Source organism: Pelmatolapia mariae, linkage group LG6 (assembly GCF_036321145.2).
Source record: "Pelmatolapia mariae isolate MD_Pm_ZW linkage group LG6, Pm_UMD_F_2, whole genome shotgun sequence".
Classification (NCBI taxonomy): domain Eukaryota; kingdom Metazoa; phylum Chordata; class Actinopteri; order Cichliformes; family Cichlidae; genus Pelmatolapia; species Pelmatolapia mariae.
Genome location: NC_086232.1, coordinates 9,573,492 through 9,642,486, shown reverse-complemented (window position 1 = coordinate 9,642,486; position 68,995 = coordinate 9,573,492). Strand labels below are relative to the sequence as shown.

At 41.0% G+C, this 68,995-nt stretch overlaps 3 protein-coding genes across 3 annotated transcripts; 2 read left to right on the top strand and 1 right to left on the bottom strand.

The window, feature by feature from the left end:
• The first annotated feature begins 8,479 nt into the window (after positions 1-8,479).
• Positions 8,480-30,390, top strand: zgc:92360 (uncharacterized protein LOC436988 homolog). Its single transcript, XM_063475123.1, has 11 exons — positions 8,480-8,567; positions 11,551-11,681; positions 12,582-12,673; positions 16,120-16,199; positions 16,286-16,398; positions 17,901-18,047; positions 19,692-19,775; positions 19,959-20,021; positions 22,842-22,913; positions 25,618-25,849; positions 30,335-30,390. The coding sequence occupies exons 1-11, from the start codon at positions 8,480-8,482 to the stop codon at positions 30,361-30,363; spliced, it is 1,131 nt and encodes a 376-aa protein (XP_063331193.1). The 3' UTR covers positions 30,364-30,390.
• Positions 30,391-32,876: 2,486 nt separating this feature from the next.
• uts2r4 (urotensin-2 receptor 4) lies at positions 32,877-33,950 on the top strand. Its single transcript, XM_063475656.1, has one exon. It carries the CDS (start codon positions 32,877-32,879, stop codon positions 33,948-33,950), a length of 1,074 nt encoding a protein of 357 aa, XP_063331726.1.
• Positions 33,951-35,360: 1,410 nt separating this feature from the next.
• Positions 35,361-40,745, bottom strand: lgals2b (lectin, galactoside-binding, soluble, 2b). Its single transcript, XM_063475122.1, has 6 exons — positions 40,714-40,745; positions 39,537-39,621; positions 38,752-38,858; positions 37,348-37,421; positions 37,050-37,209; positions 35,361-35,723 (listed from the first exon to the last, which is right to left on the bottom strand). The coding sequence occupies exons 3-6, from the start codon at positions 38,752-38,754 to the stop codon at positions 35,577-35,579; spliced, it is 384 nt and encodes a 127-aa protein (XP_063331192.1). The 5' UTR covers positions 38,755-38,858; positions 39,537-39,621; positions 40,714-40,745; the 3' UTR covers positions 35,361-35,576.
• Positions 40,746-68,995: the final 28,250 nt, after the last annotated feature.

The following is a 68,995-nucleotide window of genomic DNA, read 5'->3' as shown; positions in this document are numbered from 1 at the left end:
CCCGTCCTGTTTCTCTTCTCCGTTCTGTTCCTGCCTCATACTTCGGATGTGTCTCTGTGTCGTTCTTTTAACACCTCATCTTTCATTTTCCCCTAGTTTATCTTCATTACTTGTGTTTTCTTTTCTTTCTGTTCAATTACCTTTCTTGTGTTTGTTCTCTCTTCTGTGGCCCTTCAGTATCTCTCAGTGTGTTTTCCACTTTTCCCAATTTAACCGTCTGCCCGTCTGTTCATTTCTCTGTATCATGTCTTCTCTCCTTTCATTATGGTCCTACTTTTCACCACTTGACTTTGAATAACCATGATTTTTTTTAAATAAACTGATGTCAGCATAATGCCTCATCCTTAGTATTAGTGGTGTGTATATGGCTAAACTTAGGAGAAAGCATATTTGTCATGTTTGCATATTTGTTAGACCTGAAGTATCTGCAGGATTGTTAATACAGGTTTACAGGTGGGGCTGGTGGGGATGCACTCCACGGAGGACCTTTTTATTTGAAGTTGGAGAAGTTACCAATATATTTACCTCAGTATTGAAATGAATCAAGAATGTATATAGAATTCCATTCTTTTGAAAGCACTAACCTAAATCTCTCGCCATAGTTTATGTCATTGGCTATTATAGGCTTCACCATGGGAAAAGTGCTTTTAAATAAATGTCATACAAAAGATCAACAAAAAGAATTTGATGTGATCAAATTCTCTTATATTCCATAGGTTCCTCTTGTGCTGCAGAAACAGTGCTGAGCTGTCCATGGACAAAGGACCTCCGGGGATATCCTGTGGCACCAGGGTACAGGCAGCGGCTCGTTTGAGCCCTGGACTGAGCCGCTTATGCTTGATTGTATTGTGATGTAGTTTCTTGATCTTTTAACAGTTTTTGCAAAGGTGCATTGCTCTGCCGTTGGGAAGGTGGGCTATAGGTTAGCTGTACCAAAGTTTAAAAGTAAAAAATATGTTGTAATGAGAAGATTATTGTTATTTACTTCATCTGTCAGTAGTTTTTGTTTTGGAGATAATCAACATACAGCATGTTACACATAATACTAACCAAATAAGAATATATTAATGAGAAAAATGCAGCTCCCAAAGTGACACATTGCAATTGATACTGGTCCCAGTTACGACAAGACGTTTATTAGCAAGCTTTTGTGGCGTAGTGGTGTAAGAACACACATTTTGTTTTCGGTGGCATGGAAAACAGTGAAAGGGACCTTTTCCATCTTTGTGGACGCAGGTCACCAGAACTTCTTGCTCTAATACTTACACAGCTTTAGAAAAGCCAACTATTTCCAAATTACAGCTATTGGGGGAGCACTCTGCAACAATTTCCTTGTCATATGTGAATGACTGTCTTTATCGTCACTCAGTTTTTACCTCTCGAATCAAGACTTTTTAATCCCCTTACGCACACTAGCTACATAAGCCTAACAGCCCAACAGAGTGAGCCTAGGACAGTCCAGTCTAAGGATAAAGCCTGCCCTATGCTAAGATATGATGGACAATTGCTATAATGGTAATTTAACTGTATTACTGCATATTCTTCTTTTTAATCATGGTTTGCCTAACCTGTTTAGAACATTGTTCTTATTAGACATGTACACAACAGGAACACAGAGAGGCAGATCTGCAGTGCTGCAGTCACATCAGCTTAAATGTGCAGTTGGTGTAGCAACAACCACCCACCAGACTTCATTTAATGAGGCCTGCTGAAGAGTCATTACAATAGCTCTGCATTACAGAAAGTTCTGTAACACTCTGAAATGAGTAAGTCTGGTTTACAGCAGAATCCAACAACTGAAATAAAAACCAAAAAAAACAAAGAACCTTTTAGAAGGATTTTCTGAGTTAAGAACCCCCGCTGCTGTGAACCATACAGGCAAAGACTCTGTGATATTTTCCTGTAATTCACATAACACACGCTAGGTAAACATGGTCATTAAACAGCAGTTACACTTTAAAAAGCAATCTATTTGTTGCATCTATATGTGTAGCGGTTAGTTCAGAGTGCCATATTTACATACTGTGTGCTACATATGATCTTGTCGGCCTGATTTGTGTTGACTTTACACTTCCTGATCAACTTGTTCTTAGGGCTCTCAGTCCCAGTGAGGCTACCAGTTCAGTGAATGACAGTTTTTGCCTGCTTGATGTGCTTTTATTTCTGCTTTTACCCTTGATGCTTGCCAATACGGTTTTCTGCCTGCTAGTGCCAGCTCCTGATTGCCTCCTGTTTGTTGGATTTTCTAAGCGCTGGAACCATGACTGGTTGTACACTTCCTGACATGACGTCAGAGTTGAGCACTGTTAAAAATAGAAAGTCTTCAGCTGTTCGGTTATCAGTCCACATTGATTTCAACTTTCTTGGACAACTCCTGTTGCTTAATCTGTGGCGATATATCACATAACAGTCCAGACTCAAAGGCAGGGCCACGGGCAGGGCATGATATGTCAGCAGCACCCAGCAAGACACATACTAATGGCCTGGACTTCCTGCCATTTAGTCCCTGTCATACTCAGCGAGCTTCAAAATGCCACCAACTGCGTGCATATAAATCATCAGAGGGAGGTGCAGAAAAGGGATAAAGTGGGCATTTTTAGCTCCAGTTGTTGTTACAGATAAGGGGAGGATTTATAACCATATATGAGACTGTAAAAATGTAATTATGCTATAAAGAGTGTAATGCATGTTGTCACTTTGAAGACTACAGGGGCAGTAAGTGTCTGCTGAACTGATTAACCTTTAAGTGACCAAGTTGGTTTACTTTATCACCCCAGCCCTCTAGTTAAATGTGGCACTCAGATGTATTCTTCTTAATTTGTTGTGTTACAGCGTCACCAGTTCATCTACAGTGGCTTGCAAAAGTATTCGGCCCCCTTGAACTTTTCCACATTTTGTCACATTACAGCCACAAACATGAATCAATTTTATTGGAATTCCACGTGAAAGACCAATACAAAGTGGTGTACATGTGAGAAGTGGAATGAAAATCATACATGATTCCAAACATTTTTTACAAATAAATAACTGCAAAGTGGGGTGTGCGTAATTATTCAGCCCCCTTTGGTCTGAGTGCAGTCAGTTGCCCATAGACATTGCCTGATGAGTGCTAATGACTAAATAGAGTGCACCTGTGTGTAATCTAATGTCAGTACAAATACAGCTGCTCTGTGACGGCCTCAGAGGTTGTCTAAGAGAATATTGGGAGCAACAACACCATGAAGTCCAAAGAACACACCAGACAGGTCAGGGATAAAGTTATTGAGAAATTTAAAGCAGACTTAGACTACAAAAAGATTTCCCAAGCCTTGAACATCCCACGGAGCACTGTTCAAGCGATCATTCAGAAATGGAAGGAGTATGGCACAACTGTAAACCTACCAAGACAAGGCCGTCCACCTAAACTCACAGGCCGAACAAGGAGAGCGCTGATCAGAAATGCAGCCAAGAGGCCCATGGTGACTCTGGACGAGCTGCAGAGATCTACAGCTCGGGTGGGGGAATCTGTCCATAGGACAACTATTAGTCGTGCACTGCATAAAGTTGGCCTTTATGGAAGAGTGGCAAGAAGAAAGCCATTGTTAACAGAAAACCATAAGAAGTCCCGTTTGCAGTTTGCCACAAGCCATGTGGGGGACACAGCAAACATGTGGAAGAAGGTGCTCTGGTCAGATGAGACCAAAATGGAACTTTTTGGCCAAAATGCAAAACGCTATGTGTGGCGGAAAACTAACACTGCACATCACTCTGAACACACCATCCCCACTGTCAAATATGGTGGTGGCAGCATCATGCTCTGGGGGTGCTTCTCTTCAGCAGGGACAGGGAAGCTGGTCAGAGTTGATGGGAAGATGGATGGAGCCAAATACAGGGCAATCTTGGAAGAAAACCTCTTGGAGTCTGCAAAAGACTTGAGACTGGGGCAGAGGTTCACCTTCCAGCAGGACAACGACCCTAAACATAAAGCCAGGGCAACAATGGAGTGGTTTAAAACAAAACATATCCATGTGTTAGAATGGCCCAGTCAAAGTCCAGATCTAAATCCAATCCAGAATCTGTGGCAAGATCTGAAAACTGCTGTTCACAAACGCTGTCCATCTAATCTGACTGAGCTGGAGCTGTTTTGCAAAGAAGAATGGGCAAGGATTTCAGTCTCTAGATGTGCAAAGCTGGTAGAGACATACCCTAAAAGACTGGCAGCTGGAATTGCAGCAAAAGGTGGTTCTACAAAGTATTGACTCAGGGGGCTGAATAATTACGCACACCCCACTTTCCAGTTATTTATTTGTAAAAAATGTTTGGAATCATGTATGATTTTCGTTCCACTTCTCACGTGTACACCACTTTGTATTGGTCTTTCACGTGGAATTCCAATAAAATTGATTCATGTTTGTGGCTGTAATGTGACAAAATGTGGGAAAGTTCAAGGGGGCCGAATACTTTTGCAAGCCACTGTATATTTAGGTGTTAAAAGGGACTAGCATATAATAACACATACTGTATTTGTCTAAAGTCTAGAGTTGATCCACATTTTTTAAAATTTTGCTGGGAAAATGGGAAATTCCTGATTATTAAAGTGGAAATATACATGTATGTAAGGCATGGGACAGCTTTCTTGTCATTTCATTCAGGAACAGTTCTCCAGGCTTCTTGAAAGAAATTCAAGGCTCCTCTTTGAATGTTGGCTTTTTTTGTTCTCTTCTCTTTGCAAGATGATCATGAATGAATGTTGGCTCAAGACTTTTGCACAATGCTGTAATTTCCTCAAGCATACATTATATTGTCAAAAGTATTAAATCAGTAATCTAAATAATTGAATCAATGTGTTTCAATCACTTCCACGGTCACAGGTGTATAAAATCAATAATGGGTTGAGCTCAGGGCTAAGTGAGTTCCAGCATTGTACCATTATAGGATGCCACCTGTGCAACAAGTTCATTCATGAAATTTCCTCACAACTAAATATTCCACAGTCAGCTGTTAGCGGTATTATAACAAACTGGAAGTGATTGGGAACAACAGCAACTCAGCCACAGAGTGGTGGGCCATGTAAAATCATGACAGAAGGTTGCAGAGGTCACAAACTTTCTGCAGAATCAATAACTACAGACCTCTAAACTTCATGCGGCCTTCAATTAGCTCAAGAACAGTGCGTAAAGAGCTTCATGGAATGGGTTTCCAAGGCTGAACAGCTCAATTCAAGCCTTATATCACCAAGCTCACTGCAAAGTGTTGGATGCAGTGATGTAAAGCACGCTGTCACCGGACTCTTGAGCAGTGGAGACGTGATCTTTGAAATAACCGATACCACATCTCCATCTGAGTCTGGGTTTGTCGGTTATCAGGAGATCGGTGCTTGTGCGACTGGATGTGCCAAGTGTAAAGTTTGGTTGAGGGGGGATTATGGTGTGTGGTTGTTTTTTAGGACTTGGGCTCGGCTCCTCAGGTCCAGTGAAAGTAACTCTTAATACTTCCGCATACAGGGACGTTTTGAACAATTTCATGCCTCTAGCTTTGTGGGAACAGTTTGGGGATGGCCTCTTCCTGTTTCAATATGACTGCACACAAGTGCACAAGTAAGGTCCATAAAGACATAGATGAATGCGCTTGGTGTGGAAGAACTTGACTGAGTCCTGACCTCAACACCTTTGGGATGAATTAGAGCAGAGACTCTGAGCCAGGCCCTCTCATCCAACATCAGTGTCTGAGCTCACAAATGTGCTTCTAAAGAATGGTCAGAAATTCCCATAAACACTCTTAAACATTGTGGAAAGCCTTATAGCTCCAAAGAGTTATAGCTGCAAAGGGTGGGCTGCTGTCATTGTAAATGAACTAAGATGGGATGTTACTCAGGTTCATGTGTGTGAAGGCAGCCAAGTGAATAATTTTGGTAATATAGTGCAACTTGAGATTAATAATAATAATAATAATATTAAACTTTTTATGAAAACTAAGAATTTTTAAAGAAGTAATAAGAAAGTATTTTCATGGAGATGGTGTTCTGTCAACTCCTTTTTGGAAAAAGGAAAGAGTATAAGTAATAAACACTGTTGTATAAAATACAATGACAAATCACAAATAACTCCAGAGATCTTTACTATAATGTGACTTCCTGAGGGTCAAAGTGGTATAAAGTCAAACATAAAAATAACAGATACGAGACACGACTGTCACTGCTTTCACTCACAATAACAAAATCATCTCCTTGATTAATTTTTATCTGTGAAAAAAACATTTGATTGAAGTTGTTCCTCAACACATCTTGTCCTACACGGACACCAAGTTTACTCCAAATCAATTTGCTGCTGCAAAGCAAACCCGAAACTTGACAGCTTTCAGATTCCAACTCAACAACTGGCAGAAGAAAAAGAAGATTTAGGGACTGAGGCATTAGAAAATAGACAAACGACGCTCTGCTGGAGTGGTGTTGACAAATGAGCTTGGTAAAGGGACATTAGCCTTTTGCTGTCACAGGGAAAATCCGCCAGTGCAAAATGACATCAAACCCTCACTGACTGTCAAATCGGCCTAACCATTATCTGTCTCACTTAGGGAACCAAATTAGGAGAGTGAACGTTCAGGCGCAAGGGAACTTTTTTTTGTTTTCTGCCATTATATTTCTACAGATTATCATTTCCTTGGGAAGTAATGGGAAGACTACTGAGGTGCTGATTAGTCGTGTAATCAGGCACCCTCCCACTAGCCTAAGCATCTGTCAGGGCTTCACACTCTCTATGATCCAGAGAGTAGGAGAGTGATATTTGATGACACTATATGAGGCTACAAAGGTGCAGCACTGACAGGAGACATCCTGGTGCTCATATGTGCAGAAGAATAGTAAGCTGTTGCCATCTACAGGCCAAATACAGAGCTACAATAAGCTATAAAACAAAATGGATGCAATGATAAATGTGTCCCATATATAAATATTAGATGCACATGTGGTTGCTGACTTTTAATCTGCACATGTGGGGATAGACTGTCTGCTTTAGCAGCTTTTGGGTGCTTGCCTTTTACCAAACCTGGCTGCAGAAATTTCCGACATTCAATACAACAACATGAGTGAGAAGACCATTGGTGGTTAATGAGGGTCTGGTCAAATTCTACACATATCTTTATGTTTTTTTCTGGGTTTTTTTAAACATATGAAGATCTGTTGAACAAAGTCAAAAGCCCCTCTCCCCCTCCCCCAAATAGCCGCTTGCCACAAACTTAAAGTCTTTGTATCGTCTTCTCTTAAATAGAAAAAATGGGCAGAATGGTGGTTCGAAACTCCTGCTCTCTGTGTTTCCTGTCAGAGACAAGACAGCACTTATCTAGAAGGTGAAAAGGTGTTAAAATCAGCTGCAATTTGCTGTGTGCACTAACAACCCAAAGCCTATATTCTAACCACATCCTGTTATCTCTTTTATGCTGGAGTAAAGATAACAGCATGTTTTAATATACATTTAAACTACAGTCCGCAGATTGATCCAACTATCAATAGTGTTGATACCAACATATGATATTGGTATTTTAGGGGTTCAGTATGTAGCCCACTGAATAAATAAATCAATATTTTTTGGAAATGAAAAGATATACCTCAAACATGCGCTATGAAAAATGCCTGAACCTTTTTGTGCTAACTGTCAAGTTTATTTTATTTACTGCCTATAGCAGATTTAAACAACAGAAGCTGACCCAAAGACCCTTTAGAGACAGGCACAGTTATATTCCATGTAAGCTGAATTGTGTGTTTTGTTGTATTACTCAGTATTTTGGAAAGTAAAAATCACAGTGATTTATTGGTCATTAAAATGTGTGTGAATTGATACGTTAATGATGATTCATCTCATAAATCACAACACATTGCTTTTCCATACATAAGCTGCCTTTATTAGTATCGGCAATACTGACTCTGTATTGACTTGACATCAGATCCAAATCGGCAGTGATTTACATTATCATTATTCACCGGGTATAATAGTCCGACAGGCTCTTCCAAATGCGCCTTTTAAGTGAATAAGCCCTGCGTAGTTGGCGCCGGTGCGGTATGCAATCTAACCTCGAATTATGCGGAAAAGCAAGTTTCAACAACCTCTGTATTTCACTTCCTAGTGTAGAGTTTCATGCCATCCGCTCCGCTCAGCCAGTCCCAGACAGTCAAAGGTGATCTGTCTGCAGAACTGTGAGGACGCACCTGAAGAGTGCCACTAGTGGGCTTTGGGCTCAGCAAACAAAGAGAGATACTGGGACTTTTTGCTGTGGAAACTTTGTGAAGGACACTGAAGTTCACGTTCTTTCTTTTCTTTTTTCATCCCCTTCAATGCGAGGCATACCTCTGCGCTGAGGAGGCCACCTGTGCGGACTTGTCCGCACCCCAACTAGGGGAGTGAAACTCAAGCAGACACACCTTTCCCTGTTTTTTTGGCTATTCGCCGCCCCATCCCAGTCTCTACCGCTCTCTGAAAGCGGAGGAATAACAGATCAGCTCGCTGAAATGTCCGCAAATGAAAGATCGACCCGAGCTTTCAGAGAGATCCTGCAGAAGCCTGGAAATGACGCCTGCGCAGACTGTGGCGCACCAGGTAGGTTGAAAAAAAAAGAAGAAGAAGCCTTTATTAGCTATGAAAGTGGAAAGTCAGACTATGCGGGATCTATGATAACGTTGCTGGTAAAGCCGTTTATTAAAGTGCACCTTAATGTCTCCTTCGTTTTATGCTACAGTCACTACGGCATAAGATTAAATGCTTGCTTAGACCTTTAACATATTTCAAAGGGTTCCAGGCATGCTCGGCGCTGTTCTGACTGTAAGTGTAACAAGGTGAGTTAGGAACGGAGGGAGGAGTTTCCCTGAAGGTGTAGAAGATAGCAGCTGAAGCAGTGAAGTGATGTGGTGGGGCCAAGAGAAGAGAAGTTCAGCGCTGATCATGTCTCGACATGCAGTAGAAGGGCCTGCACACACCCTTATCCACTCGAGCTCAGCAGTGGAGGTCTTCTTGGTGATCTTTTTTGTTTTAGTTGGTTATAGTTTTTTAATAGAAACTATTTACACAATGGGGACATATGGGGAACTCCATTATAAAGAGGCCATATCTGTATATAAGATGTATAGATAGTGGATAATTAATGATAATAATAACAATAAGTTTTCTTTTGGGCTGTTGTAATGGACTTTTCTTTGTTAAATATATTTTTTAGACTGATTATTTGTGCAAAGAAATGATCAGCAGACAATGTAGGTAAATAATTACCTCTGGCCTCTGCCTTTGGATGATGCAAATATAAAGGTATCTGTGAGAAAACCAAGAGAAATTGAAGGCCTGTAAAGCCATCTTCCGTGATTAACAGATTATCTAGTCAGTGTGTGGAATGTGGAGCAGTAGTTTAGGTTATACAAGCTATCCATGTGTGAAGGAATAACCTGCTGTGGCAGTTAAAATGGCACAAAGTTATTTTTGCCCAAACATGCTGGCACTACATTTTGTCTGTGTTACAGTATGCTGAGAGCCGTCATGCACAGCACATAATGTGTTTCAGTACATCAGAAGGAAAAAAACAAAACAATCACTGAATGTATGCCCTGGAGACATGTAAGAGAGATAGTATCTCGCTTCCTAATCTTTGTATAATGAAAAAAAGAAATTATTGAGAAGCCAGGCATGCATTGCTGGAGAGGAACTTCCTTGCTCAAAGACAGGTTTTAAAGATTCCCAGCATCGGCTCTGGCTACATTCAAGCATAATTACTATGTGTCCTCGTTTTTAGAGACTAAAGGGAATCCCTTTATGTTTCTGATGCCCCGTGCGCATGTGGGCTGGTTTCGTTTTACTCTGCTGTCTCTGCCCATTGTGAAACATTGCAAAAAATTAGGCATGAGTATTAACCAGCCAGGCACATTGTATTCCAATCTGCCTTCTACGGTTGGGAAATTAAACACTGCCCTCATTGCTCAGACATCTGTGATTTATACTGATAAGACCAAGCCTCCCTCGCGCTGGTTACTAGGAAATTCGAAAGGTTCTCAGAAAGATAAGACAGGTGTGGCCAGAGCAAAGAAAATGTTTCTCGTATCTTTGAGTTTAGAGGTGAGGCAGATAAATTGCCCTTATAGATTTCAGGCTTGTCGCTTTGTACCATTGATCTGGTTGGAAGCTCAGAGATTTCAATAATGCTTGCCAACATAAGGCTTGTATTGATTTGGACAAAATGCTTTCTCCTGTTTAGTGTGAGCCTTAAGTGTGAGGCATGTTGTAGTGATAACTGGTTTGTTATATGTTCAAATTTTCCAGCTGTCACCTGTCTACCAGGTCTTGCAACAGGTGCTGGCTGATATTTGCAGAGTTTACGTCACATAGACGCCTATGTTTAAAGCGCCTAAATTTACAGTATTTAAAGAGCCAAATATGACTGTAAAACAATGTCTACAGTCTGGCACAAAAGAAAGGACTATTTGGGTCTGTAAATTTTCTTTCCTAGCAAATTTAAGGTGGCAAATTCTATTTATTTATTTTTAATAGCTCACATATTTAGATTTTCTTAATGATTAAGTTGAAGAGTGGCCACATTGAGGTTACAGGTGGAAGCTGACACAGGCTGTTGTAGCTAATAGCTGGCTGCTAGGCTTTACCTCTGCTAATCTGAGTCACTGAACTGAACCTTACATCTATATTTGGTGCTTTTTGATCGATTTATTTATTTTTTTGTCTGTTACTTAGGTAGATGTGTGTACCTGTGAAAAGCACCCATATACTTTGAAGCTTGCTAATCAAAGCCTGCTAGCATTAGCTAACTTAGCGCCCCCAAATTAGATTATTTCTTGTTCCCCCCAAAAAACAAAAAAAAAAACTACATGGCAAGGCTAAAACACTAATACTGAGGCTTTGAAATGTCCATAGATTTTCAGGGTGACATCACAGTGGCTATGTTAATCTTTAAATTACTATTATTTTCCGTTGTTGGTGAAAATGTAGCAACGCACTGCTAGCTTGTGTTGGTACCTTGAAATATAGTCTGCACATTGGCATACTGAGAATCTCTCTCACAACAAAAATGAAAAGGAAGCCCTATTGTCTTATGCTATTTAGCAGTGATGCATTAAAAGTTATTTGCTAAGTTTAATTCTCAACGAGATAAAACATAAATTATCAAGCTGGAAGAATGAAAATCATGTATGAAAACACTCCACAGAAGACAACTTAAAGACGTTAACCTGGATTTTTAAAAGAAATATATTTTTAAATTTAGCTTTCAAAATGTAAGAATAATGTGCACTTTGGACACTACTGGTTTGTTTTTTACTAGCCTTAAGGTTTCTATTCATTTTTCAGTAAATGTATTGGCTGGAAAAATTGACAGACAGCTAGTCAAGAAGTCATACAAGTCATTTAAAAAAGCCCATGCAGAAAACAAACGAAAGAGCAGTGATGCTGTCTGAATCCAGCCTATCAAATGTTACTACATACTGTCTCTTTTCTTATATCTGATTAAGCTTCAGATTCGGTCTGTTGTGTCTGACAAAGGTAGTGCCCTACCATACTGTAACTGTTCTCTCCATCTGTCTCTCTGCAGACCCTAATTGGGGCTCCTGTACCCTGGGAGTGTTCATCTGCCTGGCCTGCTCTGGAATTCACCGCAACATTCCTGACATCAGCAAGGTCAAGTCGCTGACCCTATCCCGCTGGGAGGACCATGAGTTGGAGGTTCTTTTTACTTGTTTTCCTCCAGCCACGGCTGGTTAACCACCTGTTCTAAAGAAACGAAAGTTACCAAGTGGTTTCCTTATTCCTTATATGCTTAGACCAGAGCCTAATTATAGATTATTTGTTGTTTTTGTTTTGTGCTCGTGGTTTTTTTTCCCCCATGTATATCTCCATGTATCCTCAAACGATCTTAATAATGATACAGTGATTTTTGGTCATACCAACCAAGATATCACCTTTTAAAATGATCAACTGAGGGTTTTATTTACACTGTTTGTGCAGTTATTTGTAATCTTTAGTGGAAACCAGTCACTTTTTTTGTCAGAGCTAGGTCGATGCCCATTGTGAAGTAAGGTGAACTTACCTGTGTAGTCTTTTTTATTAGAGAAGCTTTGGCCTCCAGATCAGGTATGATGCCACAAGTCTTTGATGGGCTCACCTGTGGGCTTTTCACTTTGAGAAGAATCTAACATACACATTTCACAAACCTAGAAGACCAAAAACCACATTTTTAAATAGACAAAAAATTAGCTTCAAGAATTTTGCTTCAAAATGCTTTATTATAAATCACTATGATAAATCAGTCCTCGGGAATGTCAAAACACTGCATTCCTGCCCACAACATTTTTGTACTGGATTCATGGAAATCAGATAATTAATGATGTGGGTTCTCCGAACATCTTTATCTTAAAATAGTTGCCACATCTGTCATCTTCCCATAACTGAAATCGGTTTCCAGTAACATCAGTGAAGATTTATTCTAGGAATTCAATGCTTCTGCTGAGGAGATGAGAAAATGTGTCCTTTAGCTGTAAAACTGTCTATAGCTCTGCCAAGATGTCATTCATCCTCAAATAATATGTCTGTGTCATGTATTTGTATGTGTGTGTGTTTTCATAGTTCATGGCTCAGAATGGCAATGAGATCATGAAGAGCAAATATGAGGCCGCTGTTCCGGTCTATTACTACAAACCAACCCACAAGGACTGCCAGTGAGTAACCATAGTAACACATATGTCACACTCACATAACTTATTTTGAAGAAGTTTTTGGAAAAAAAAGTGCATGCATTTGGTTACATAAAGAAATGAGTTATTTTTTAGACCTAAGTGTGTTTTTTTTCTTTAAAGAAAAATCTCCTGTTTTCCAGCCAAACTATAAGTATTAACTATAATTAATTAACTATAATTGACTAGAAGGGGAACACTGATATGCTCAAAGCACTCGCCCGTGATTGGACGCAATAAACTTGATAATTACACAGTTTAAACGGTTCCTCCCAATAAATACTTTTACATGGAGCTGACTGTGTACATCCATGTTCTCATTTCCCTGCAAAGCTGACGTGTTGTTACGTTGCACTATATCCCCACATGCTCAGCTTTGAAATCTTTCAGTGTAAAATGAACAGCTATTCACTTCCTGTGGCTGAAATCTACAGGAGCTCTTGGAGATGTTTGTTGAAGGTTTTCTTTTCTTTCTTTCTTTTTAACTTTTCTACCTGATTGATTTGCTCAAGCTTGGCCAAGTTGATGGTGTGCCTGTAAAAAGTTTGCCTCTTCAAGTCATCTCATACAATAGAATTAGGACTCCAGTCTGGGCTTTGACTCTTCCAGGGCACAAATCTTTGCACTGTGTGTGTTATGAAGTAGGTTCAGTACTTAACTTATGTATAAAACTCAAGCCAGATATTCAGCCTTTAATTTGACCCTGTTGAGTCATTTTCCTGCTACATATATGGGGTTAAATTGATTTATTTCTTGGACCGGTTGTAATTATCTAATCTAGCCTTTGCTCTGAAGTGATAATCCACAGGATACAGAGAATCCTAACAGCATTTATTTTTATTAACATAGAATAAAAGTAGGTGGAGAGTCTAAATCCATTTGATCTGTTTCGGTGAATTGTGTAATTGTTTCAGTCAGCACTGCATTAATGTAATAAAGTTATTATGCAGGGCAGCAGTTACATCAATACTTTTATTTACCTTTGGCTTTGTTATGTTTTTGTCGGCTTTCTGCTGTGAATCAGTTACTCTTGACAAAAATATTGCTCTGTCCTCACACAGACAATATCTCTTAAAGAGATGGTAAATTATTTCCACTCTTTTTGCTGCAATCTTCAAGACGCCTGCATTTACATATGTTTTCTTCTGTGATTCTAATGTTACAGTGCTTAGTCCTTCATGGGTATCCTTTGACAGTGGGATCTTTGCAAATTCATTATGATGCCTATACTGTCATTTAGAGTACAGTGGAAGATAGTGGCTGGAGACCAATCTGTGACCAAATTACTGTAACTCTTGCAGTCTCCTTGCCTTTGAAATGTTGCTTTAAAGATGGAGTCCAAGTCTGAGACCACACATAGCTGCTGTCCTCAAACTGACTTTGGTGGGTCAAGATGACGGTGAAACTGGAATAACATGGCAATAAAATGGAGTTAGTCTGCTAGTTTTTAAGTGAACTGGTCAACTTGGCACTTACATTCTGTTCGCAATCATTCTGCAATTAACTAAGAAAAAATGTGTTGCCTTCTGTTCCAATTCTGTTGGCATCTATATTTACAGTCAGTAGCGCTTTACAGGAGCCGGTATTGACTTGTCGTCAGTGGTTATCCACACTCATGTGTGACTTTCTCAGCCACAGGCTGTGCCAGATTTAAGCTTGGCAAATTTATACATTTATAAACAAACACATGCATCTAGTTTATTTAAATAATAACCAGATTTCTGCCTAGGGATTTGTAAATTTGGTGCTCAAAATGGAGCCAAGTATTGCACCATTTTTCTTTCAAGTATAAATATGCAATGGGGCTGATGTCTCACATCCCATAGTCTAGGCAGGCACTGTGATGGGCTGATAGAGAGGGACAGCCACGCTCCTGAGTGAAACGCTAAACCCTAAACTGGCCATCATTCACTGTGGCCCATGATGTTGTAAAACATGTTACAGAGCTATTTTCACATATTTGTTAGTTTTCAAACTCCAAATATCTGCTGTTGTAAATATAACAAGATGTCCCATTCCCTATATCGAGATTACTTGAATGCTACACATATGAATTTAACCACCCCTAACATATTGCAACATTTAGACATTATTGTAGCACACTAACACAGACCCATTAATAGCTACAAACATGACAAACATATATTGTGTAATATGCACCTTTCAAGGGAATTGAAAGAAAGAAAGATGAATGTTGCTCTGTGTTTGCGCAATGTTGAGAAAAGATGGGGAGATGTTTTCATCATGTACTAATCTCTGTAAAAATATGACTAAAAGCCTGAAATACTGGCATCTCTGCTCACTGTGGAAAGGAAAACAGGCTGTATTCTTGTATGCATCTTTTGTCGGGATTGTCCTCCTCCCTCAGACACAGCGTTAACTTCAGTTCAGTTCTGCTGTGTTTCAATAAAATCCTAGTATTATTGTTTTTGGAATATGTGGGGCTCGTGTCAAACACTCAGAGTGATTACTGAGTAAAGGGCGATGGGAAAGAGACAAGGTTTTGGCACTGCGCTCACAACGTTGAGCCATCCAGGCGTGTCGATTGCACATCCTTTCTGATAACTCGTTCTAATGCCAAATAAATAAACACTCCTAGTGGGAACTATCACACACATTATTGTTTTTATTGTTTTTAAATTAGATAGCAATTAATTGCAGACCTATCTGAGAGTGACTGAAACAGGCTGCCTTCCATCAGGTGCCCTGTAACCACAAATGTTCGCTCACCGTTTGAAGCCTCATGTTTTGGGCGCTCAGTTGGCAGCTGCAAGTACTCACAATCATTCCCAGCTGTGGAGGTTGCTGTGCTATTTTGACTCTGGTGTGACTGAAGCCTTCGATAGCTTTCTATGATTTATGAGTAAAACAATCCTCAATATTTGGCCTTAGCATTTTGCTAATTGAAAATGCTAACATTTTGCCGATATCCTTTTATGTATTCAGTTGGAGATTTTTAGGATGCTTTAACCTGCTCAGTGTTGCTGTACATCTTAAAGTAGCATATGCAAGTTCTAATTGACACTGATGCAGTAAATTACAGTCAGATCAGGACGATCTTTTCACTCAGGAGTGTGTCTGTTCATGTCTATCAGCCCAACGCAGCAGGTGCAATGCTACTTGCAAAGGCAATAATCTGCATGTAATTTCTTTATAACTGCAGGATAGTTGCAATTTAACAAGCTGAAAGAAGATGCTGCCAAACTCATCTTTCTAAAAACTTTAAATGTCACTGTTTAGGCATGTAGTTCACATAAAGTAGGAATATTAAAAATGATTGTTTTGTGAGTCTCCCGTGTATCTGAATTGGTTTTCATTTTTGGCGTTGTTTGTGTTTACTGTTCACAAAATACACAGGACTATTAGTGTGCTTTTATTGCAAGCACAAGCTTTGCAAACTAGTTCTGTTTACACTTCATCTGTGTGCTCAGGGTGTTGAGGGAGCAGTGGATACGAGCAAAGTACCAAAGGAGGGAGTTCTCTGAGCCTGGAAACTTCACTTATGAAGAAGGTGAGTGCACAGGTGTATAATGACACGAACCGCCTCTGTGTTATAACACATTCAAATTCATGATTGACCTTGTTGGCTTCCTGCAGGAATAAGAGACGGCATGTTGATGAAAAGAGGGCGGGACAACGGGCAGTTCCTCAGCAGACGATTTGTCCTTTCAGAGAGGGAGGGGACTCTGAAGTATTTTACCAAATATGATGTAAGCATTTTTTAGACAAGGCTCTTGCAGGTACCAATTCCCATTCATAATATCACAACACAAACACCTTCTTTGGAGCAGACCTTAAAGACAAAGACATAGTATCATGCAGACAGCCCCCCTGTGATGTATAATGCAGTATTTTGTTATACACACTCTTGGTAATTATGTATACCTACCAAGAGAGAGCAAAATAAGTACTTGCACCCTCTGCTGCATTCAAGCGTGCTCAGACAAGCTTAACCAACAGTCTGTCCTCTCTGTCAGTGTGGCTGATTCACTAAGCTGTACACCACCCAAACCAATTAGGCCTTGAAGCACTGGGAGCACTTTGTTTGTCACAGTAAACCAGCTCAGGGGAAGAGGGAATAATATATTTTTTGGGGGGAAAGTAGGTGCCATGCTGAATATGCTATAGCGAACAATTAAAAAACAAATCTCATGCAGTCTGAGAAGTAGTAAAGGTAAAGGTGTCACTAGATTTCTTTTTAGATTTTCTATGCTGTTAGGTTGGTTGGAACTCAGGAAAAGCTTGAGGTATGCAAAATGTTCAGCTCCAACTGGCTGCTCCTCAGCCAGTTTCACTTTTCTTGCTGATTTATCATGCTCAAGAGGCAAAACCCAAACCAAGTAGGGAAATTGTCATCAACTGTCAAATCGTTCATAAATAACCATAGCTGTATTTGTTCTTTGTGAAAGGCAAGGACAAAAGAACAGACATAGATTCAGCTTCCAAAGATGCCCATCTAAATTCAAGTCAGGGAAGATTAAAGCACAGCATCCACAAACATGTTTGCTGGGATTAGTGTCGGTCTTAGAGATGATGGTTATCAGTGATGCGGACCGATGTGTAGATAATAGCTTTGAATGCAGTGACACAACACAAAATACAGGCTTAGGGTGTGATGCCATACAGATACTCACTGCATCAATATACATTTTTTCTGGTTAAGCAGTGATGAAAAAAAGTTATTTTTTATTACCACGCCTGTTCAAAACCGTAAAAGTGTGATTGTCCCAGAGATTTATTTGTTTTTATTCTACTGAGGGTCCCAAAGAGAAATGTTTATTCATTGAAGACCACAAAAGAAAATTGCAGGATTATTTCTTTTTGGAATCTCTGAGGCCTTTTCTATAAAACATGATTAACAAGAGTGGATTTTCATGTGCTCTATATATTTATGATTTGAGATAGCAGCACTTTTTTGTAGCACTTCACCCCCTGAATCCCAAATTCATTAAACTGTAGTAATTTATCAGAGTGTGTCCACAAGATGTATTAGGCATATTTTTACACATATAGCAGGAACAAGTAACAACAGCCTTGGTTAGAAAATCTTATATTTCAATTAATCGTGTTAATTATTATGTTAAACAACATAAAACATGTGGAAATAATAGGTCAAACAGCTCTAACCATGGCTTATTATGAGATCTATCTATCTATGCAAACTGCTGCATTTCATACAAATACACAGTCATTTCCCTCTTGTTTCCTGCAGGCTAAGGAGCCCAAAGCAGTGGTAAAGGTGGACAGCATCAATGCAACCTTCCAGCCAGAGAAGATAGGAAATCCCAACGGCCTGCAGATTACTTACCTCAAAGACTACAGCACCCGAAATATGTTTGTCTACCATGACAATGGCAAGGTCTGCATTTCTGTAATCGCTGGTTTATAATCAATCAGCATGTAGTAAAAGTCCTAAGGAGAAATAGTGAGGACTTTTGCACTTAAGCAGTGTGAACCTCTCGGGCTGAATGAATACAATACCTTTCTTACAGAAAATCTAAAGCTTTTTTTGTGTATTCTTGACTGTCCACTAATTTAAACAGCAGAAGGTGGTATCGGATATTTGTCATCTGTCACATTAAGAGACAGACGTGTTCGAAACTACCTGGCTCTTGTCATTGGGGGAGAGTCTCCAAACCTTTACAAAACCATCTGTACCAATTTGTGCTGGCTGATGGAATCCATTAGCAGATGACATTCAAGCACGGCATCCATTATTCTGTGTCACTCAGACCACATTGAAATATATGGAGCAGTTCAGAACTGCCATCAGGCCGAGGAGTTATTTGTAGCAGACTCGAGTCTCCTGCAAAATCACATCACAATCATAAAATCCCTTCTGATTTGGAAAGTCATTGTTCCAGTCTATAAATACTGTTGCACATTTTGGCATAAGAAAACTCATATATTACTCATATATATTTATATATGAAAACATATAAAAGATAAAAATTGAAAAAACAATGATACAAAGTACAAAGAAGGAAAATCGATGTGGTAAACAGTGGTAAGCTGGTAAATGCTAGTAAAACTGTCTTCAGTGTGCTTTCCTGAAGTGTTTTACCTATTTCTCTACAGCTATTAAACCTTATAGTGCTTTTATTCCTCATAATAACAATTGTACACATGTCACAACTATGTTTTATATAACTCAGCTGTTTCATTTGGGTTTTGGCTAACAGGTAGATTCACACAGCCAGTAGCTACCTACTAGCTATTATATATGCTAACTGTCGCTAAACTGAACTATTTGTGCTGAGTTGGTGTATTTTGGATCATTTTAATGCAATTATGTGACAAATAACAGAACTTGCCATACAGTTATTGTACTAACAGACAGACATCTGTTCAGTTCAGCTAAAGAGGCTTTCATCTTTTTAGCATGTTGTAGCTTAGATTATATGCCAACAAGCCCAACTTCACTAATCCAAATCCAAACATTATTGGTATTTAGTCTTCTTCGCTTATGTCCAAAGTGAAAGCAGAGCCATAGGTTTTAGGGGGTTTTTGTGGGGGTTTTTTTTAGGTTTTGTTTTGTTTTTTTTTAAGAAATAGTGGTACATGGTATATCATCTTTAGGTTAAAACTAGCTAGGTAACCACCTGCTAGCTTCTTACTGCCAGAGTTAGCATTGGACCCAGAAATTGTTGATGACATTAGACTTAACAAATGGATAGGTGCTAACAAATCTTGCAAGCATTAGCCAAACACTTGCCCCTCACACTCTGGTTCAGACGTGTTCACTTCTGACTCAACACATCAAAAAGGCAAAATCTTAAAGTAGAGGCTTCAAAACTGGATTTGACAAACCATTTCATGTCATAATGAGGGCGATAATCATCCTTTAGTCAGTGAGGTTAACATTTTTGGCTTTAACTGCTCCTGGATTTTCCTATAATTTGGTCCAAAAAATAAAAAATGTATCTCCTCTTTTCTAAATCACAACAAGAAGAAAAATAGAGTAAGAACTAAATACTGTCTTTTTTACCCTCTAACCTTTCAGGAGATTGTAGACTGGTTTAATTCAATTCGTGCTGTTCAGCTTCACTATCTAAAGGTGGCCTTTCCCGGGGCAACCGATGCTGAGGTAAACACACATGCACGCCCACCTACCTTAAAATAAATATTTACATTGTTTTTAGGTTTCTTTTAATAGGCTCATGAATATTATGTCTGAAGTGTAGAACTCCATTACACTAAAACAATAATATTCTTATAATATTCTTTATTTTTAATCCCATTGTTTTTTCTTTTTGCTTGTTGCTCTTAGCTGGTACCCAGACTTACCCGAAACTTTATCAAGGAAGGATATATGGAAAAGACAGGTCCCAGGGCAAGTAAACATTTATGGATTCATACCTCTTTTTGCTTTATTTAGCCTTTCCATTTCCTTCTATTTCTCAATGCAGCCACTGACCCTTACAGTGGCAGTCTCAAACACACGGGGATATTTTCCACAAGTCAATAAATGTAGATTTGGAGATACTGAAAAAAACCTTACAATTCATAAAAAAAACAAGAACAACAAAAGAATAAAAGCACAATTTGCTAAATATACTTAAAAATGAGGAAGAGCTGTATACTTGGTGTTGGTGGTGTCTGCTGTTTCATATTCTTTTAACCACCTGCTTGCAGTTTTTGTCTCGACAGTGGGTCAATAGACCCGGTTAATAATTTACATTAAATCCACTGTACTTTACTTGTTAATAGCTCTCAAGTAGGTAGCAGGAACTGTGCTTTATACCATTACATCAGCCTACAAATTATATACATTTCTCTGAGCCATAATCAGCAAGCCTGCCATTTTGCCAGAGATACAGACGAGGTTATGTAGGTGCCCTAATGCATCTGTCTCTGCAATAGCGAGACTACTCTCAGTCCCACCTCCTCACATAGGAAGGTTTGGGAAGCACTCCTTATATAATTATAATGTCACACTCTGATGACCAAGTGTGGGACTTCCCTAAATCTGTCTTTAAAATGGCTTCAGATTTGTCATTGCTATCCAGCCATCATTTATTGCTGATAACCAGACCTCTCCTGGAATCTAGAGAAAGCATGTGATGATGTGATATGAAGGTCCCAAGAGAGGAACTTTAGTACTGCATGAGGAAGTCAGGAGTAGCAGAGAGGTTTGTTAGGCTGGTGCAGGACATGTGTGAGGACAGCAAGACAGCGGTAGGAGTGACAGATGGGTTCAAGGTAGGAGTGGGATTACATCAGGGATCATCTCTGAGCCCCTTCTTGTTTGCAGTAATGATGGATAGGTTGACAAATCAGACCAGGTAGGAGTCCACGTGGACTATAATGTTTGTGAGAGTAGAGAGCAAGTCGAAGATAGCCTGAAGAGGTGGAGGTATGTGCAGGAGACAGAATGAATGAAAAAAGACATTATTAGTGTGACAGATGAGGGTGATGGGGATAGGGTGAGACGGAGGGAGGTGATTTGTTGTGGTGAATCAGAAAACGACCTCCTCTGGAGCTATGCATACATCTTAACACAGAGGCAGGCTCGGTAAAAATCCTATTTACAGCCGGCAAATGTCAGGTGGTGTTCTTTTAGTAGTCATGTAGTAATGATGGAACTGCAGTGCCTAGATGGTTACCACTTTGAAACAAAAATTTCAGTTTAAATAATCTAGAAGAGATCTCTATTATAGATAACTTCTTAATGTGGCAATTCTGATGTTACCTATAAAGGGAAAAATGTTAAAATCCCTTATTTATTGAATTTAGCAAAATAAATACCTCAGCCAAATTTGAGTATTAAACCAGGATCGAGACAAACTTTCTATTCAACAAGTCAGACACAGTTCCTTCCTTTAAATCTTCAGTGATCCCATCTCTCACTCTCCCATCGTTAATTGAATAGGAGCTGGGATAATAGGCTAACGAGCTCAGCCGTCAGCGCGTCTGCCTTTCACCTCTGCCTAACAGGCTGAGTGACAGCTGAGAGCACCTACTTGCATCTGTGCGACAGGGAATGAAGGGCTTCCAGCTGAGGCTGGACTAAATTCTCAGGTGTCAAATGCACACACGAAACACAGAGGTGCAAAGAAGGGATTTGTACACAGGCACGTACTCACGCACGGTTGCACAGACAGGCAGCTGTTGTCACACAGAGGAATCATTCAGACACAAGTACCTGCACAGGAAACAGCAACCTGATCCTCAGCAAAACGAGCGACTCTGCATTCAGAGGCATGCAAACGCAGACACTCGGTTTAATCTGGGTCTGTCGGGCTGAGAGATGAAAGAAGTCACCAACTTGCTGCGTTGGGCTGATTTACTAAATGGATGTCATAATTCATTTCCTTCCTTGTGGAAGGAGTCGGTGTGCAAAATGAGAAGGGAACAGTCAGTTGTTCAGCACAATGACAATATCAAACACTTTTACGAGCACAGTTTGGCAGCAGTCGGGGACCCGAGCGTCCTGATTATTTGAAAAGAGCTCAAGCTGCTTGTGCACTTCAGTAAACTCTCCAAAGGTGCCGTGCTTCGCTTTTCTTCGATAGCTGCTTTCACAGTGGATTTGAAAATGCAGCACTCGTGTAAAGTTTCAGCCGTGACAAGTTTTCAAATTAAACATGAGTGTTATGAGAGAAGTGCGATAAACATTCAGATGGGAGTTGTCAAGAGGAAACCTGTTTGACAATGTTAAGTGCCTAACAATAAGGAATGCTTTCATATCACCGTTGAAAGCTCGAGATCAGCTTTAACGCACATTCATGGCTAAATCACAGATACGAAAGCAGGCTACACCCCTCATTCATGAAAAGTAAAGTATCCTTGCAAAATGGTTAAATTAGACTGCACAGTTGGGATAAAACTGTGCAGTCATTGCATGCTCTTAAGGTTTCCATCAATTTTCAGTATTTAAATGTTGTATTTGATACAAATTTGTTTACAGCTGACATGATTAGTCTCCAATGAGTAACAGCTCCATTTTTATATATTGCATATCATAGACTATTGGTCGGACTAAATTTGAAGACCTTGTTTTGAAGTGTCGGAACTTACGGTCTTGCAAGATTACACAAACGAGACAGACTCACTTTTCTTATTTAAAAGCACAATGCTGCATTGTATCTTTGTGCAGTCTTTCTCAGTCTTTGTCTGTCTTACTCACTCGTCTGCCTCTTTGTCTACATAGCAAACAGAAGGTTTCAAGAAACGCTGGTTTACACTGGACCAAAGGCGGCTCATGTACTTCAAAGATCCACTGGTATGTCTTCTTTACAAAGACCTGCACACATCTGAAAGACTGCTGTATTTTAGGCATGTGGTTGGTTCACTCTGACCACAAATTGTGGAGCACAAAGGTGCCTTGATGCAGCCTGGAATGTGCTACACTGACACTTCTATAAACAACGCTGTGTGCAGACACCCTATTTTATCAGATAGATGATGTTGAGAAATGCTGAGATGTTGTTTAAGAAAATCCTGAATGATTACAGAGAATTTTATTATCATACAGACTTTGCCAAAGACCTTAAGAGGGGGTAGCTCAGATTGCCCAAGTTTGAGTTAAAAACATTAGATAACCAAAGCAGATTATCTAAGTGTTGCTGGTGGTGCAATAGTTCAGTGGAGAGGTGTAATAATTCTAGACGCTAAGTTACTGAATTGTCCAACTTACCCCGAGAGAGACAAGGAAATCTAGAAGATGAAAGAAAGAGGAAGTCAAGTGATAATCAATTGAGGCTGGAGAGGAAGCTGCTTAGAGCGGTGTAATTTGATAAATATGTCTGTAAGTGATGACAGCACAGCAAGATTTGTAGTGTTTCCTTTTGGTTACAGCAGAATTAAATTTCCAACAGGCTGCCATGTGACAGTCCTTTGAAGTGTCTTTGAGCAAAGACTGTTGCAAAATGCCAGCCTAACCTCTACTACAATCTGTAAGTGGAGACTGAATGGAGTATGTGCGTAAATACACAAAATATTCTGGATATAATCCTATAAATTTCAGTTGTACACTGAGAAAACATCCTATGAATACATCAGTTTTATTATTAACTCACTTGCTGTCATTTTTTCATCTTTTTGCATATTAACATATTGATATGAACTACTACTGTGTGTGTGTGAGCTTTGCAAAACATGGTAGTTTTAAACCACCATATTTTACAGGCTCAAACTTTGACACAAGATCACATATTTCAAACACTTTTTAACTAAAAATGCTAAACATTTCCTCATTTCAGCCTCAGTTCAAGTGCTTTGAACTGAGGCTGAAATGATTTGCTGCTTTTTAGTTCAGGTGCTTTAGAGCCATCGTGATGTTAAATCCCATAACAAAGCATCTGAAACAGGGTCAGCGTCATTTCAGAAAACTTCTGGGATTGGCTTGCGGTTCCTAAAGTGGCTAAGATATGCAAATTAACTGAATGTCTTGCAGTTGAAAGATGCACATTTTACTCCCTTGGCCACTACCACATGCTTTCCTCAAAGCATTATGCCGTAATTCAAAGACTGTATTTGTGTGAATGCAAAGCTTTAAAAACAAAAGCGAAGCAAAAATGCCCTTTCTTAGATAGGTGATGAGGAAAAAAGAAAATGATGAAGAAAAGAAAACATGCAGATAATAATGAGCTTTTATTTTGAAGAGAAAAAAGAGGAAATAAACTAAATTTGAAGTATTCTTCCAATTTTGCATTTTCACATAACAAATATTGCCACTTTATCACTGTTGCTCCCAAAATGAATCACTGAAACCTACAACACAAACACTTGAAAGTGACCAGGTGTAAATATAATCATTGTTTTACACTTTATATTGTTACTGTGGGGCAAATGCTTGGTTACACAGTATTATAAACCGTTTCGATTTGGAATCATAATAACATACTAAAATAAATAATTTAGTTTATAGGATAGCAGATTATTGTCCTATAGTACTGTGCAAAATCTTTAGTAACTTCACATTTCTTTATATATTATCTTGAGTAATAGTTCTCCGGCTTTCTGAGGGTGTTTCATAGCGTGTCTTTGAACATTGGCAACTCACTCATTTTCAGGCCAGTCTTTGTACCTGACCATCAGAGTCTTACATTTGAATCATTCAAGCATAAAAAAGGCCTAACTCATAGGATGAATTAACTTTGTGTCCACTCATTACAGAGAACCACATTTCTTCAGTCACTTTTACTGGCAGCCTGTCACATAAACACAAGATTTTTTCCAATTTCTTTAACTGAATCCATAAAAATGCCACAGATAACACAGTTTGACAAGCATGATATTGTACTTTTGCACTAAGAGTTGTTAGGTGTAAACACGACATATCTCAACCGGGTGTGCAGTGTGTCCTTAAAGAAATTGAGGAAACCTGACAAAAGGCGAAGTGGCAAACTACAGTAGATGAACAGCATCTGAAAGTCATGTTGTTAAGGAATAGCAAGAAAACAAGATCTGATGCAGGACCTGAAACATGCATCTGGCCTTTCAGCTGAACCATCTACTTTTTGATGAAGCCTCAATAAAACTGGTCACAGTGTAAATGAGGCTATCAAGGAGCCATTCTTTGGCACAATGCACAAAGGAACACTATTAGTCATTGACTGGTCTCCTTGCAGAGTCTGGTTCTCAACACTGAAGCAATGTGGAATCGCCTCATCAGAGAACAGAACAAAAAGCAGTGAAAATAAAGATATTACAATAAAGCTTTGAGAATTCTTAAGAGACTTCAGGCTAATAAAGAATAGAAATATTGACTTTCAAGCTTGTTAGAATAGTAGAAACTCTGTTTTTGCCTTAAATACTGTATTTCAATGCATGTTTGTGCACATTTAAAAAAATTGCTGCACCTACTTCCCATTTTCCTAACAAAATGTAAAGAAATAAGGGGTGTATATCTTAATCAACACTCTCATATACATGATGACAAGTCTATACAGCTGACTTCTTTTTCTCTTATTCTCTACGTGAAGGATGCCTTTGCCAAAGGTGAAGTTTTCCTTGGGAACAAGAACTATAGTTACAGTGCCTCCTCTGGCTTGCCTGCTGGCACCCACTGCAATGGTGCCTTTGAATATGGTATCACCATACAAACACCTGACCGCTGCTTCCTGTTTACTTGCGAGACAGAGAGTGACCAGCAGGACTGGCTGAAGCACTTCAATGATATCATGAGTGCTCAGATGTCCCCACAGGAATATACAAGTAAGACTTATATTCTAAGTAAGACTAAAAATCTATTTATTGCTTTTTCTTTTTTTGCAAATGGCTTTTCATGTTATTTAAATGATCGTTATTAATTACAGCACCAACTACAGTTTGCCCGTAACAAACACCATGTTTTAGCATAAGGTGCTCATAAGTGCATGAGGGATCGGGATAGCTTAGGTTGATAATCAATTTTGTAATTATAGATCTTCGGTCATATCTGTGGCCATGTATCTTGGACAAGTAAGGAGCAGAGCTGTCAAATCATTATCACTTGATGGAGAGTTGGATCAGGCGATGGGGGAAGATACTAGACAGGCCTGGTTTACCCAAACGTATAGTGAGTTTGAGCTGGGAGCTAAAACAGAGGCCACAGTTCGTGAAATCTTCAATTCCCACCTCTAACAAAGCGTTAGCTTTCTGAGGGAGACTGGGGACACTAAGTATGAGTGGACCAAATTCTGCACCATGTAACGTTGGGTTGTGTTTAGTGGTTGAGAGGAGGCGGTAGAAACCTTAGCAGGATAGTAGGAAGAATACACGATCACACTGGTACTAGGAATTCCACAGCGTATCCTTTAATGCCCATTCTCTTCACCAACCATACAAGCCCGGTTGAACGGCTGCAACTTAACAAACAGCGCACAGTGTTCGTACAACCCATACGTTGCAAAAATAAAAGGTGTCTGGAGAGGTAAAACACAACATCGGTCCCACCTCATGCACTAGCGTGCGAGCACATGTCCAGACAATCACAGAGAGAGAGAGCAGTGGCACACACTGATGACACCATCAACCCTCGACTTGGGTTGTCTTAAAGAGACACCACACCATTGTGACTGTTACATATTCCCCCCGGGTTAAACAAAGGCTGTCCTCAGCCGGACCCAGGTGACCCTCCTCCCCGCTACCCCCTTTCACTACACATAGCTACTTCAGGTAGTCAGCAGGTTGTGGAGGAATTGTTAGACGCCCTTACCAGCATTGGTACAGTCAAGACTTAACCAGCCTCCATACATGGTCAGCAGCATAAGATGTTGAAACCAAAACAGGGAAATGTACAGTACAAAATCGACAAACTGGCATACATGACAGTGTCCCACATGGTGAATGTCCATTTAAATAAATGTTATAGAAAGAAAAAAAACTTAGGATAGCCAGGACAATTACAGAATGAAATTCCCTCTTTCTCGTAGCTTTTTCTTCTTTTCAAAAAATGTAACAGTCAGCATAACATGTGAAAACAGCATGAGAAAGCACAGTAGAAAACTTAAACAACAATCATGTTACAACAGTAACCAACACGAAATGCATTAAAAAAATGCAAATCCAGGAACTATGGCAAAGCTGCATTGAACCCACGCCCAGGAAACGCAGGTCCACGCACATCCAATGGAGCCACGACGAAGAGGCCAAACAGAGAATGGCACCACAGTCCACAAACAGCGCTGGAGCGGCTCCAGTCGTTGCCATGGAAATGCACCACTGCGACCCTTTGATCCTCCCGACGTCCATGTCTAGGCCAGCCTGGTCCGTTCCCGCGAAACATGGCGGACATCCACTTCGCCGCTTCGTACCTTTTTATGTACCAATCATCAGCTGCTCGAAGATACTGCACACTGAGGTCCAAGAGAAGATGTTCGGGCGCCATTTTGTAACGTCGGGTTGTGTTTAGTGGTTGATGTCCCAATGCGCAGTGTTCGTACAACCCATACGTTGCAAACAAAAAGAAAAACAAAAGAAAGGTCTCTCCTCATGCACTAGCGTGCAAGCACATGTCCAGACGAACACAGAGAGAGTGGCACACACTGATGACACCGTCAACCCTCGACTTGGGTATCTTAAAGGGACACCACACCATTGTGACTGTTACAACCACCATTGCTAAATCAATGTAATGTAGCTTTGCAGTGGGTAATGGGACTGAACAGAAACCTGTATGCAGATGGACACCGATCTTGTCCACCTAACAAGATTTGTCCTGAATTAATTAAGGCTCTAGGTGTTGCGGGACTGTCTTGGTTGACATGTCTCTGAAATGTGTTTGGGGCTGTGGCTCTGGATTGGCAGACTGGGGGTGACGGCTCTCCTTTTTAAGAAGGGTAACCAGAGGGTGTACTCTAGTGATGCATGGATCACACTTCTCAGCCTTCCAAAGAAGGCCTATGCCAGACTGCTCGAGAAGGACTTAGACCTAGAGTAAACATTTGATCACAGCCTCAGGATCTCATCTTTACCATTTGAGGATGATGTGTTTATGTTGGTTTCATCATGTGGCTTCATCAGCTTACACTGGGGCAATTTTCAGCCGTGTGTGCAGTGGCAGGAATGGGAATTACCACCTTTAAGTCCAAGGGTACAGTTCTCACCTGGAAAAGGGTGGAGTACCCACTCAAAGTCTGTTACTTGTCCAAGTGGAAGTACTCCAGGCCAAATTCAAGTGAAGGGAGAGTGGATTGACAGAGAGATTGGTGCAACATCAGCAATGATGCAAAGGCTGTAATCTGTTATGATGAAGAAAGAGGTGAAAGCAATTTACCAGCTGATCTATGTTCAACCATGGCCACAATCTTTCTGTAGTGATTGAATGAATGAGACTGCATATAAAAGTTGTGGAAATTAGTTTCCTGTGAAGGTTAGCTGGACTCAACCTCAGAGATGGGATGACGAGTTAAGTCATGCAAGAGGGAATTCTACTCCTCTACATCTAAAGGATGTGGACTGGTTTGGGTATTTGACTAAGAAGCCTCATGGATGCCTCCTGAACAAGGTGCTTCAGGCATGTCCTACCAGGAGGAGTCTCTGGGGGAAACCCAGGACATGCTGGAAAAGTATATTATATAGATGGATTGATGGCTTCAAGGATGAATGCATGGATGGATGGATAGATGGACAGCGACGGGTCCCTCAAAAACACTTGCAAAATCGTACATACTTATTTTGTTTAAGGTACATTGCTATAGCCTTTGTTCAATTTCAGTGACTGATAACATGCTTTTCCTTGATGCTTGAATGCTTCCCACACACTCATAAACAGAGTAGTCTAATTATTTTGCATCCCTTTTACATCTGTGTGGGCTGTGATTGGTGCATTCTCAGTTTTAAAAACAGTTTTCAGGTAAGCTTATTGGTTTGTATCATTTTTCTAAATCAACTTTGTATTTGAATAAACATGGTGGCCAATTTTTATCAACTTTCCTGGTCCAAAATTATTGTTCCAGTCTGCCATATCAGATAGTTTGGCATTATTTACTAGTGTTTGATTTTACAGCTTGAGAAGGACCAAGCCTTCATTTTAAGAAATTGTGTTTTCTTTACATAAATTGTGTAAAGAAGGTAAAAAAAAAAAAACCCTGGGAAATATTAGTATTAGTAAAAAGCTTTGTGCATACCACAGATACTCTAGCATTTCATTTATGAAAGTTTCAAACACACTAGTTAGTGTACTCATTTCCACAAATGTATCCTTCTAGTCTGGGCAGCACGGTGGCACGGTGGTTAGCACTGTTGCCGCACAGCAAGAAGGTCCTGAGTTCAATTCCAACATCAGGCCGGGGTCTTTCTGTGTGGAGTTTGCATGTTCTCCCCGTGTTTGCGTGGGTTCTCTCCGGGTACTCCGGCTTCCTCCCATGTCCAAAGACATGCAGCTTGTGGGGATAGGTTAATTGGATAACCCAAATTGCCACTAGGTGTAAATGTGCGAGTGAATGTGAGTGCGAATGGTTGTCTGTCCCTGTATGTTAGCCCTGCGACAGACTGGCGACCTGTCCAGGGCGTACCCTGCCTCTCGCCCTATGATAGCTGGGATAGGCTCCAGCGCCCCTCGCGACCCTGAAAAGGATAAGCGGAAGCGAATGGATGGATGGATGGTATCCTTCTAGTTTATGGATACACATACATTGGTATTTTTTAAAACAGTGATTTTCCGCTTTGTTTTTGAAAATATCTCCATCCACACGAAAGTACAAAAAGCAGCATCAAGCACAACCAAGAAAAACCAAAGTGTAATACAATAATACAATATAATAAAATATATAATACAACATGGTGCAATGTCTGATGTCAACAAGTTTTTCAAAAGTTTTGAGTGACTTAAAATGTTATTTATATATGGATGAAAGGCCAAAATGTGTAGAAAAAGCTAAATTTACTAAAATATCTCTGTATGTGTAGAAATGGCCTTAAAGTCCAAAGTATGTATGTTAAGATTATTAGTCTAATAAGTAGATGTGTTGTCATGTTAACTGACTGACAGTAACAATAACTCCATATTTAGCAATAAATGTTTACTGTGTTCTTGGGGCGCGTGTTAGCATACATGCTAATTAGTGCTAAACATAAAGCACATCATGGCAGTTTACATTTGTCAACAACTCAAAGTTTTAATGACAATACCAATAAAAACCAGTCATACAAATTGACTGGTCTTTATGGGTTAGCTGAACATTTTCTTTCCTAACTTTGGACTTTTTTTTTTTTAAGTGGAGGCCACATTCAGGCATAAGCACTGATGGATCAGAAGCCTGAAGAACCACCTCACCTCTCAGTTCATGACCACTGTGAGAAAAGACCTGCTTCGCTTCGGTGTCACGGACCTGGAGTCTGAGCTTCTTTGTTACTGTGGTCACACTGGAGCTTGCTTCATAATTCAAATGGGATGACAGGATGTTAAGAATGCAAATAAGAGAAAGTATTGACTGATAAGACCATAGTATTGTCAATGATATTAGCTTTTATTGGTGAAATTACTTATGGTTTAACCAAATTTGTAATATTTTTATATTTTTAACTTACAAATGCATGGATGGCACTCTTTGGGCTCATGGTCATGGTGGCCACTGCTCATATCAAATACTATGTAAACAAAATAATACTATCCATTGTTTCTCATGGACCTGTGGTATGCTATGTAAATACTGCTGTACAAAATAGGGACAGTAGAATTAAACGTAGGTCAAACATATATTCTAACAAAAAACACTTTCAAAGTTAGAAGTATTTGCTTTGGTCCTCTTGTATTAAGTATAATGTGTTGTGATGATTGGGTAATGCTAATAAGTTGCAGGTAGTCAAATATGCCTGTTTTCACAAAAGACATTTTGACATGTCACAGTGAGAAAATCACAGGTGAAAATTATACAGTTAATGACACCTGAATTTCATTTTCTGACTTGGTTTGTTCAGTTACTGACAGTTGAATGGAGCGGTGCTTTTGGTACTGTGATAATTCCAAATGTCTGCTGTGAAAAAAGACATAGTAGTCAAACAGGAACAGACCATTTATCATCCAGTTACTGTGGGTAAAATCAAACTGAGGTATGTGTAGGGTTTTTTGTTTTTTGTAATTTTATTCTTTTAATTAAAAGCAATATAATGTACTTAGGCATTTCTTTAATCATCTATTTTGCAAGTAAAGCAAACACAAATGTATATATTTTTGAAGTCGTCTGTCAAAGATGTGTTGGAAAGACAATAAAGCAGGTTTGCAGAAAAGCTGTTAACACTACAAAACCTTGGATGGTGTAACAGCACCTTCATGTGGCATAAAGTGCGTATATATTCAAATCTTTTTTTAAAATAGACAAGAATACCATTAAATTATTTTGTCTACATTGTCATCAGTGTCCCAAACCCCAAATCAGACATTTGAGTTGACATTTTTTCTTTTTTTGTTTCCTTCATCTGGTTAAAAGGTACTCGTCTATGTTGATATGTGCATTTTTAAGCATATGCTTCACCATGGCTGCCATAGAATATGAAATTGTTGCTGACCATGAATAAAAGAAATGTTTAAAATGTTGTCAAATGATCTCCGTATAGATTTGTGTGTCTATATTTAAGCATTAAACTGTTTTAATTATGTCTGAAGTGACGTGTTAGAGCTTAACACCATCACTTTCTTCAAATATTTCACTAAGGATGAGGTACTTATGAGTAAAAGTAAAATAAATAAGTGTAAAAATAATGTGATGCAAGTTTTGAAAAAATAGATGTCTTTTACATTTAAGCATTAGGCTAAACATTGATGAGGTTTGGTTACTGTGTAACTACACCCTCACTACACAGACTGCAGGTTGAGGCCCACGACGAATACCACATGAATCTATAGGTCCCTGCTATTTTTTCACCGTGGTGAGAAGGAGGGAGCACTGAGGAGAGACGGGAGGAGAGAAGTGCAACACTGCAAACTTCAAAGACACAGCACAGCAGTATCAAAACTTGGAGATAAGGGTGGGCTCAATTTTCAGGGAGAAACTGAAGCTTCATCTGTCACCAAGTGGATCCGCAGAGGTCTGGAAGAGCTATGCAGAAAAAATATGGATGACTTGGATAAAACAAAGGATATCTTAATGCTCTGTATGTCAATCCACATTAGGACAGAAACATAGAAGACCAAAAACACGGAGAATGTGAATGGATATACTAAAGCTGCTGAGTGAATCTTTCTTTGCACAAGCAAAGCAACTTTTATTTTTAAGAGCCACACAGCACTCTATGCTAATATAGGAGAAAGGATTATTTTTTTTGCCCTGCTGTGGAGACTGCTCTGGAGGTGTCAGCCAGTTAAGCCTTCTCAAACACATCTTAGCACAGGAGAGACTTTCTATCAGGGACTTTGAGCACAGTGTGTCCAGCTAAAAGGCAGTGCTGCTCCCCACTGCTCTTAAATGACCCAGCTTGGATCTGCTTAAGTTCTACGCCCAACAGAAAACATCTCTTAAGTCTGGGGTGTTCATATGACTTAAATCTTTGCTGGAGACTTTATTGATCACGAACTTATTTGGGAATAAGCACTACAAGTTGGAAGGAACTGTGTTGAATGTTTCATTTTAACAGAAATATTTGACTGTCTGTAATGTCCACTGGCATCTTCTTTCTGCACTTCACCTCACACTGAAACGTTTCCACAGAGATGAAACCTTTCCTGTGAGGTAAGAGTCAATAATCCTGTGTAAACTGGCTCCTCAGTTTTGTAGCCTGACCTCTGACCTCTCTGAACTGCACTGAACTGCATGAACTCAAAATGAACTGCACTTTTAATGCCACCTTAACTCCCCAGCTGGGTCTTGGATTGAGCCCAGGGACAGGAGCTGACGAGTCCCAAGGGAGTGGTAGTGGTGCTGGAGGTAGTGGTGGCTTGTGGGTGACATCCCTGCTTGGTACTACACTGATTATCATGTGTGTCGTGGGCATGTCCGGCAACACATACACACTTATTGTTACACGCTCAGCTGCTTTGCGGCGCACAGGTTCTATGTACGTTTACATCATTAATTTAGCTCTGGCTGACCTGCTGTACCTCTGCACCATCCCTTTTGTAGTCTGCACCTACTTTGCCCACGACTGGCTGTTTGGTGAGGCCGGATGTCGCATCCTGCTGAGTCTCGACCTCCTCACCATGCATGCCAGTGTCTTCATTTTGGGTGTTATGAGCCTGGAACGGTATCGTGCTGTAGCTAAACCCTTCAGTGCACACAAGACCTCGTCCCGCAACCGACGGCTAGTGTCAGGAATTATTTGGGGGCTATCTTTTCTGCTAACGCTTCCCATGATGGTGATGATCCGACTCAGGGAGGGCAAACCTACTGTGGCTGGTTCAGTCAAGAGAATCTGCTATCCAACCTGGACCCCTGAGGCCTTCAAGGCTTATATCATTGCCCTGTTTTTCACCAGTGTTTTAGTCCCTGGATTGGTAATTGTTGGACTGTATGCAGGGCTAGCTAGGCGCTACTGGGTAGCGCAGGCTAACTTAGGGGGTAGCAGCCGCTCTGCCAGAAGGACAGGACTCAAACAAAAAGTCGTATCAATGATCTTTAGCATTGTGGTAGCTTACTGGGCTTGCTTCTTGCCTTTTTGGGGATGGCAGCTAGCCAAACTGTTCTCTCCAGAGTCCCTCAAAGCTTTGTCTCCTGCTGCTCATAATTATGTAAATTTCTTTGTCACATGTCTCACGTATGGAAACAGCTGTATAAATCCATTTCTCTACACTCTTCTGACTCGGAACTACAAAGATTATTTAGCACAGAAAGGACAGTCATCAGGATCCAGCAGGGCTGATCCCGGGTCAGCTGTGACAACCCCACTGCAGGACTTTTAGTGAATTAGCATTAACTGTCCAGTCATAATATGTTTTGATTCAGAGAGGCCATTTTTTATTATCTACACTGAGTTGACCCAGCTAAAACCTAACTTCCTCTCCTGTCTTAAAGAGAGAGTTAACTAGTCTTGTTAAGGTTTTGTGGGTTTTGAGAAAGTAGAATTAGCTGAATTAACCAAACTTGACTGAATGCATTTAATAAACTAGACATTTAGCTGAATCAAATGCATTTCAATCACAATGACAAACATGGTTCTGCCTCCATTTACATTTCCTCAGTCTGACGAATCAGGTTAGGACGAATCATCTTATGAACTTTGTTCATTTTGTACCAAATTACATGAGATATCTCAAATGTTAAATAATGAATAAAATTATAAGTGCAGAGAGGCATGGACTAAACTGACTAGAATTCACTGTGTTCATTATTTTTCTTTTTGTTATGTTCTGTTGAGCAGATAGACATCTAGCCTGCAGATTTGAAAAAAGAATGATTTACTGATATAGAGGTTGAAATGTGAGTATTTTATCTAAAAAGTATTTGAATTGGCAGTTTAGTATAAAACAGAAAGGTTTTGAAGGCCTTTTTTTTTGACAAAATACTGAACACAAGAAAATGACCAGAAAATGTTCTGGTCATTTTCTGCAGTACATTATCCATTTTAAAAAAATCATACTCTTTATATACATTATCCACAGTTTCTGTAATTGATAAAATACAATGTGTAGTTTACAATAATGGAAAAGGTTGGTACCGTATTTTTACTGTGTAACAATTAAAGTGAAACTGCTGTAAAAAGAAAACAATAGAAAAGTGAATGAGAACTGTTTTCATATTTTTGTAATGGCCCAATTTGCCACCAGCTTTACAGACAAATACTTTTCATCTCTATCTATGGAATGTCGTTGCACTGTGCCACATTCCTCAGCCTCCGGACACTTGTCTTTTGAGTCCTCCTGTAAATTGTCTGTGTAAGTGTGTGCTACATCTCCCACCTCACCTCCTTTTCCATGTCCACTTTTATTCTTTTTTTTTTTAAACCTATTTCCTCATCACATATTAAAGATAATGACCAATACAATTCTGGGTTTTCTTTTTTCTCCCTCTTTTCTAAATGTTGCATAACTTTAAAAAAGAGGGGAAAAAAATAATTCTGCTTTTGAATTACAGACATTGACAAAAATGCGTTGGCATCTTCTTTTAGTGCTTTTAAACACCCACTGCTTTTACTCTTGTACATTACAATGATATAAAAAAAAAACCTGAAACAAGTCTGAAATATTTTTTAGAACATGTAGGTGTAAATTACATGTGGTGTTTCGTATTTGTGTATCAGAGGAAGTAAATGAAGACGACTCTTTTCTTTTAGGGTTTTATTAACAAATCCAGCTTTGCTGAGCTGTCCTCCAACCATAGTAAGGTAAGATGTGCTGGGGCTCCATCTTAAGGCCATTTCCTCTCATTACAACATCAGCGATCTAAAGCAGTTGACATTTCCAGAGTTACTTTTCAGATTTCATATTAGCAGTCAAGCCTAATTTCAGCTATGGAAAAACATGAAAATGTTTTAGCAACAAGCAAAAGGTAGAGAGGTGAAGGGTTGGGGCTTAAGAAGAGGTCAGCCTCTACTTCAGCTTGAGGCCGATGATTCTCGCATCACCGCTCACATCGAAGTACTTGTACTTGACATCACCCAGGCGGTTGGGGAAGGTAATCATGCTGCCGTCAGGAAGCTTGATGTAAAATTCCTCGTTGTTGAAGTTGATGTAAAACTAAAGAAGTAAGAAAAAGCAAGAGGGAGAAAAAGAGAGGTGAATGACATTTATCTTTTGGTTAAAAGGATACCTTCGGTTTTTTGAAGCTTGGGCTCAGACACGGACAGAACCTAAGCTGCTGTGGATGCAGTCAGCTGCAAATTTATTTTAGCCATCTATTAAAAAAACAAAAACCCAGGTTATAAATATCAATATCATATCAAGGATCAACTAGGTGACATGAGCACGACTGCGTGTCATCCAAGCAGATTTTAAAAATACATGTGGACACAAGTGCTACCCCTCAGCCTCCTAGTAGATACACCTATGGTATACACCTATATCGACCCTTTCTTGAGTTATCGCATTTACAGTCTTGGGTGTCCATGTCGCCTGGCACCCTGGCCGCCTCTGTTTAACAGCGCCAACCATCTCCGGTTGTGCACATGGCTGAAGGCAAGATAAAACAGTAAGAATCTTCAATTTAAAAAACAAAACAAATCAGATGCCGATATTATATAATTTGCTTCTCACTCTGTCCACAGTATACTTTAGTTAGGTGCTTTTACTCCTGCCTCTCCCAAACGTGGCCATGCATGCAGCTATCTACTACAGATAATTCACTGACTATAGATAAGTACTTCAAGCAATTCCCCTTCCAAGAAAGTAAGCTGTTCCTTGAATTTCATTGTTACACAACTGAAAGAAAGCTGCAGTTTCGACAGAAAATCCTCCTCCAGAAACATCCGGGGCAATCTTTCTCAACAGCTATTAACTTTTATGGGCCTATAAAGCCTGTCGTGATTACCCGTTGACCTAGCAGCTTTACAGCGCAGGCACCAAACCCATTAATTACACCCTGATAGTCAAAGAAATGATAACAGCTTGGAAATGCAGTTCATTTACCCAGGGTGTGCTTTACCTGAATATTCTTTAAATTAAAGTGCAGCAGGTGTGTGTGTGTGTCTAAGAGTACAATTACATTTTTTAAAGCTATGGGCTATAAAACCTTGCCCATAGAGTGACATGCAAAGATGTGATAAATCAAAGGATCAGCAAATCAAGGCCCTGTCTTAGTTAACGTTATCATCTGACTGATATACACAATTGAGACATTGTAACTTTTATGAGCTTTCATTTATATTGTGAAATTGGCACTCAGTCCAGTAACACAGATGACTTTGTTCTCCGTCTTCTAGAGAACTGTGTTTTAGCATTTGCATTGATGTTAAACTGGTTATGTCAGTGTGTAAAAGCCTTGCTTCTTAAACCATTCGAACCTCTTCAGAGTGTATTGTGTGTTGGTGACTACATTTTTCAGACGCCACACGTCTTCATACAAACCTTGCATTCTTCTCCACGTCTGAAAGGGAAGTTTGATTCCTGGATCTCGTCACCCCAACTACCCCCGGATAAAGAGTTGAAGACGATAGTGTTGGAGTCTAACCGGGGGTTGAGGTGCATGGCGATGTTCTCACGATCATGACCGATGTTGATGGCAAAACTGCGACAGATGCGGGAAGGGAAGGAGAGGATGGAACATGAACTCGACTCGCTGCTTCCTGACAGATAACTAAATCAACTTTGCTGTGTGAAATGGACAGGACACTCTCAGCATGAACATCTTAGGAGAAGGACTCACCTGTCACCATTCTCACCAGGCTTGACACGGACTTTTAACTCCAAGCCCTGCTTGATTGACATATCCTGGATTTTCTGTAAAGGAAAGCGACATAGGAATAGACACATTGAAAAATAAACCAATTCTTGCATTCTTTCAGAGCTTTATGGTGGGAACTTTAGTTTGCTTCTTAGAAGGAAGACAGGATGAAATAATGATAATAATAATAATAATAATAATAGGAAGATTTCAGTACTCATGCTCATTCTTGGATAATAAAACTCTTCCTTGTAGAAGTGTGTATAGATCTGGTCTATCAGTTTTATTTATTAAATTTTAGGAACTATCTACATGATGGTTTGAGATAGCGGAACTGCCATGAGCAAACTGATGATTAGCGCTCGTCTTATCTTAGCAGTTGATGATCAACCGAGGTAAAACAATGTACCCACAGTTGTAAAATTAACAAAACAGGAAGGTGTCGTATTTATTCACTGACGTGGTCGCCATAAAAAAAAAAAAACACCCACACAGTGACCTATAGCTCTTCAGACACTAGTCATATCTACCATGTCTTTGTACAATATGTGCCCATTAACAATTATACAAACAGACAAAAGAAGCAAAGAAATGAAGTAAGTCTAAATCGATTTTATATGTTTAAAGTTTGATTTCACATGTATACAAATGAGAAACCCAACATGACATTTAAACAATCTTTAACAAAGTCAGTGAACCTGTTCACCTGATCAATAAAGCAATAAACTGTTCTTCTTTTCACCTGTTCTTCCTATTTATGTGCTGGGCATCACCTAATGGGCAAACGAGAACTTCATCATGCTGGACCCTGTATTCCAGTACTGCACCCACAGATTCCTCGGTTTAATCTGCTCACCCATTTCAGATTCATGCTGGTTTATCACCGACTTCACAGGGAATTTGATGGAAGATCATTAAGTCAAGCTATACATTATTAATCCCTCTGTGGGATTTGAATTATTCAGATTAGTCAACGGTGGCATATGTTAAATCTTAGAATAGGATTTTTCTTCTGTTACCAGGCTGTGACTCGAGAATTATCTCTTATATACTTATAACTGTAAGGTGACCACAATCAGTGTAAGGGTTACGTATTTTCTTGACTGTTACTCACTTCTATAAAACACGCTCTATTAATATTACTGGTTGATACACAAGCTTTGAGCTTTTTTATTCCTCAGCCTCATTAATATTCAGTCTATGCGTTTGAAATATATGACTATTTGACTACTGTATATGCTATTAGAAAAGTAAACCATGAAACGGCAGAGTATGAGGTTCAGCCACAGAATCAAAGCAAATGGTCACATACATCAGGCTAGAATATAATGCCACAACTAAGGTAGCAGATGCAGATTATCGTTCACGCAGAGAAAGTCCACGTACCATGGTGATGGTGTTCAGTGGATTGTGCTGACGGTCTGATCTTCAGTGGGTTGTGCCTCCGGTGACAAGTCTGCAGGCAGGTGAGCGGTTTATATGGGGCAGGAGGGCTGTAAAAAAAAGGGTATGGCAATATCTGCCTGTCACTGAATCCACTTAGTAGTGCTGTGCAATACTGTGATAAATGCAGCACCAATATTGCTGATACCAGTACCAATAGTTTAAACTCGTAGAGGTAGCTTATGCAGGGGAAAGGAATGTGTCATGACTCATGAAATTAATCATCATCAATCTGCAAATTCTAAACATATTTTAATGATTGTTAAATCACTGTGATTTTTAGTTTCCACAACAGTTAGTTCATTTAACAAAACGTACCTTATGGTCAAATAGCTGCTAAGAAACCACTACTAAGGAAAAGCAACAAGCAGAAGAGATTTGTCTGGGCTAAGTAACACAAGGAGTGGACATTAGACCAGTGGAAATTTGTGCTTTGGTCTGATGAGTCCAAATTTGAGATCTTTGGTCCACCCACCGTGTCTTTGGGTGATGCAGAAAAGGTGAATGGATGGTCTCTACATGCATGGTTCTCACTGTGAAGCATGGAGGAGGAGGTGTGATGGTGTGGGGGTGCTTTGCCGGTAACACTGTTGGAGATTTATTCAAAACTGAAGGCACACTGAACCAGCATGGCTACCACAGCATCCTGCAGCCACATGCCATCCCATCTGGTTCACATTTAGTTGGATCATCATAAATTTTTAACAGGACAATGACCACAAACATACCTCCAGGCTGTGTAAGGACTATGTGACCAAGAAGGAGAGTGATGGAGTGCTGCACCAGATGGCCTGGCCTTCATAGTCACCTGACCTAAACCCAATCGAGACAGTTTGAGATGAGATGGACCGCAGAGTGAAGGCAAAAGGGCCAACAAGTGCTCAGCATCTCTGGGAACTCCTTCAAGACTGTTGGAAAACCATTTCAGGTGACTCATCGAGCTTATTGAGAGAATGCCAAGAGTGTGCAAAGCAGTAATGAAAGCAAAGGGTGACTATTTTGAATAATCTATAACAGTCATTGTCAAACTTTGGTACGGGCTTCCTCTAGTGGTACGCGGGGAGTCTCCAGAAAATTTTTTTTTAAAGATGACATAATATACCATGTTCTGACTAAGGTATTTCTGAAAAATTAAAACGTACATTTCTGCTATCACATCCGACATAAATGAAGACAGAAAACTAAACAGCAATGATGTTTGTAGGGTTACTGAAGTTGGGCTAGCTGGTATATAATGATGTGCTATGTGGTGGCTAGCTACAGAGCTAGCCAGGGTTCATACGTCATCACTTAAAGACCGGATATCCCACCTGCTGTGAACATTTTAATGCAGTACAGTTGTTATTATTATCACTTGTCACATCCTGTTTATGACAGTTAAAATAAATAACATTCATATATGAAATAAAATTGTCTGTGTAAACCGTATATGGTGTTAAATGGGCCTATAGTACTGTACTTTAATGTTGGTCATAAGGGTGGTACTTCCAGAGCCATATATTTTATGAGGTGGTACTAATTGTGAAAAGTTTGAGAACCACTGATCTATAATATAAAACATGTTTTGAGTTATTTCACACTTTTTGTTTACTGCATAATTCCATATGTGTTTATTCATAGTTTTGATTCTTTCAGTGAGAATCTACAATGTAAATAGTCATGAAAATAAAACCAGTGAATGAGAAGGTGTGTCCAGACTGGATGTGTATATAGATCTCTCTCTCTTTATCTATCTATCTATCTATCTATCTATCTATCGATAGAGATAGATATGTATATGGATCAATATCTAAGGATAGATATTGATAGAGAGAGAGAGACCCTAGCTAGAAACCACTTTGTTAAGGGCATTAAGTTGCATGAACATTAGGAAATATAGAAAAATAAATCTGGGAAAATACTTACTGGTGGAGGTTGATATTCAAGCCATTCCTGAAAAAAAAAAATACTTCCAGTCATAAGTACTTCCAACAAACACTGAATGAAACAAAATGAGATCTGGCACATGGAGAAGGTCTTATACTCTAATGATATGATGACATGTCTGTGATGACAGTGAAGACTCAGTGGCAATGGGTGGGCAACTCCAGGCCCCGAGGGCCGGTCTCCTGCAGGTTTTAGATGTGTCCTTGACCCAATACAGCTACAGATTCAAATGGCTAAATCACCTCCTCAACATGTCTTGTAGTTCTCCAGAGGCCTTTTAATGAACATTGACTGTCCAAATATAGATGTATTTATTAGTTGTTAACTATCTCACAAGTCGTTGTTGCTCCTTTTAGCCACCACGCGAACAAATTCTTTGTTTAAAGATGATTTATTCCAGGTTCGCCATCAGGATCGCTCAGCGTCTTCATTGTGAGAACTAATTAAAATAAAGGCAATTGCATTTAGAAACATCACCATAAAAATATAATGCTACTTTAGCTTTTCTCACATATTCAGAGAAATTAAATAACTTAAACCAGGGGTAGGCAACCTTTCTGATGACGAGTGCCATCTAAAATTTCCTCAGAAGTCAGTGTGCCATATGATTGCATTAGCAATAAATTTAATAACGCTCTATATTAACAGTTACACAATATATAGAAACACTTTTTAGAATTATATTTGTTCGCAGATGTTGGCAGCTATCAGCAAATAGTTATCAGCTATTTTGAAACAAAAAAAATAAAAAGACACTTTTTATCCATAACAAGAACTCCATAACAGCAAATGAACTGTACAACAGAAAATGCAAATGCTATTTATGGTCTCCTCACAACAATGATAAGAAAAATAAACTGAGCCAATATGGCATGTTTGTTAATACACATGTTAATCTGATCTCTGGTCTCCCACTCAGAGACACAGGTCTCCGAGTGTCCAGCATTCAGACGGCTTCCAGAGGACACTCATGTGAGAGAAAATCTGCTCACACAGATATGTAGAGCCAAATACTGTCAATAAGGCCTCTGCAATGTTCTGAAGACAGTTAAACTTGTCAGGTAGTGATGTCCAGCAGGTGAAAATGCAAGCTCCATGAACACACACAGCTGTGGATTCCAGCTGCTTCGATGTTGCATTAACTGGCATTAACTCAGCCAGTTAATGCGAGACAAGTCTAGCTGCTCATTAAAGCTTTCTGGTTTGATCAGAAAAGAAAACATTGGTCCATACACCTGAAAGTCCCAAAAACGCATTGTGAATTCTGTCTCGAATCTACAGATGTATCCGTGTATTTCTTCCTTCCCTTATAACTTCCCTTCAACTCATTCATGTCACCTAAAAGGTAAACCTGTTTCTCCATCACCTGTTCAGCTCTGATGATTCAGTAAGGACATCTCCTGGTTTCATCTTCATGTTTCCCTCTCACCACATATCCAAACCGATATCATGACCAGCAGGTTTTACAGCTGTGGCTCATCAGCTGATACTAGAAAGTAATATTAAATAAATTCTAACAACAGCTGATCAAGCTTTAGTTTAGCGCGACATCCGCTGGTTTCCTCTTTCTGGCGAAAAGTGGGCGATAAACAAACAAGAGAGAAAAGCCGATCAGCTGATCATTGATCAGTTTCATGATTGAAGTAGAAATAGGAGAGGAAGGGGAGAGAATGACAGAAGAAGAGGCAGCTGCAGCGTAACGACAGAATAAATCCAGCTTTGTGTCTTTTTCATTGTAGCTGAAGTTCGGGACAAACTGCGTTCCTTTTCAGCTCAATACGAAACACGTAATATTTTCTCTGAATACGGGACGATTCCGTCTTTTTACGGGACGGTTGGCAACTCTACTAACTAACCTTATGAAATAAAGTTCACAATCGGTAACATCAAACCCAGCTGTATAGAAACTCCGTCATGCTAGCTAGTACGCAGTACGAGTTATTGTAACTGACTGTAAAAAGTCAGCACAACGAAAATAAACTCCACCTAAACTTGGTTTATATCTGACCCAGATAGACTGCAGGTCATAACTTCTTACCTGAAGTTCAGTTCACCTGACACTCGGACCAGCGGCCGCTTCGGGTCTCTCCTCCTCCTGCCTCCCCGGGTCTCTCCTCCTCCTGCCTCCCCTTTCCCTCATCCACCTGCTGGCCTCCACCACTTGCTAATGTTACTGAATCTGTGGAAGCTCCGCGATAGCCACCACAACACAAAACAACTAAGTTATTTTTACACACCGGCCAGCATCTGGCCAATCCACCACCTTTCATTGTTTATACCGTTACAAAAAAAAAAAAAAAAAAATCATCGGCCCATAAAAACGGAAAATCACCATCGGGCATACCGGGCCATCAGTTAACCCTTCACGTGCCAGCCGTGGCACGCCTGCCTAGGGTTTCCGACCCCTGACTTAAACCATCGTGTGGCATGGTTTGCAATTACACTGTTATGAAAATAAACCCAGCCAATAAAAGTGTAGAACCATAAATACCTGTTTATCAGGGTTTCACTGAAAACTCAAATTAACAGAGACACATTAAACGCACCTCACTGCCTGCCGTAGCCAAACGGGCAAGCATTTCACTGAATGGTGTACTCTGTGTGATTGTGTATGTGACGAATAAAATTTAAAAAGTAAAACAAACAAAAAAATAAACGGCTAGCCAAGCTTGCTAACAGCTGTGGGAAAATCTATTTTGAAATACTGTCAGGCTGAGATAGCAAATCAACAGATATCAATGTAGCGAAAACGCCTTTTGTTAATTTCTTTTATCTTTTTATTTGTATAAATGCATTTGAACTCTTTTATTTTGAAAAATATTTATTTTGAAAAGAGGAAGTATGATCCTCTGTTTAACTAAACTTTAGAAGCAGTCCCGCCTTCCAAGCGTCGGACCACCATCACACATTAGCTGGGTCTTTCACACTTTGAAAGTAAATGAGACAAGCGACAGGTGGTCGTTTTGGTGAGTTTTAATACAGAAAAAAAGTGTTATAAACAAGTGTTTGCACTGTCCGAAAGCTGACTTGAAAACTTTAATGTTTTAAGTTAACGGGAGCACGAGCTAGAAAGGCCACGTGGCTGTGTTCGCAGGGATACCCCATCTTGGTGAGCTGAGACCATGTGCTTGCTAAAGAAGTATGCTAGTCTCTTGCTAAAATTAGCATTTTGCTAACGATAATTCACGAGTGTTTTTTTGTGTTTAAAAGCAATAAAGACGATTTTTTGTGTTAGAATCTGTTTTTACCAGATTTGAATTTTGGTTCACAAGGATGTAACAAAGCACTTTTGTTCTATATGCACTATTTGTGGTGAAATGCAATGTTTGTTTGATGTAAAAACTATATTTTGGTGGTTTACTGTGTGAAAGTTTACAGTAAATTCTATGCGATCATACAACCAGTAGCTCAGTTACTGTTACAGAGTGTTAAGTTAGTTGTGTTTCATCTCATGATCTACAAAAACCTAAACTATGATTTAACAATCAATATTTTAATTGGTTATAAATATGAACCATAATTTCATAGTTAAGAAAGTTTAAAAGTAGGAGTAGGATTTCATGCATTTCTAGGAATTTGAGCAAAACAAAGTAAACTTGCCTCACATATTCTAGTTGGTTAGTCAAGCTGCAAGTACCTCTCATTTTACTTCTAATCAATCAGTTTTAGCATTTTTATTTGGAAACTGCTTTTCAGATCCAATTTTGTTCTGTTCTGAGTAGGGATGGGTATCGTTTAGGTTTTATCCGATACCAGTGCCAAACCGGTACTTTTGAAACGGTGCTTAAACGGTGCTCGAACCGGTGCTTAAATAAGCAAGAACACAAACTTTGTCCAAAAACCTCTCATGTTTAGCTGTTTTTTTGTAAAAAGATAACAATGTTAGCCTTTTCTGCAGCTATAAGGCATATATGGTATCACTCTTGGCTGGAAGCAGTGCTTAAACAATGGAAAAAACACAAACTTTGTCCAAAAACCTCTCATGTTTGGCTGTTTTCCTCTTTTTCTTTGGTCATTTTAGCCTTTTTGGCCAGGGTGAAGGGAGTATCTGCCATCAAACAAGAAGACAGCCGCATGTAACTATGACGGTGTTTGCTAGTTCACCTTACATGCATTAATTTAATAACGTGGTTAGCCTATTCAATGTAAATTACACACGAACAACATTAAGCTACTCGCCCAGAGAAGAACGCCTGCCGCTGCCATCATCATCCGTCATCATTTCTGCTACACTGGCAGGGCTAGGGGCCAGGACTCTCCTCTTCGGGTTCTTGGGGGATGTTGCTAACTCCGGGTCCGATAACAGGCACCACACCCGCAGTAGATGTGCTCGGTGTGAGGTCTCGCAGCAAGCTATCAAATACGGTGCATTTCTTGGCTTTTAAAAAATGCTATGCATCGCCAGGTTCGTCGTCAGACTCAAGTTGTTACCTCCTTTGCACAGTATCACCTTAAAGCACTTGTTGCAGGCTGCTGAGTTTGCATCTTTTGCTGTGAAGTACAGCCAGACTTTTGACCGCTTCGCCTTGGGCATTTTTAATCGGTAGCTCTGCTCTAAAAGAACATACGTACCTGGGCCCGCCTACTATCCTTGCAAAGGTAAAATGATTGGCTAAAATCCAAAGTGTATGACATCTCAGGAAAAAAAAAAAAAGCGCCGAAATAAAGCACCGAAATGTGCGCTGCTTTTCGGTCTGGTTACTACCGTTGATGTCAGAACCGGTGCCATCATGGCACGGGATACCGGTACCCATCCCTAGTTCTGAGCATGTCAACTTAATGTGGAGATGATGACTTGTTCCAGATGTGCCACATGGAGAAGGTCTTCAACTCTAATGATGCCCCCCCCCCCAAAAAGGAAAGACAGTGACATACTGGCGTCTGTGAAGACTCAGGATGCAATGGACATTGCAAAAATTCTGCAATATCTTCTGATCGTCTGCTTTAAGGTTTATTGTTCTAAAATAATAAGTAATAAAAGTTTCTTTTATGTATTCACAAAGCTTTAATGCACAATTGTACTGTGTACTATTAATCAAATGACAATTTTTTTTAAGGTAGCTTTACTATAACTGGACTATAATTAAAATAATAATAATTAAAAAAATAGGTAAACTGAAGTGCAGAAATATTTCAAGCATAAATTGACTGAGTGTTGCTGAAGATATCCAGATTGCATTTATGAATCGCAACAAGTTTTATCCAAAGTTTCATGTTTATAGTTGAATTCTGGCCTTCAATGTCTCACAATAAGAAACAACTATTGAAGCAAGCAGCGTTAAAAAGTAAATGCAACAGCGTAATCCTTTTGGTTAGCAGCAGTGGGGGATGTTGCAGTGAGAAGAAGCTTTTGAGGCTTCAGCTTAGCTACTTAAGTCATGTGTCTTTTCAGATCACATACTTCATACACCTCAGTATTTGTGCAAGCGCAACATTTACAAAATGTGTAGCAGTCAGTCAGACGAAGAGAGCGAAGGTGACAAGAATTCGCTCTCCTCTTTTTGGTCTGATGGAGATGAGGAGGAAGAAGAAGAGGATGAGATTATGCAGCACCTTAATGCTTTCATACAGTCCTTAGCTAAAGTTACCCACTGATGCTAACCGATGACAGTGTGCTCAGATTGTTCCTGAATGTAGAGCTTGCAAGTATCTATTCAGCACTAAAAGGTTTTTGTCAGCTTAATTTACTGACAGTACTTACCTGTAACTTGTGTTAGTGTCAGTTAGACAGTAATAAAGGACAGTAATTTGAACTGATTACCCTTTAATGCTTTATAACAGTTCTGTAACATTCTGTTTGCACTTCCTTAATACAGCAGCAGTCTGGAAGAATCACACCCATCAGATTGACATGTGATAGCTACACGTTTGCTGACTGGTTTTTCCTCATGTCTGCAGGTATGTCCAGCACAGACAGTATTGCATGCTTTATAACAGTTCTGTAACATTCTGTTTGCACTTCCTTGATAGTTATAAATCCCATTAGGGATTGTAACATCTGGTGTTTTTATTGAGTCATATATGTCCTCACTTACCACCTCTCCCACCCCCCAGGTTCCATCAACTCCCCTCCATACTCTGCCCCCCCCCCCCACCCCCCGAGGAGAGGGGGGTTGGGGGGGAGAGACAGCACAATGGAGCCTGCCCCACCCCTCACCCCACCTCACCCCAAGTAGCAAATGTGTGGGATGAGGCATGAAGATATTCCACTGTCAGTTTTGTTGTCCTGGGCAGGATTGTTTGTTGGAGGTACTGATGTACTTATAAATCCCATTAGGGATTGTAACATCCAGTGTTTTTATTGAATCATATATGTCCCCACTTACCACCTCTCCCACTCCCCAGGTTCCATCAACCCCCCTCCATACACTGTCCCAACCTCTCTTCATGGGGGGGGGGGGACAGCACAACGGAGCTAGCCCCTCACCTCACCCCACCCCTACTTCGTAGCACAACTGATCAGGTGAGCTAACTTCTCACCTGATCAGTTGTGCTGTCTTCTGCCCCAACCCTCCCACCCCCAAACCCACCAAACCCCACCCCAACCCACCCCAGCCCATCTTAGACACCCCAGCCCAGCCACACATCTCAATCACAGCTGATCAGGTGAGAACTCAGCTCATACATATTACATATTTCTCTACATTTTTTTTCCTTTTGTCCTTGACAAGTTGTGTCTATACCAAAGAATATACTACTACTTAATGCCCTTTGTGTGTGTGTGTGTGTGTGTGTGTGTGTGTGTGTCTGCGCGCATATAATAGGGGTGGAACTTGATTTAAAAAAGTAATCTGATTAAGAGGTCCCAAAGCGCAAATGTTTTTTTCATTTTAAAGGCTTTTAGTGGGCGGCAGAATCAAATAATAGATATGGACATGAATATTATAAACTTGTGCTCTTTTAATTTCTGAGGGAAAAGAAGCATTTAAACCCTTTGAGGGGCAGCCAATCAGAGAAACGTTGTCTTGAAGCCGCTTACAGGAAGAGGAACTAAGGCTACATCCGCACTAGCCCGGACAGATTTAAAAACGCTCCGTGTCCACACTGGTGTTTTCAGTCGTTTTCAAAGAGTTCTGCGTTCACATTGAAACGGCTGAAAACGCTTACGTTCCAGTCCTGCGCAGGCGCAAAAGCGAGTGAGAATTGAAGAATTTGAAGAAAAGCTATCTGGAGCATGTACAAACTGATATTAATCTTTTTTAGGGCTGTCAAAATTGAGAGCACTCAAAACATCTGCTGTATAATGCACTCCGCTATCTTTGTTTAATTGGTCACATGACTGCATCACATAACTAAAATGCGTCATGGTTTTAGAAAGTCTGCGTTTTTGAGTGTCCACACTGCGATGGGACAGCTCCAATTTGAAATGTATGTGTTTTCAAGAGCGTTTTCAAAATGGTACGTTTTTCCTTGAGGAAAACGCCGCCTCAGTTTGGACGGGAGGCCAAAACTGAGAGAAAACGATGCGCTTTCGTTTGAGAAGGCATTAGTGTGGACGTAGCCTAAAATGTCATTCTGTCAGACAGTAGGTGAACCAAGAAGTAGAACCAAGGTTAACTATCAAATAAAAAAAGGATTATTTTGAACTGTGGCTAAAATATGCAGTTGGAAATAAGCAAACTATGTCCCCTTTAAAGGAGCCGAGAGTAAAGTGTTGGGTTTGCTGATGGTTAGTCATTTGTGTTTGCAATTACAGCAGGGCTTTGTGAGGCGCAGGAGTCACCCAGAAAGGAAAAAAACATGAGTGACAGCATCTCTTTAAGTGTCTTTGAATGATACATGAAAAGCATGGTGGGTAATGTAGTATCTAAGATAGGAAATTGAATAGAGTTCTCTTTCACAGTGTGTCTTCTGTCCTGTCTTCCTCCTCTTACGCCAACTGGTGAGAGGGGATAGCTGCTCTTCCCTGAGCCTGGTTCTGCCAGATGTTTCATCCTATTTAAAGGGTTTTTTCCTTCCCACTGTCACCGAGTGCTCGCTCATAAAGGGGTCATGTGATTTTTGGGGTTCTCTCTCTATGGGTTGAACCTATTGTAGGGTCTTTACTTTACAATATAAAGTGCCTTAAAGGGGTCTGTTGTTGTGATTTGGTGCTATATTATAGCTATATGATATTAATAAAACTGATTTGAATTTGGTAGTTTATTGAAATTAGCCTTCACATTTTCTTCTGTTAATAACTGTTGAAGATGTAATGTCTTTTTTTCTTCTGTTTTTCTTTCTTTGTGGGGGAAGCAGACCAGAAGGTCCAAAGGGTCATCGTGTAAGTCGGCAATAAACCGCAACACCAATATGAAGATTGTTCTTTCTTTGTGGGGGAAGCAGACCATAATTACCAATGATGGTAACTGGAGGAACAAAGCAACATCCTGTAAGTCTGCAGTAAACCATAATACCACTATAACGATTTTGTTTTCTACAGACTTTAGATAATCTCTCACATGGACTTTCATTTCAGTGATTCCCCCCCCCCCCGGACAAAGAGGACATTGTAACCAAGTAAGTTACAAAACACAGTGGATCAAACATGAAAAGGACTCTAACTTCTGTTTGAGACTCACACCTGAAATAATATGGAAATATGATGCTAGAGGCTCCTGATAGTTTTCTTTATAGATTTCTTTTCCATTAGAAGGCTCATGTGCAGCACCTTAATGCTTTCATACAGTCCTTAGCATCAGTGGGTAACTTTAGCTAACCGATGACAGTGTGCTCAGATTGTTCTTGAATGTAGAGCTTGCAAGTATCTATTCAGCACTAAAAGGTTTTTGTCAGCTTTAATGCTTTAATGCTTTATAACAGTTCTGTAACATTCTGTTTGCACTTCCTTAATACAGCAGCAGTCTGGAAGAATCACACCCATCAGATTGACATGTGATAGCTACACGTTTGCTGACTGGTTTTTCCTCATGTCTGCAGGTATGTCCAGCACAGACAGTATTGCATGCTTTATAACAGTTCTGTAACATTCTGTTTGCACTTCCTTGATAGTTATAAATCCCATTAGGGATTGTAACATCTGGTGTTTTTATTGAGTCATATATGTCCTCACTTACCACCTCTCCCACCCCCCAGGTTCCATCAACTCCCCTCCATACTCTGCCCCCCTCCCCCACCCCCCGAGGAGAGGGGGGTTGGGGGGGAGAGACAGCACAATGGAGCCTGCCCCACCCCTCACCCCACCTCACCCCAAGTAGCAAATGTGTGGGATGAGGCATGAAGATATTCCACCGTCAGTTTTGTTGTCCTGGGCAGGATTGTTTGTTGGAGGTACTGATGTACTTATAAATCCCATTAGGGATTGTAACATCCAGTGTTTTTATTGAATCGTATATGTCCCCACTTACCACCTCTCCCACTCCCCAGGTTCCATCAACCCCCCTCCATACACTGTCCCAACCTCTCTTCATGGGGGGGGGGACAGCACAACGGAGCTAGCCCCACCCGTCACCCCACCCCTACTTCACAGCACAACTGATCAGGTGAGCTAACTTCTCACCTGATCAGTTGTGCTGTCTTCTGCCCCAACCCTCCCACCCCCAAACCAACCAAACCCCACCCCAGCCCAGCCACACATCTCAGTCACAGCTGATCAGGTGAGGACTCAGCTCATACATCTTACATATTTCTCCACATTTTTTTTCCCTTTGTCCTTGACAAGTTGTGTCAATACCAAAGAATATTTCCTAATAGTCATACTTCTACTTAATGCCATTTTGTGTGTGTGTGTGTGTGTGTGTGTTTACTTTACAGTGCCTTAAGTGAATTCAGTAGTTTATTGAAATTAGCCTTCACATTTTCTTCTGTTAATAGCTGTTGAAGATGTAATATCCCAGCCAAAAGCAACGTCCTGTAAGTCTGCAATAAACCACAATACCAATATAAAGATTTTGTTTTCTACAAACTTTAGATAATCTCTCACATGGGTTTTCATTTCAGTGATCCGACCACCGACGATCCCCCCCCCCCCCCACCAAAGAGGACATTGTAACCAAGTAAGTTACAGAACACAGTGGATCAAAAATGAAAAGGACTCTAACTTCTGTTTGAGACTCACACCTGAGACCTCATTGGTGTAAGAGAAAGACAGAAGTTATAGCAATTATATACTTATTTTTAAGGACTTGTGCTTGTCTGTGATCCTGAGTTATACACTATAATGCCACAATTATTCACTCACCCGTCCAAATCGTTGAATTTAGGTGTTCCAATCACCTGCATGGCTGTAGCTGTGGCATCCTGTAGCTTCCAGGATGTCACCTGTCCAACAAGTCCTAATTGTGAAATGTCCTTGTTAAAGTGATTGTGTCCATGTTGCTGTCATTCCCACAGTGGTAGGCCACATGACATCACAGAGTGGGGTCTATTTTCAGCCTGTATGAATCAGGACACGATCCTAGTGTTATGTTAAACAACCTATTGGGTTCCTGTACTGAAGTCAACACCATCAGAGTTTAATAACTGTTAGGCACTTGTCCTCCCTTCATATGTGAAGAAGGTGCAGGGAAGACTAGTCTTAGTCTCTCTAAGACCATGAGTGAAAACGAATAGTTATGTCTATAACTTCTGTTCCCTGAAGGAGAGGAACGAGGTACAACACATAAGTATGGGATATCACGCCCTCGCGTGTCCTGGCTGAAGAAACCTTTATTCACGCCTTTAAGGCAGATGACGTGTGATGACACGCGCACGGCCCCGCCTGCACATATAGCCGCTGTCATCACAGTCATCCCTCAGTTCGATAGCCGCTCTTCACCGAGCCAAACTGCTCAGTGGGGCCACCTTGTGTTGTACCTCGTTCCTCTCCTTCAGGGAACAGAAGTTATAGACATAACTATTCGTTCCCTTTCAGTCGATTCACTCGGTACAACACATAAGTATGGGACATATATACACGCCCCGCAGAGCAGCCACCGAACCGGAATCGGGCCACCACTTCCTTAGTGAGTGGTAGACCCAGCAGAAAGGACAGTATGAGCCACTGAAGGGGCTGTAACGTCCAGCCGATAAAACTGCACAAAAGTGTGCGGTGATGCCCAACTAGCTGCCGCACAAATATCAGCTACAGGCACACCTTTAAAAAGAGCCCATGAGGTTGCCATCCCCCTGGTGGAATGAGCTCTCACCCCCTGGGGCAAAGCAAGACTTCTGGTGCCGTATGCCAGTGAGATAGCTTCTATAATCCAGTGGGACAGTCTCTGTTTAGACAGAGCACTACCTCTATTCGGATTGGTGAGGCAGACAAACAGCTGGTCACATAAACGCACATTCTGAGTGCGCTCAATGTAGGTGCGTAGCACACGCACTGGACAAAGAGAATGCATCCTCCTCTGCTCCTCAGATGCAAAAGGAGGGGAGCAAAAGCTCAGCAACTCAAACTCCATTGAGCTATAAGATGCAGGCATGATCTTGGGAAAATAGGCAGCATTTGGACGCAATACGACCTTGTGGCCATCAGGAGAAAACTGTGTGCAGGCGGGATGCACAGACAGCGCATGAAGGTCACCCACTCGCTTTGCCGAAGCCAAAGCGAGAAGTAATGCAGTCTTATATGAAAGAAATTTCATATCCACAGACTCAATAGGTTCAAACGGGGGGCTACAAAGGGCCTCCAGCACCAAAGACAAGTCCCAAGCAGGGACACTGGACTTAAGCACGGGTCTCAGCCGGCGAACTCCTTTCAGAAAACGTATGGCGAGGGGATGTGCACCTGGTGTCACCCCGTCAAAGCCAATATGACAAGCAGATATAGCTGCTAAATAAACCTTAATTGTCGAAAATGAAAGGCCCTTATCCAGCAGCTCCTGCAGGAATGACAAAACATCCACAATAGAGCACTGAAATGGGAGAGTGTGGCGGTCCTGGCACCATTGCTCGAAGGCTCGCCATTTGTAAGCGTACAAGCCTCTAGTAGATGAGGCCCTAGCGCTCTGAATTGTCGCTATCACACTAGGTGGCAAACCCTTAGCAATCAAGTTTAGCCTCTCAGCAGGTAAGCATGAAGGCGCCACAGATCTGGGCGCGGATGAAACACTTCTCCTCCCGCCTGAGAGAGGAGATCCCTGCGGAGAGGAAGCTGCCAAGAACTCGCTGCTAGCAGGCTGATTATTAAAGGGTGTAACCTCCATTCTCTCACCAGAGGACCCCCCCTGGAGAGAAGGTCCGGCCCCAGGTTCAGGTGGCCCGGGACATGGGTGGCTCTCAGAGACAGAAAATGAACACTGCACCATAACAGCAGAGAGCGAGACAGCCTCAACAGGGGAAGAGAGCGTGTTCCTCCCTGCCTGTTTATGTAAGACACCACTGTTGAATTGTCCATCCTGACTAAGACATGCTGGCCCTCCAGGACTGGACGGAAATGCTTTAGAGCTAAGAACACTGCTAACAGCTCTAAGTGGTTGATGTGCAGTTGGCGCTGAGCTGCGGACCAGATCCCTCTCACTGATGCACCCTTGCACAGCGCTCCCCACCCTCTTATGGAAGCATCTGTGGACACCACCTTGCGAAACAACACCCTCCCAATCCGAGAGCCCTGATGCAGCAGCCTGGGCTCCCTCCAAGGACGGAGAGCTAGCATGCAAGACGCGGTTAGCGGCAGCCTCCTCCGGGGATGACGCGATGCACACAGGCGGTGAGAGAGAGTCCAGCGTTGAAACGCTCTCATTTTTAACAGTCCAAGTGGCACTACGGCGATCATAGATGCCATCATGCCCAACAAGCGTAATATCGTCTGGAAACGCAGTCTGCGTCCCAGCTGAAACTGAGCGAGGCAGCGATGAAACGCGGCCACTCTGTGATCCGACAAACTTGCGCGGCTGGAAAGCGAGCATATTTCCAAACCGAGGAAAGAAATCTGCTGACTCGGCATTAGCGAGCTCTTTTGAAAGTTCACAGAGAACCCCAGTGTCTGAAAGTGTGACAGAACCAGTGACAGCTGTGCCTCTCTCTCTGAGGGGCGCTAGCGCTGCCTCGGCACATTTCGTAAAGGTGCGAGGAGCGAGCGACAGCCCGAACGGCAGCACTAGGTATTCGTAGGCTACGCCCTCGAATGCAAACCTCAGAAACTGCCTGTGTTTCGGTTGTATAGCCACATGAAAATAAGCATCTGTTAGATCGATTGTCGCAAACCAATCTCCCGGGCCGACTGCATTCAAGAGCTGTCTGAGTGTTAGCATCTTTAACCTGTACGTACGTAGATACGTGTTCAAGACTCGCAGGTCGAGGATGGGATGAAGCCCTCCCCCTCTTTTCGGAACAACAAAATAGCGGCTGTACCAACCTTTGTTTGTCTCCGAAGCGGGGACCACTCGTATTGCTCTTTTCTGTAATAGCGCCTTTATTTCCTCTCTGAGTATCATGGCCGCCTCGGTGTTGACAGTCGTGTTTACGACTCCTTGGAAACGAGGCGGCTTGACCCGGAACTGCAACCGGTAACCCATGGCAACGGTTCGCAGCACCCACGGAGAGGGGGCGCAAGCGCGCCACTGAGGGAAGTGAGCAGCCAGCCGGATGACCTGCAGCACCGTAGGCGGGGCGTTGTCGCCCCCCAGTGTGTCTGCAGGGAACTGCATCACCTGCCTGACCTGGCTCATTCTGCCCGCAGGCTGAGCATTTGTGATTGTTTGAGAATAAACAACACTCTTTATTGATTGTAACATGGGAACATGTACATTCACACAGTTTGTTGGAGGCACCTTTTCTGGGGCACAACAATGAAAAACAGCGGGAACACTCGATGTGGTCACCTGAACATTTAACACACCTGAATAGGGAGTTACCTGAGGCATTTTGTGTGCAGGGGTTTTGTGCTTGGGAGACAGTGTTAGGAAAGTGCAGCGCCTTCTGGGGCTGACAACCTGAACAGAACTTAAGCGGCACCTCTTGTGCGGCAACAGAGGGGTAAAAGCAGCGTCTCCCTGCTGCTGGACCCCTTCTCCACTCGAAACCACAGCTAGGAGGGCTGAGGCTTCTTCCTCCTGGGCGTCGGGTCCCGCTGGGGGCCCGAGGGTGGGCCTTTGCTCCAGGCCGACTGGCGTGGAGCTCGGGCCGGAGGATGTGCTCTCGCTGGCGGCACACCCACTTCAGCAGTGGGCGCCGATCTCTTGCCAGTCGGCAGAGGAGCGGCGGGCCTGTGAGAGCTAGCTGCGGGCTTGGGTTTCGGCTGACGTCTGAGGATGATGTCTGCTTCTTCCTCAGATCGAATCTAGCCTGAATGGCTTCAAGTGAATGTCCGAATAACCCAGCCGCAGACACTGGTGCGTCCAGATATACAGCTCTGTCCCTATCCGGGACGTCAGAGAGGGTCAGCCACAGGTGCCTCTGCGCCACTACTGTCGAAGCCATCCCTCTGCCCAGGGAGAGCGCTGCACAGCGAGACGCACGGAGGATGTGATCTGTGGCGACTCTGACCTCGTTAAGAAGAGGTGCCAGCGGGCTGTCATCAGGAACCAGCGATCCGAGCTCCGCCAGGCACATTGCCTGGTACGTCTGGAGCATGGTGACGGAGCTCATGGCGCGAGCAGTGCCGGCCTGAGCCCGATAAATCTTCTCCAGCTGCATAGCAGAGAATCTGCAGTGCTTGGACGGCAGAGTTGCGGGGCCGCCGACACCATGGTTATGGGACGGGGCCAGATAAGCAGCCAGAGACGGCTCCATAGGGGGTGGGTTAGCTAAGCCAGCCCCCTCTGCGCCGTCCAACTCCATGTACTGTCCATAGCCGGGCACAGTGACGCGGGTAGACAGAGGTTTGTCCCATGATGCTGTTAGCTCGCAGAGAAAGTCTGGGAACATGGGAAGGCAGTTTTTGGCCGTTGCGGGCTCCGGTGGGAGGAAAAAACCCGCAAACTGCGATGGCTTCTGAGCTGGCGGAGGAGAGGGCCAGTCCACCTGCAGCTTCTCAGCAGCACGGCGAAACAGGGAGAAAAGAGAGGTGTCATCGTGGCCGACCGGCGCAGCAGCGGCGGCACATTGGCCCGACAATGAGCTCTCCTGCTCATCCTCCGACAAACCATGGATGTCCAGGCCGATGTCCAGCACGTCATCGTCTTCCTGGGGAGCGCTGGCGGGCTTCAACCCAGGCTGAAGCCCATCAGCGCTCCTGCATGGTTCTGGCTCGTCATCGGCTAACCCGTCAACATATTCCATGTGGTCAGCCCAGCTAATTGCGGGGACATCGACCGGAAAATCCTCGTCTTCGGACTCGGACGAAGCCGGGGCTCCAGACTCGGAAAGGAGAGGGTCATGCCGTGCGACAGCCGAGCGTCCCAGCACTTTTTCCACAAACGTCACCCGTCTTTCCAGGGTCGAGCGCCGGAGCTGGCGGCAAAACGCACAGGCTTCGGGAGAGCGTTGACGATCCCCAGGCAGACAGGGCAGGCATCGTGCTGGTCGCTGTCGTGCAAAGAGAAACCGCATCCCTGAGGACAGGGGCGAACAGAAGATTTCTGCTTTGCTCGCTTCGGTTTGGAGTCCATTCCAAAACGCACACTGCACAGGAAAACTTGAAATTAGCGCTCCGCGGGCAGCCTACACACCAACAGCGCGGTGGAGGCTAACACCAACAGGGGCAGTTAAGCTAAGTTCAAGTCGGCAGACAACGGAGCTAACTAGCAGCAGCTAGCTAGCCCAACTCAGCAGAGGTGTTCTCAGCGAGGTGAAGAGCGTAAGAACTGAGGGATGACTGTGATGACAGCGGCTATATGTGCAGGCGGGGCCGTGCGCGTGTCATCACACGTCATCTGCCTTAAAGGCGTGAATAAAGGTTTCTTCAGCCAGGACACGCGAGGGCGTGATATCCCATACTTATGTGTTGTACCGAGTGAATCGACTGAAAGGGAACATCTCTTGGCTGTGCAGTTGGCATACAGACCAAATCTGGAAGTGTAAGATGCAATCATCTACCTGCTGCAGAGAGCTTACTCGATGGATGGAAGCTTTAACATTCCATTCGTACATTTTCAGATTTTTAATTTACAAATTTTCATTTGTAAAGCAGATTTTTTTTTAATTTACTTATTGTATATAATGTCTTTTTCTGCACAGTCAAAGAAGCAGTTCAGGACACATTTCACTGTGTGTCGTACTTGTATGACTCTGCATGTGACAAACTAAGAATCTTGAATCTTCACCCTTCTCGAGTGATGTTGCTATCACTTGGTATAGCTATATCTGTCACTTCTTCCTCTGCTTGTCCACCACTACTATATTCGGCTGGTTAGCCATTACCAGTTTTTCCATCTGCATCTGGAAGTCCCACAGTACCTTAGCTTAGTGATTATCAACTCAAGGTTTGTTAGAACGGATTTAACAAGACTTGTTCAAAGTTGAGAAAGCGCTTACTCATAGGGGGTCATCTCATTGTTGGAGCTTTTTCTGTTTTCTCTGTATTATTGTAGAGTCTTTAACTTACAGTATGAAGCACCTTGAGGCAACTGTTGTTGTGATTTGGCGCAGTATAAGTGAATTGAACTGTCCTTACTCTCTGCAGGTGGTTTTCAGCACCAAGCGCTTCACAGAAACGAAGAACTACTAACAGATAAGAAACTACAGGAGGAAACAAACAAGGAGATAGAGAGAAAACTTCAAGAGAAACAAGAAGAGGTCCAAGCCAAGGTCCAGAACATGGCAAAGGAAAATGAGGAGCTCAAAGTCATGCTTGACCATGCGCTTCAAAGAAGCAAAGAAATACTAACAGACAAGAAACTACAGGAGGAAACAAACAAAGAGATACTGAGAAAGCTCAGAGACAGAGAAGAAGAGATCCAAGGAAAGCTCCAGAACATGGCAAAGGAAAAAGAGGGGCTGCAAGTCAGATTTGACCGAGCGCTTCTAGAAAACACAAAACTACTAACAGACAAGAAACGACAGGAGGCGACACATAACGAAATGCAGGGTAAAATTGAAGCGCTGATCAGCAAAAATAACCACCTGCAGGGACTGTATAACAAAGTCTTGTTCAAAAATAGTGAAATGCAAGAAGAGAAGCAACAACAAGAGAATAAACATAAAGACATGCAGGCTAGTCTTCAAGAAGTGAAAAAACGACATCAAGAGTTACTGGCCATCCATGAAAGACTACAACTAACTAGCAACGACATGAACAAGAAAAAGAAAGGTCAAGAAGAAAAATACACAGATCTGCAAGAAAAATACAAAGAACTGCAAGAAAAACATGAAAAAAGCCAAGACAAAATTGAAGAACTGAAGAAAAGCACTGATAAACATTTGCTTGACATTACAAACCTCACAGCACAGAACATCAAACTCCAACAACTGCTTCAAAAAAAGAAGAAAAAGACTTTCAGGTTTTTCTGGAAGAAGGACTCTTCAGCTCAGCCTTGTCAAGATTAGCCACATCTTAATCCAACAGGGGCAAATCATCAAATAAATGTTGCAAATAAATTGACTGTTCTTTATGGTCTTATTCAATGGTAAAATTGTTTACAAACATTATCGGTGTTTCTTAGGAAAACCTGAATAACTTAAACTGAGCTTTCTTTGACAAGACTTCCTGTATTAAGATGAGTCGGCAGCTTTCAGTTGGATAACAGGGACCAGTTTAAAAAAAAAAACTCACCTTAATTGGAAAATGAAACATAAGTAACCTCTCACTTTAATCGTTTGCCATCATTTTCTAATGAAATGAATGTATTAGCTTTGAAATTAAACCTTTTAAATGTGTGACAAATGAAAAAAGTACAAAAGAGGGCAGGGGTCAGTCGGAGCTGCGTATATGTTGCTGCTTCTAAAAGCCTCACACATATATGTGGAATAATAGTGGAATTCATTCACAATCATTCTGTAGAGCATGGATCTTTGAAACACAGACTTTCACATGCAGAAGAGAACAGAAATGATTAAGAAAATCCCAAACACAAAAAGGAAGAATCGTTCAAAGCAGGCGTACCTTAACTTAAAATCTGATACTCACACATCCAACACAGTATCAGTCTACACATATCCCTCAGGAAATTCACTATAATGTAATGAAATAAAACAAACTTGATTCTATTACAAGATCGAGGGATGTGTTGTTAGAATATTTTGGTTTTAATGAAAGTTTTTTTTTGTAAGTCCTAGCCTTTACCATGCCCTTCTAAGTTGGGTCAGCCAGGGGCGACCTGTTTTCATGGAAGTCCAGCCTTACGTGAAGACTGGACCCCCGCAGATCAATAGCAGAGCAGGAGTTTATGGGCTCAAAATGTGGTCATAAATATTTTGTACTTGTAAATCAGGATTTGTATGTGTAAAAAGAATTTGTGTGTGCGTAAAAAAGATTTGTATGTGTAAAAAGAATTTGTGTGTGCGTAAAAAAGATTTGTATGTGTAAAAAGAATTTGTGTGTGCGCAAAAAAGATTTGTATGTGTAAAAAGAATTTGTGTGTGCGCAAAAAAGATTTGTATGTGTAAAAAGAATTTGTGTGTGCGTAAAAAAGATTTGTATGTGTAAAAAGAATTTGTGTGTGCGCAAAAAAGATTTGTATGTGTAAAAAGAATTTGTGTGTGCGTAAAAAAGATTTGTGTGTGGACTTAGCCAAAAAAACACCTGCAAGTTACAAGTACGAATTTTGACCCTATTTTTCTTCCTTTCATCTGATTGGTCAATGTCATGTCAATCACAAATGTAACAATCCAATCAGAGAACAGATGGGTTTGGCTGTCGGAGGGGCGCTTTTTTGAACTGCAGGTCCTTGAAGGGAATAAATGCCCTTTTACATGCCAACCCAGCGTTTTCCTTCATCACCACGAAGGAAAACAGTCTGTGGTGGTCCGAGTTTGGTGATTTTTGTGTCACAGGTCTACTATGGGATCAGAACAATGCCACCTTGAAACGAAACCGAAAAAAATATTGAAACCGAAAAAAAATATTGTAACTGAAATAAATGTACTGAAAAATCTTGTATTGAAACCGAAAAAAAAAATTGATAGTGAAAAACAATTAGTTGAAACTGTAATTTTTTTGTTTTCGCTTATTTTTTTTTTTCAGTTTCAATCCAGTTTTCAGTTTCAATCCGTTTTTCGGTTTCAATCTGCTGGCACTGTTTTGGCGTCCGGGGGTGCGCTGGGAGGGGGGCGGGGATTCCGGCCCGCATGTATTTGCATATATTATAGAGGCCACTAGTGCTGACCAATAGTGATGGTAAATTCGGTTCTTTTTACTGAATCGAGTTTTAATGAGTCACTCACCAAAGTGAATCGGGTTTCTTGAGTCACTGAGTCAGTTGACCAGAGAGTGCAAAAATGTATATTTTCACTCAAACTTAATTTGTTTCTCTTTTAATGTAAATCCTACTGCTAAGATGAATGATTGTAAAAGAAAACAACTATTTTCTTTAGAGCAAAAAAGAACATTAATTTTTATTTTATTTGTATTTTCCTTAAATGTGTCAAATATATATTTTCTCATCTAAATGGCCACTGAGCTGTGAGCCAGGGGGCGATAAAGTGCCTTAACATTGTTTGCCAACCAAGAAGAAGAAGAATAAGAAGAAGAAGCTGTGAGCCAGCAACCCGTTCTCACTCCCAAATCGTAACATTTTACGCTAGGTGACAAATCGTCAACATATTACGTTTTCGGGCACCCAAGGCGTTCCTACGTCACGACATCGGAAAACTGCGGACACATGAGAACCGTTTGGACTCAATCTACACATCTTCGCTTTTTCCCTTAAAATCGCTTTAGAAAACACTATTTCACCTCATTAAAGTGCTGGTTAAGGTTAGGAATAAGGTTATGGTTAGGTTTAGTGATAAGGTTAGGTTTAGGCTTAGGCATAAGGTTATGGTTAGGTTTAGGGATAAGGTTAGGTTTAGGCGTAGGGATACGGTTATGGTTAAGGTTAGGAATAAGGTTATGGTTAGGCATAAGGTTATGGTTAAGGTTAGGCATAAGGTTATGGTTAGGCTTAGTGATAAGGTTAAGTTTAGGGCTGCAGTACAGGGCTGGAAACCGCCGCGTACCATAACAACGTGGAAGGTCACCTTTCGCGTTCCTCAGGAACGCCGCAAGACGTGACAAAACGTCGGGATGTTACGCCTCGGGAGTGAGAACGGGCTCGAGCCAGGAGGGAGGGGGTGAGTCAGTAGCCCTTTCTCAAAATGCGTACTTGTGCGTACTTGCGTTCTCGTGTACTCGTGATACGTCATCAGTCGGAGACCAAGTACTGTTCCAATTCAATTGTTTCAGAGGAAAACACGAACACGGTGTACAGTCGAGTCTTAATAGCTTACTTACAGCTGGGCTCGTCAGGCACTCTTCTTGGCTGCAGTGGTTATTATTATATTTACATGCTTCCAGCTCCCGTTTCTGCTCGGTGACAGCTCGTACTTTTCCTTTTTCTCCCTCCCTCGCTCACAGACACATAACGGGTATGGCAGTCCATTCTCCCTGCAGCACGGACTACACTGCCCATGAGGCTACATTGTTTAGGGCGATGCCTGTAACACTCTGCTATTGCCTTCATATTAAATCATTTTTGTATAATAATTTTTAGAGCCTCTTATTGCGTGTTTTGTTTGGGTTTCCACCGGCGTGGAATTACCAAAAATAGAGAGACCATAGCCTAACATATGAAACAGGAAAATACCGCCATGTAATCCATTTATTTCAACAAAGTAACTGTATTCTCAATATCACCTATTGAACGGTAACTGTAACGGATACATTTACTCATATTTTGTATTTTAAATATGTAACGCCGGTGCATGTATTACGTTACTCCCCAACACTGCGAGAGAAAGATGGCAGCTTGGTCAGTAGTGATGTTCGATTCGTGAACGAATCGTTCAATACTCGAGAATCACTTTACTGACTCGTGAATCATGATTCACAAGCGCAACTGACTCACTGACTCATCCCTGTTGCTGTTAGCAAACTAATTCCATTAGTAGAAATATATCTAGCTTATAATTAAAATTGTGGGGAAATAAACAACAGCCAGACATGACAGGTTCTGTACAGAATGAGGGTTATTGAAACCGTACTCAGATGAATATGATGTGTAAATTGATTTATTCGTGTACCTCCATCCCACAGTTGCTGAATTTTTTACCCCGGTGAAGAGGTGATCATTTTCTCCTCTAGTTTTAATGAAGTCTGCCGTTTGCTCTTTGGTCCCTATAAACATATCACAAAAAAGTTGATTGGGAAAAATGTAAGCGGCAATGAAAAACCGCGGGACCCACCATACAAGCTAGTTTACGGACACTTTTTATGAAGATTGTTTAAATAAATATTACAAGTCTATGCAAATTCACAACCCTAACAACATAACCGCTATAAAAATTTAACTTTTGTATCACCAGATTTTCATATACTTACATTTAAAAGTGTATTCGTCTCCCGGTTTATCGTTTTCTGCCGCCATCGTTACGTGAATGAAGATCTGTGCAATGAATTCTGGGCCGGCTAGCTATCGAGCTGGTGGGGTGACAGACGTCACCGAAAACGTCGAAGCACTTTTGCAAATATGCGATATCTTGACAAACCGAGCAGATATTTGAAGTTTACACACCCACATTCTCGCCTGAAAATATGTTAAAAGTTTATTTTGTGACCCAGAAAGATTAATAAGAGTAATTTTAAAACTTAGTAGCGGCCGCCATTGCCGGAAACCGGAGCTTGGCTGGGCCGCGCTATGAATTCTGGGATATGGTGGGCCACGAAGGACACACCCGACCCATCCTTCAAATTCGGGGAAAAGGAGGACGCATTTGTCGGCTGCATTCAGAGGAGTCTACGAATTTGGACAGCCTTCGGCGCGTCGCTGTGACGTAATCGGTCTACAAATGCGTCCTCAGGAGGATGCAGCCCATGAATTTGGACACAGCTGATGCGTACTTTGAATTGGAACAGTACTTGGTCTCCGACTGATGACGTATCACAAGTACACGAGAACGCAAGTACGCACAAGTACGCATTTTGAGAAAGGGCTACTGACTCACCCCCTCCCTCCTGGCTCACAGCTTCTTCTTCTTATTCTTCTTCTTCTTGGTTGGCAAACAATGTTAAGGCACTTTATCGCCCCCTGGCTCACAGCTCAGTGGCCATTTAGATGAGAAAATATATATTTGACACATTTAAGGAAAATACAAATAAAATAAAAATTAATAAATGTTCCCTTTAGAATTTTTTTGTTCTTTTTTGCTCTAAAGAAAATAGTTGTTTTCTTTTACAATCATTCATCTTAGCAGTAGGATTTACATTAAAAGAGAAACAAATTAAGTTTGAGTGAAAATATACATTTTTGCACTCTCTGGTCAACTGACTCAGTGACACAAATGACTCAAGAAACCCGATTCACTTTGGTGAGTGACTCATTAAAACTCGATTCAGTAAAAAGAATCGAATTTACCATCACTATTGGTCAGCACTAGTGGCCTCTATAATATATGCAAATACATGCGGGCCGGAATCCCCGCCCCCCTCCCAGCGCACCCCGGACGCCAAAACAGTGCCAGCAGATTGAAACTGAAAAATGGTTTGAAACCGAAAAATGGATTGAAACCGAAAAAAACTGGATTGAAACTGAAAAAAAAAATTATAAGCGAAAACAAAAAAATTACAGTTTCAATTAATTGTTTTTCACTATCAATTTTTTTTTTCGGTTTCAATACAAGATTTTTCAGTACATTTATTTCAGTTACAATATTTTTTTTCGGGTTCAATATTTTTTTCGGTTTCGTTTCAAGGTGGCATCGTTCTGATCCCATAGTTTACGTGCTTAATACAGGGACTTCCACAGCCTTTTCAACAGCGCTGCAGACCTGGGGGGGGGGCAGTGTTTTGGAAATGACAGTCTTCACTACAAAGCTTTCTTCGTTATGAATTAGCATACATGCTTTTATTGAACATCTGAAGAACTAGCAAAAAAAGCAAAGTCTTGTAGAGGACATAAAGTCAGAGATAGAAACGACAGGGAGCAGGTGCATCTAGTACAGGTAGAGCTGGTGCAAAAACCCACACAGCTCAGCAGCCAGCGCAACAAATTCTGGATCCTTGGCTTTTAGTTAGCAGTTAGCATTAGCAGCACATGCTGCATCCGATGTGAAAGGACCTTTATGCTGCGCACTGTGACTCACAGCAATGGTCCCGGGTCAGCCCTGACTTTGTGTTAAACTAATCCTAAAGTAATGATGGTATTTCTAAACACTGATATACCACAACTTTATCCTTTCAACAGCTGCTGAAAGTTAGGGGACCTAGCTTCTATCGGATATTTATATAGATATCCTCCAGCTTCAAACTGTATTACCCTTCAAGGACCTGCAGTTCAAAAAAGCGCCCCTCCGACAGCCAAACCCATCTGTTCTCTGATTGGATTGTTACATTTGTGATTGACATGACATTGACCAATCAGATGAAAGGAAGAAAAATAGGGTCAAAATTCGTACTTGTAACTTGCAGGTGTTTTTTTGGCTAAGTCCACACACAAATCTTTTTTACGCACACACAAATTCTTTTTACACATACAAATCTTTTTTACGCACACACAAATTCTTTTTACACATACAAATCTTTTTTACGCACACACAAATTCTTTTTACACATACAAATCCTGATTTACAAGTACAAAACTGATTTACAAGTACAAAATATTTATGACCACATTTTGAGCCCATAGGAGTTAGCCATCGAACTCAAGTGGTTGCTCAAGTAGCTGTAGATATCCTCACCAGTAAAAGGAAACCTGGAAAATTAAAAACGCTGTTGCCAGGACACTAAAAGAAATACTATAGACATTTGCACTGGTAAGAAAATGACAGCTGATATTAATGCCATGGTGGTTGGAGAGCATGCAATCTATATGCAATCTTCAGCAAACGTGAAGCACCATATATCAAAAAATTAAACTTCCTATTCCTCCAGAGAACAGCCGAGTTGCACTGAAAGCACAGCACTCCTGAGCTTCTAATCTTCCTAAAGCTTTCTTGACATTATTCTACCCCAGCTGATGAGGTTCACAGATGTGCAAAAGCATTTTTGGGAACTGCAGTATTAAAAGCATCAGCTGACCTCTGCTGAACCTGTTCCTGGAGCTGGGTGTATATGTGACCCTTCACCGTGTGGTCAATCTGAGGAAGGAAAGAGACTATACATTTAAACTGAAAAGCGTCACGAATGACTGGTGACGACCTGGCTTCAACTAATAATGTCAAGGCTGAATCTATAAACAGCCCAAAGCATTAGCTCCTTTTGTCAGACCAGCAGTTCAAATGTGAAAGGTGATTTATGTCCATGCTTTCTGCTAGTATGCAGCATAAAGAGGATCTGTAAAATAATTTAAATATTAATGAAAACGATAAAGAAAAATATGAGTAGACTGACCAGCCTTCCTGACACACTCTGCCCTCCCTCACTGAGCCACAGTCCAGGCACCATGGCAGACAGGTAGGGCCCCCACACTCCTGGCACAAACTGAGACTGCTCACTGATCTGACGACACAGGAAATCTTTTAGTTAGTTTTAGTTGAAGGTAAATATTTTATAAATGAAGGTAGAAACCGCCTGACTAACAGGATATGCCTGCAGTTTGCCTCTCGTCTCAGAGTTACTGCAGTTGGCCTGTGCAGGCAGGGTAATTTATGTCTATAAACAATCTTTAAACAATGCTCACATAACTCTAAACAAGTAATATAGTTAGAGGGGCTTTTAGAAAGATATCTTATCAAAACACTTAAAATAGAGTCTGCACCTATTGGGAGGACAAGCCAGCGTAGACCCAGAATCTCCTGGAGAGATTACATGTCTGACGCATCCTGGGAATGCCCAGGATCTCCTAGAAAGGACTGGAAAAGCCATCCGGAGCAGCCTGCTGCTACTGCGGCGCAGCTTTCAATAAGCAGAATATAATGGATGGATAAACTAGCATTTGATATAGCAATACCATCAATCCAAAATTTACATTTGTCCATATACATATTACTACAATGTATAAATTGGTTTCCTAGTATATTCATGCACCTACAAAACTAAAGATTTAAGTTAGGACATGGAGTTAAAGTGAAACCCACAGCCACATGTGGAAACAATGAAATATTAAAGTCTATTCAGTAAATTTTTATATTAAAAAACTCTGCTCCCTAAAGAATGAACTTCTTTTTTATTGTGACCCTGGAAGAGCCACAGAGCATATCAAAATATTAACTTTGCAAATAAAACATCAGCTTTGCACCACTGACATCATATTTTATGTGTTCATTTTCCTTTCTGTACCTTTAAATGGGCATAACAACACAACAGCATTGAGCAAATGTTGCTCTTCCAGCAAGTCTGCATCAATTCAGCACACAAACTACAGCTAAATTACAACACACCATTAAAAACAGCTACGCAGTTCTGGTGTGTGATGACTTGGCTATGTGATTACCCTCCATGCCATCACTATAGCTTTCATTCACAGGCTGTGTGAAAGCGGCTGTAAACTGAGTAATCTCAGCTTATTCATGACATCAAAATACTTTTGTTTTCAAGTAAGTGTGATTTGTGATCTGATACCTAAGCCTCCAGTATGAGCATCGATGAGAGAAGCCCCAACTGCAGTTCCTGGTTCCAAACCCAAATCTGCTGCTGCCTCCTGAGTAAGGCCCTCTCCAAGTGGACTTCCTGGAAGACACGTCACACTGCCTCGATGTCAAAATTATTAAACATTTTTAATGATGATAATTTAAGAAATGAAACAAATACTGAAAAGATCTCACAAATAATCAGTTAAACTATCTGAATGTATAAAATGTCATTTTCTGGCCTATTTTGGGGAAGTTATTTTCCAGAAGGTCGTCCAGTCCAATGCTCGTCCAGAAGCTGGCATCCCATCCTTCTGGAGGGCAGTAGGTCCACTTACACACCAGAGTACATAAAGACCTGTGCAACATTGGAAACACACATCCACTTGCAAATACTGTAGGATAATAAACATGCTTTCTTTAAAAGCACGCATTAAATACAAGCATTTTGTGAAAACCAATGACTTTGTCCACACATTTTACAAAGGATGAGGCAACTAAAAGGTTTTCGTCAGCGTAATTTACTTACAGTACTTACCTGTAGACTGTAATTATGCCAATTCTGTAACTTTCTGTTTGCACTTCCTTAATAGTTATAAATCCCATTAGGGATTGTAACATGTAGTGTTGTAATTGAGTCACATATGTCCTCACTTACACAGGATTCCACCACAGAAGGAGAATATTTGATTGAATTTTGGGTTCACAAACTGGGCCTGTTTTCTTCTTAAAGTCTAATGTTTTACATTGTTGATCTATCACCATGGATCATCATAAAAGCATATCCCATTGTAGTTTTTCAAAATTGGGCCTTCAAACAGTTTCTTACATGGGCGCCATAAAAAGCCCAGAGTAGAGCACAGAGAAAGATGAGCTATATGGTCAGCTGACAGGTGGACTCATTCTAACTATTTTTTTTTGTTTTGTTTTAACAGTCTGCCACATTGATGCTGCTCTGCTCTTTCACTTAAACACAAAGCAAAATACAACTGAGCTAATTTAGCTTTAATTTGAACAAACCAATAAACCCCTAAACAAGTGGAACCTGTGAACTCGTCTTGTTGCAGCCTATACCTCGGAGAGTGTGTGTGCCCCACTGCATAGTGCCGACAGAGAAGAGATGGGCAGCTCTTTGGTGGAGAGTAAGGATGGATTTAGCCAGTGGGCTGTGTCCTAAAAAAAAAACTTCTGGAAGAAGTGCTAACAGAACTGCACACACCTAGTGTGTCTGTACTGATGACATATTTTATTATTACAAAATGTTTGGCTACCATTTAATTTAATAAGGCATTTTAGTCCAATGAAAACTAAAAATTGTGTTTTTATATATTATACATTATATCATTACAAATATTTATATATTGTATTTTACTTTTAGTGGTTTTAATTAAATATATAAATATATGTTTTACATAATTTTATTGTGTTATCTTAACATCTATTCACACCTGTTGTCTATTTGGACATAGGTTAGAACTGTTGTTGTCTCATCAGATTATTAATGTATTTGAATATTGTATTAGATTAAATTATAATATATTACTACATACTTACATTTGTATTTATTCTCCCTGTCACTGCCTGCCTCTCCCTGGGTGGGTTTTCTCAAAGTTTTAAAATGATAAACCAATTCTAGATATTAAAAAAAAACATGCCCATCTTTTATATTTAGTACATACATACATGCATACCGATAACAAACCTTCAAAAACCAAATCAATCACAGCATTAAACTCAACTTGTTTTTGTAGAGGTGTTCAGGCTTTTTCATCATCTCCTGAGCCCAGCTGCACTGGATCATCAGCGTCTTGTATCTTCATCCTTTGTCACTCAGTGAAGTCCGACCTTTTGTTGGCCATTCCTCTGCACCGGAAAAACAAAGTGTGTGATCACAGGTGAAATAAGGAGATATTTTCCCAGTGCAGGTTTAGAGTGTTTCCTTTAGTCATAACTGTTTATCCACTTTTCAAATAATGTCCAAGGGTCCAAATTTTTAAGAAAGACCTTGAACCTAAAACCTAAATCAGAGACTAACATGAACATTTGCAAGCATCAGCCAGGACAGTCTGAGGCTAAAACCAGAGTTACTTTAATAAGCAGAGATATTTGTGTCTAGGTCTAGGTTAGTTTCTTCCATCAATCCATTCGCTTCAGCTTGTCCTTTTCAGGGTTGCGGGGGGCGCTGAAGCCTATCCCAGCTGTCATAGGGCGAGAGGCGGGGTACACCCTGGACAGGTCGCCAGTCTGTCGCGGGGCTAACACACAGAGACAGACCCCGGCCTAACTCAGGACCTTCTTGCTGTGCGGCAACAGTGCTAACCACCTTGCCACTAGGCTTCTCTGCTTCAGAGCAGCAGCACCCCAAGAAACACCGGAAGCCCCAAAGGGTCATCATTTTCCGGCCTGCAACGATCCCTGAAAGTAGCCACCCTTTGCTTTATTGACAGCGCTGCAAACCCTTGGCCTTCTCTCGCTGAGCTTCATGATGTCGTCACCTGAAGTGGGCTTCACGTCACAGGTGTGCCTTGTTCACTTGTGCAATTTCTTGCCTTCTTAATGAGGTTGGGACCATCAGTTGTGTTGTGCAGCAGTCAGGTTGGTACCCAGCTGACAGTCCTATGTGACAACTGTTAAAATTCATATTATGGAAAGAACCGATCAGCTAAGTAAAGAGAAACAACAGTCCATCATTACTGTAAGAACTGAAGGTCAGTCAGTCCACAAAATTGCTAAAACTTTCAATGTGCAGTCGCAAAAC

Coding starts and splice junctions, on each gene's coding strand:
- zgc:92360 (XM_063475123.1), top strand. CDS start 8,480: ATGTCCGCAAATGAAAGATCGACCCGAGCTTTCAGAGAGATCCTGCAG. Junction 16,399..17,900: donor AGTATTTTACCAAATATGAT/GTAAGCATTTTT, acceptor TGTTTCCTGCAG/GCTAAGGAGCCCAAAGCAGT. Junction 18,048..19,691: donor TCTACCATGACAATGGCAAG/GTCTGCATTTCT, acceptor CTAACCTTTCAG/GAGATTGTAGACTGGTTTAA.
- uts2r4 (XM_063475656.1), top strand. CDS start 32,877: ATGAACTGCACTTTTAATGCCACCTTAACTCCCCAGCTGGGTCTTGGA.
- lgals2b (XM_063475122.1), bottom strand. Junction 37,210..37,347: donor CCTGGTGAGAATGGTGACAG/GTGAGTCCTTCT, acceptor CATCTGTCGCAG/TTTTGCCATCAACATCGGTC. Junction 35,724..37,049: donor GACGTGGAGAAGAATGCAAG/GTTTGTATGAAG, acceptor TTACTTCTTTAG/TTTTACATCAACTTCAACAA.